This window comes from Hyperolius riggenbachi, chromosome 11 (assembly GCF_040937935.1).
Source record: "Hyperolius riggenbachi isolate aHypRig1 chromosome 11, aHypRig1.pri, whole genome shotgun sequence".
Lineage (NCBI taxonomy): Eukaryota > Metazoa > Chordata > Amphibia > Anura > Hyperoliidae > Hyperolius > Hyperolius riggenbachi.
Window position 1 is genome coordinate 251,435,465 of NC_090656.1, and position 72,089 is coordinate 251,507,553.

Genomic DNA, 72,089 nt, shown 5'->3' on the forward strand with positions numbered 1-72,089 from the left:
CCGTGCGCACACATTACCTGTCCCCCTGGAAGTGGCCCGTGCGCGCACACATTACCTGTCCCCCTGGAAGTGGCCTGTGCGCGCACAAATTACCTGTCCCCCTGGAAGTGTTTTTTTTTTTTTTTAAGAACGAAAAATCTTACTAATGGTGCCAAAACACGGTACAATAAAAATGTTTGATTTTCCCATTTATTCGACCAAAACAATCAACTCAAATGCAGGTCAAAAATCTTTTTTTCGCTTGAGAAAAATGAACGATTTTCCCCAGCTTTTTTTTTTTTTTTTTTTTTTTTTTTTTAAATAAAAATCTGATCGGACATGTTGGAAAAATCGTTATATATGATCATTATCTGGATTTACTGAAACTGAACGTGTATGGTACCTTGAAAACAACTATGCATTTTTTTCGATGTAAAAAATTGTACCATGTGTGGGCACCATTAGACTAACCTTACCAAGTATTGTATTAATTTTTACTACAGGTACACACCAAGGTTTTTGGCCTTTTTTCAAATGCAGGAGATTTTTAAAATCGCCCACAAAACGCTAGTGCAATGAATCTCTATGACAAGGTTCATATCAGCGCAGTTTGTGCGCTGTGGATAAAGCAAAGCGGTGCCTGTACCATTTTTGGGGTGTTTTTTCTATAATAGAAGGTTTATGAAGAGCGCTAAACGCACTCACAAAACCGATTTATACGGCGATTGCGTTCGTGTTTTTTTAGAATAAATACATTGTATTTATTCTTTTCCGGGTCAAAGAGTTCACTTCCTGACTTGCGTCAGAGAGTGAATTATAAAACCGCTCTGGAAAAGCGCTTAGAAAAGCTTTTTCACCAGAAACGCAGCGCGCAGTAGAGGGGGGGGGGGGGGGGGGGAAATCGCAAAACGTTTGCATTTTCGATTTTAGGTGTGAATGAGGCCTGATTGAAGTTTTGAGTAGCAATGTGGTGTTCAGTGGTAATTGCGATACAGAGAATGATGAGGACATGACATTTATATACAGGGACGTTACATTAGAAAGAATCGTATAAATCAAAAAGATCAAAAGTTGATTTGAGTGAAATGTTATTCAATCCATCCAACTTTTAAAACATCAACATTTTTTAAATGCAGTAAATCCCGAACACCGTATTTGGTACATTGAACAACTTTTTCGAAACGTTCAATCAAATGAAAAATTTGGATTGGTTGCTTCAAATCATACAAAAATAGAAAAAAAAACAAAAAAATAACAAAAACATAAAAAACTTGAGGTGTGTGGCTACTTTTAGACTGGACAGCATCAGTGCAAGGCATACATAAATAGGTCTGTATGGGAAGCAATTGGGAACCTGGAGTCTTATGCTGGGGATACACAGGTCGTTTTGTAGCTGATTAGATGGTTCGATAATTTCCGACATGTCCAATCTCCCTTTCGATTGCTTTGCCGCTCGATATCTGATAGAAGTGAATGGAAAAAGATAAGAAAAACGAGCGTAAGAGAAGAATAGAGAGCTGAATTGGGAGCTGAAATCGAGTGGCAAAAGCGAACCGCGTATTCCCAGCAGAACAGTGTGCCTATAAGTCGTGGTGAACCACAATCACTGGGAGTTTGTAAAAAACAAAAACCTAAAAGCCCCCTTTTACCAAAAGAAAAAAATAAAATATTCTAAGTATAAGAGGACAGTTTTATATTTAGCACACCTTTTTAAGGAGGCGTTTAGGTTCATTTTACGGGCTGGGACCCACTAGGGCATTCTTGGCAGCGTTTTTGGATTGCCGACAATCAACGGTGATTAAAAAAAATAAAATAAAAAATATATACACACTTTTCCATTGTATTTAAATGTGTCTGAACCCACAAGTGTGATTGCGATAAGGTGCAATCGCTGGACATGCAGCATTTTAAGTGTTCAATGCCAAGTGTAGAAGGACCCCAAAATCGCTTTGAAAAGCAATTTTGCAGCCATTTGGGGGCTGGGCGATTTTAATTTTAAAATTATACTTACTGGGTGTCTCGAGATCCGGCTTCTGTCTGTAGCCCCGCCCACTAGGAGAGGTCACAGGTGCTTCTTTGATTGGTCCTATAGAAGCACCTATGAAGTCTTCCATTAGGGGGTGGGGCTACAGACAGATGCCAGACATCAGGACACCAGGTAAGCATAAAGTTTATTTAAAAAAAAAAAAACGCTAATCGGAAGTGTTATACAGTTTACTTTACAGCGCTTCAGAATGGAGCAAAACGCGAATGGAATCACTGCACAGCGCTGCTGCGATTTTAAAGCACACCGGGGGTTCCAGCCCTGCTAGTTTGTACAATCCTAGTGGTTCTGTTTCACCCCAACTTAACTGGGTACTTTATAAATGAACTACAACAGAGTACTTGGGGCACATTTTTCTCTATTAGCATTGTGGCAGGCACAACCTACTGAAACTTCAAACAAATAAAATCTTAAAGATGTTTCCAAAAAAAATATCAATATACTTCTCATACAAAAATGACAGCTTTCACATTTCAGTTGTAGAAACGATCTGCATATTTACATTGTTTTGGGGGGTTATTCAGCAAGGAAGCAGAGTTCAAAACTAATGGGCAAAATACAGTGGCTTATGTGCCAACATTTCACTCCATACTTCCTAGACAAGTGTAGGTCGAGTTCTGATTAGCTGATACGGGATGCTGTGATTGGCATGATACCCGGTGGTCCGACTGCTGGCTCCGGTAGGAAAACACTGAAGAGGAGCTCACAAGTGGTGTCACGGCCACAGACAAGGTCTCGTACTCTGCACGCTATCCCTGGCTGTGTACACAGGACTCTGCGGTGAGGTTGTATGATGAGCTCTGTACAATGTCTACGTACAGAGGACAAGGTCTTGTACTCTGCACGGCATCCTTGGCCGTGTACATAGGGCTCTGCGGTGTGTTAGCTGGTGAGCTCTGTACAATGTTTCCATACAGAGGACAAGGTCTCGTACTCTGCATGGTATCCTTGCAAGTGTATGTAGGACTCTGCGGTGAGTTTGCTGGTGAGCTTTGTACAATGTCTCCGTACAGAACATGATGAAGTCTACTTGGCCATGTCGATAAGACTCTGCAGAGAGGTGGGCACCCACGTCTTCTCCCCCTGGACATACACCACGCCTCTGTCTATGTAGATCACAATCCGGTTGAAGTTGTAGAGCTGCTTGCCCTCGTGTCTCTTGCCGATCAGGGGCATGAAGACGATGTTATGCTCCTCCGCTTTGGATTGGATGAGGTCCTTGAAGTTCATGGGCACCGTGGCGGCCCCGATGCCCCTCTGTGCGATGCTCTCCGCCTCGCGGCGCTCCTGCATGGCTTCATACTGGAAGTCTTTCCTCCGCTCGGTCTGCGTCAGGTAAGCTATGCTCTCACGGGCTCCGGGCTGCATGTACGCTCCTGGGGGAGGGAAACACATGGGCAGGGTTATTTACAGGAACATATAATGCACAGGACGCTCAACCAGGTCCCCGCCCTGCAGGTGAAAACTAGTACTGCAGCTCAGCGACCCCAAAACATTCCATGATCTATAGGTGCCCCGCCACACATACAATTATGGACATGCAGCAGCAATTAATAAGATAAAAGACAATATGATAAGTGTAGACACGATAACAACCACTCTCCCAACAGCTACAACTAAAAGTCCAAATTGTCCGCCATGGTAAAACCACACCTGCCTATAACCCTCCCCCTCCATATCGACACCAGTTCATGTATTAAAGTGAACCGCCGGACTAAAAATCGACTCAGCAGCACTGAAAAGGCTTGGTGTTTCTTTAACAGTTTCACAGCATCAGAACTTTGTTTCTCTTCTTCTGTGCAGCTAAAAATGAGGCTTGTATAAAACTGCCCGGGCATTTTCCCCTGATGCTGTGCAAAGCATGATGGGATTTCTGATGTTGTTGTTCTCGTTCTGCTGTTTTGGTGCAATTTTATTTTTTTTACATTTTGAATTTGACATTTGAAGCCTAGCGTGTGCAGCTGGGAGGGGTAATCAGGACACAGGACAGTTGGAACTGTGTCTCCTGCTCCCTGTCACCTCCTTTCAACCAAAAAGATGGCTGCCCCCATGACCAAGATGGCAGCCCCCATGAATCACAAACATTTTCCTGTTCTTTTAAAACAGGGTGGGTAAGAGATTATATTACCTATCTATTCTAATTAACATAACTAATGTAACTTGATGACAGTATGTTTGTTTAGGCTGAAGTTCCCCTTTAATTTCTCTCCACTTAAAGGGAACCTGAAGTGAGAGTAATACGGAGGATGCCATTCTCTCTCTGTCTGACTTCTGTGCTGATGCCCCGCCTCTAGTACTATAAGTCACTGGCCCAGAATGAGCGGTTCTAGACTTTCTGCTGCCTGAAGCAAACATTGTAAGTGTGCACACACACACACACACGTGCATGCACGCGCACACATGCACACACACGCACACACTACATACACACACTACATACACACACACACACCACACACACACACACCACACACACACACGCACACACACACACACACACACACACACGCACACACGCACACGCACACACACGCACACATACATATACACACACACACACACACACACACACACACACGATTGTGAGAGAGAAAGATTGGCAGTACCACTACATAGTGCTGCATGTCGCCCCCTTCAGTATGTCGTCTTAACTGCATGATTCAGGCAGCTTCATTATAGATCTGTCCCTGCTGGTGTGACTCCACTGGCTGCATTCTTTCTGTAGGTGTGACTCAAACAACTAAAGCCAAAAGCTCAGCAGGGCTGCCAGGCAACAGGCATTGTTTATAAGGGAATGAAGAAGGCAGCCTTCTTATTCTCACTTCACGTTCCCTTTCAAGTGAACCAGAGATGAAAATTAACTAATGAGATAAGCAATTGGATCTGTCCTCCTACTCCTAAAAATGACTCTTCGATATCTCAAGGTTGTATTTTATGTATAAACATTTACAACGCAGATTTAATGTTATAGTCTCTGCTCAACTGCAGCGTCTCAAGAGTCCCAGAGTGAAAATACATGAACTATTCACCTTTGTATCTTTTCCTCTCACAGTAAAAAGCCCAGATATCTGCTTAGGAAAGTGTTTTATAGCTGTAATTTATTATCAGTGAGCAGACTGAGTCCTGACTGGAGAAAAACGGTCAGTTCCATAGTTAATTATAAACTCTTTCAGGCAGGGAAAAGAAAAAAAAAGTAGCAAAGCATAAGTGTCTGTATGCTTGTCACTGTATATGCACATGTCTATCGCACCATGTCACGTCATCTCCGGTACACTTTAAAAACACCAGTGCATGTTGACCTGAACCTAACGTAAACATAACTCCTACCTGCAACAAAAGCCTCCAGAGCCCCTAACCCCTCCCTCCCCACCTAAGGAATACCCCCTTCAGTAGGTATTACTGTCAGATTCACCAGGACACGGGAGCACGCCACAGCTGGAAGAGGCCATATACAACTTCTGCCTGACCAGACGAGAGACCACATACTCACCAACATTGGAGGCCACCGCTCTGTTCATGATGTCCAGGGCCTCGTTGAAACGTTCCTTGATTCCTGGATGGGCCAACACCTGGTCCGAGAACATCGACTTCCAGCCCAGATACCACTTGGTGATCTCCTCATAGTTGGGGTTGTTACTGAGCCAGGAACACAACACCTGTCAGAGGAGAATAATACCATCAGGACAGGTCAGGTATGTAATAATATCACGTATTTAGGATTTGACACGTTATTGCTGAAAATCAGTAATTTATACCCAGCACAGTCCAATAGAAACGTGAAAATCCTGAAAATTCAGGGCGGACTTACAAATAACAGCATTTCCAAAAATCTTCCAAGGTAGCTACCCCAGAGGTGACTGGTTCCTCTCGCTGGAGGCTACCTAATAATGGGGGCAGGTCTGGCTGATTATCAATACTGGGGAGGGGACCTGCCCAATTCTGGGGGCACATCTGGATATACTGGGTAGGGACACGCACCTAATACTGGGGGCAGGTCAGGCTACCTACACTGAGGAGTGGGGATACCTAATAATGGGGACATATCTGGCTATACTGGGTGGGGGAAGGGGCAGCCTAAAACTGGGGGTACATCTGGATATACTGGGTGGGGGGGGGGGGGGGACACCTAATACTGGGGGCAGCTCTGGCTACCTATACTGAGGAGTGGGGGATAGCTAATAATGGGGACATATCTGGCTATACTGGGTGGGGGAAGGGGGAGCATCCTAAAACTGAGGGCACATCTGGTTACTTACTGAGGGCACATCTGCTACCTGTACTGGGATAGGTACAAGTCATTGGGGGGGGGGGGGGGGGGGGGAGGAGAGAACCTATTGTGGTCTACAAGTCAAAAAGCCAAGGACGAGCCCTATATGGACCACTGTACGGCTGTAGACCTTCCTGGACAATTAAACCCCTTTCAATATCATGAGATTAGTTTGCCATTTAATAGCACAACCAAGTCCTGAAACTGATGTCAGAAGTATATCAGGAGGATCCCTCTTTCCCCCAGTTCCTTTTCTCCATTGATTGCCTGATGAAGCGGGGTTTTGCCCGTGAAACGCGTTGCATAATGGAGCTACAATTAAATGTTATTTTTATGATAAAATAATGAATCCCAGTCTGTTTTTCCTTGAGGGAGGTAAATCCGCCAACTTCCCCCTTTTCAAACTGTTTTTAGATGTTTTTATTCTACATTGGCGCCTCTGTTTAATACAATTGGTATCTAGTCTAGTCCACCCCTGGAGGAGGGGTTGCATCCCAGTCTTTCCTATCTACAGGGAGCGACTTTTTATACCCAAGTGGAGTCAGGTTATAATTCTCCCCACCTGCAACTAAGTGGTTACTTAACTAGTAATTCATACTTGTGAGTATAACCATTATTGGTTTACTTTGCTCATTGGCAATACAAACTACTACACTACATCGGGCTCTCGGTCTCCTCCTTTTGTTTTACATATATCAGGAGGATGTGAAAGCCCGTGTACACTGGCCCTATGCCTGAACCAGGATATGACATCACACAGTGAGAGGCGGGGCTACGATCCACTTACCTGCAGCCACTTAGGGAAGAAATGTTTCTCCACGAGGCCGACGAGGCTGGACAGAGAGATCATCCCCTCCCAGTCCATAACCCAGAGGAAGACGTCCATGTGCTGCTGGTGAGGATTGATGATAAATTCCGCCAGACACATACCTGTCACACAAGAGGACAGTCACATCATACACAGGTTATATATAACCGGCTCTATGTGGTCCGGTGTTAAGCTGGCCATGCATATGGAGACTTTACAGGATGACCGACCTTCAGTTTCAATAAGTTTACCGAATCAGAGGAATATCTGTACCGCATCAGGTCTGATAAATCCATGTTTGATTTGGTGCCAAAACTGGGTGAAAGGATCAGTCAGACATGTTGGAAAAGCTTGATTGCAAGTGCCTGGTGGGGTGCATGGCGGTAACAGCGCATGATATTACAATGACCGATGTACCCCAGGCTGGTGTCTCCCCAGGTGTAAAGTGATTCCCCCTGTGCAGTGTCAGGAGTCAGTCTCACCGCTACACTGTCATGACTTCGGTCCTTCTCCCCATCACTACGAGAGCCTGTGCCGCGTGACATCATAACGCACATGGTGGTATGTGTTACATGCGCTCGAGTGGACCGCGGACACGGCAGAGGCCAGAAATCATGCCTGCATGGAGGCACAAAGCACAGGCCCCAGGGAGTTACTTTTATACTTGGGGGCCTGCTAGGCAGTTTCTGATGTATTTCATGCTGAACTCTATCAGATATCGGTTTGTGGTGTATGGGCAGGCAACAGATCTCTCTCTGATCAGATTCGATTAGAGAGGGATCGGTCTCATGGTCGATCTGCCCACAACAAAAGGTTCTTTAGGATCAGGACAGCTCCATCCCTGGACGTGTTTAAATCCAGACTGAAAACCCACTTGCTCAGTTTGGCATTTGCAGAAGTATAATTTTTGTTGTGTTAACACTTCATCCTACTACCAATTACTGAATCAAAGAGCCTAAGCGCTTTGAGTCCTACGGGAGAAAAGCGCTATATAAATGTTATTATTGTTAATGCCATACAGGCTAACTGTACAAGATTGCAAGCATTCAAAACTAAGTTTCTTCTTCAGGCATGATGCAGAACTGGATCAGTACCAAAACACGCTGTTCTTTACATGCACCTGATTTTCTGGGTGTATTCTGCATTATAAAGCTACGGTAGATGCAATCCCTTCCAATAAATCCCCACTTGCTTTTAAATGTAAAAAGGTCAATCTAAACCCAGTGCCTGAACTGCTGTGTCATCGTGAGCACCTCATGAGACAACGGCACTCCTGCTAACACAGCCAGACCGTTAAGGCGCTGATTGACCTGAGGAAGTGAGAAAGGTCTCACGAAACGCGTTCTTTTTTAGCACTTGAATAAATAAACCTTTTTCCAGTCATACTGGTCCCTTTCTTCAGTAGAGGTAAGACCAACACTGCCTCTCCTATTTAAACTTTTTTTTAAAGTGTTTTATATATATTAAGCGCCTCCGTCAGTGTTTCTGCAAGGTTACACCTCTTTTGGGCGGTAGTAGTTTTTTAGTTGTTCCCCTAAAGAACTTCCAAAGATTGTGTTCAGCCAGATCCTGTACAGCAGACCTGAAAAACTGGCCTGAGTGGGGATGGTCATTTTCCTGTAGGCTCACAGTGGTTGCAATTTTGTGGGTATAATCTACATATCTAGACACAATAATTCAATTATCCAGTGATATTGCACTATTTGGCTCCTGATCCCTCTTTTTTTTTTCTGGTGTTCAGGTGACAACCAGGTATCATTTTTTGAGAGTGGTCAATATAACACCTGCTCTGCATGGGAGCTCTGTGCTGGAGGGACAAGTTTGGGGGGAGGGGGGGGGGCACAGTCCAGGCTCCACCTAGTAGTCGTTATGCCTCCGATCCAGGGTTTTTATCATTTTTTATACAATTCTGTGGAGCTTTTCTTCAATATGTAGGAGAGAGCCAGCGTCTGTATCTGTATACGTTATAAAAGCAAGAGAACTCACCCAACTTGGGCACAATGTTTTTCACCATGAAGGCTTCCCAGGATCCGGGAGTGAAGACCTCCTTCCAGGGCTGAAGGATCAGCTTGGCGGAGGAGTCGCTGGGGTGCCACTTCTGCAGGGCATTGGCCAGCTTGTTCCTGATTGGAGAGAACAGCGGCTCCAGCCGGGATTGCATGAGAGGCAGCCAGGGGTGGATCCAGGAGTGGATGGGTACCGTGTCCGTCAGAGGGTTCCAACTCTCCACCTAAAGGTCAACAACAACACATAAGATTCTGCTACCGTATTTTTTTTTTAGTTTAAAGAGGAACTCCAGTGAACATTTTACTGTTGGCAGGTGATGTAGCTGCTGCATGGTTTTTGGCAGTTGGAAACAGCTGTAAACAGCTATTTCCCACAATGCAACAAGGTTCGCAGACAGGAAACTGCCCAAAAAAGTACGAACTTTTCTTGTGGGAGGGGTTTCACCACAATATCAGTCATACAGCGCCCCCTTATGGTCGGTTTGTGAAAAGGAATAGATTTCTCATGTAAAAGGGGGTATCACAGCTACTGATTGGGATAAAGTTCAATTTTTGGTAGGAGTTTCTCTTTAAGATGCACCTAGGTTCAGAGGGCAAAAATCTGGGGAGAAAAAAAAAAAATACCCAACCTAGTGGGTCTCTAGTGCAGGGGCTTCTTATGGACCCGACATCCCTCCCCCTCCCAACTGTCTCTAATTTACACTATCTACACTACACCAATCCCTGCTGCCCTACCAACTAAGGTACACAGCAATGCACTTCACTACACTGCCCTAAACAACGCACCAATTTAAAACACTGCACTTTACTACACTAAACTGCACTACAACACCTGATCCTGCCCCTGCGCTCCTCTCCCCCTCGCTCCAGCCAAAAGGCTCTTCTCCCTCTCCAGGTGGCGCTCACAAAAGCTGCCGCCTCTGCCTCTGTACATCTTGTCCTCAGTTCCTCCTACTTCCTGTTCAGTGCATGTGCACTGGGGTCACGCATGACCGCGGAGAATGTGCACTTAGCAGTAAGTAGGAGGTGGCCAGGCGCAATGGATGACCCAGTGTATAGAGGCAGAGGTGGCAGGGAGGAGAAGAGCATCGCGGCTGGAGCAGGAGAAGAGCGCGGCAGTAAAACTGGTAAAAGCTTCCCTGCGCACTCAGGACCTCTGGCACCAAGGTTTGCCGTATATTTGGCATATAAGACACACTCACTCTCCCCCCCCAGTGGCATATAAGTGCGTCTTATATGCCAAAAAATACAGTAAGTCCAGTGGCATCAGTCTGTACCATCGCCTTCCGTCTACTCACTGGACCTCCACACTGGTGACACTAAACAAAACGTACATTTCCTGGCCTCTATAAAAGGATTACTCACGACAGGATAGAGGATAAACTGATGACCAGTTGTGGATCATTTATTTCCAACAACTTCTATCTAGAGAGTTTGCACACAGCTTAACCCTTTCCAGTGACTAGGCCCGACAGCGGCCTCTTCCTCTACAGGTCCAATACACTACAGGACATAGCAGCATGCAAATGAACCAATCAAATCCTGCTGAAGGTAAAATTCAATTGGTCCATTTCCAAGCTGCATACATTTGCATAATCCTGCATCAACTCAAAATAATATGCATCTCATTAACCATCCCTACTAGATATTTGATCAGGACACAGTAGACGCTTACCTCCTTCTGTAACTTGGGGAAAATGAGTTGATCCAGTATGTTATCCAGAATCCAGATGGGTAATATGTGGACCCAGCTGTCCAGGAAGTCCACCATGGGGGAGCAATTTCTGGGCTGCCACAGACTGATGATGTTCCTCAGAAAGGGAATCCACGTGTCCCACAAAAGCCTGCAGAGAAACGGATGCCATCACCAACATGCCTGGAGACGAGGGATAGCCAATGAGACGCAAATAATTCTGAGGTGGTGCTAATTTTATGTAGCTTGAAAACCAACGAATCACATGCTGCAAGCTGGCTGGATTTGATTGGTCCATTTTCAGGCTGCATTTATACCCGATTAGCATAAAAATCTGCATCAGTGCAGAATCATGTGAAATCTTACTGACCATCCCTACTGGGTACATACATACTGTTTATATACACTGCACAAGCTGGTCCGGCAGTTAGTACAAGGACACAATACAAGCACACAGAGAAAGCAGCCAGCTCACCACTGCACAAGACAAAGGCCTCAATTCACCAGTGGTTACCGACCTATTTATCTCATGGGAGGTAATTTACCTCCTGTGATATCTCCAAATAGCAATTCTCCAGAAGTATAGGGTGAAAGATCGACAGAGAAATCCATGCGATAAATAGGCGATAGTCGTTATTTTTTCTCAAAATCACAATTCACCAGGGAAAAAAGGGGGTGTGGCCATTCGTTATTTTTTCATCTATTTTTCCCCTGAATGTACCTGGAGATATGTGGTTTTTCTTACAGCTGCTGCAGCTCACTCTGCAGCTAGTTTACTAGCAGCACACAGTAACAGCTTATACTGTACATATTTCAGGCACCAGAGAGCAGCTCACTCTGCAGCTAGTTTACTAGCAGCACACAGTAACAGCCTATACTGTGCATATTTCAGGCACCAGAGAGCAGCTCACTCTGCAGCTAGTGTACTAGCAGCACACAGTAACAGCATATACTGTACATATTTCAGGCACCAGAGAGCAGCTCACTCTCTGCAGCTAGTTTACTAGCAGCACACAGTAACAGCATATACTGTACATATTTCAGGCACCAGAGAGCAGCTCACTCTGCAGCTAGTGTACTAGCAGCACACAGTAACAGCATATACTGTACATATTTCAGGCACCGGAGAGCAGCACACACTGCAGCTAGTGTACTAGCAGCACACAGTAACAGCATATACTGTGCATATTTCAGGCACCAGAGAGCAGCTCACTCTGCAGCTAGTTTACTAGCAGCACACAGTAACAGCTTATACTGTACATATTTCAGGCACCGGAGAGCAGCACACACTGCAGCTAGTGTACTAGCAGCACACAGTAACAGCATATACTGTACATATTTCAGGCACCAGAGAGCAGCACACACTGCAGCTAGTGTACTAGCAGCACACAGTAACAGCCTATACTGTACATATTTCAGGCACCAGAGAGCAGCACACACTGCTGCTAGTGTACTAGCAGCACACAGTAACAGCCTATACTGTACATATTTCAGGCACCAGAGAGCAGCACACACTGCAGCTAGTTTACTAGCAGCACACAGTAACAGCCTATACTGTACATATTTCAGGCACCAGAGAGCAGCTCACTCTGCAGCTAGTTTACTAGCAGCACACAGTAACAGCCTATACTGTGCATATTTCAGGCACCAGAGAGCAGCTCACTCTGCAGCTAGTTTACTAGCAGCACACAGAAAGGCCTGGTGCACACCAGAGGAGTTTTTCTGAGCGTTTTGAGTTTTTAAATCTGCTGCTAATGTTATCCTATGTGTCTGTGCACACTGGAACAAGGAGGTTTTGTAAAAAAAACCATAGCATTACATTGGGAAGAGCTTTTAGAGGTTTCAAAAGCTCTTCCCAATGTAATGCTATGGGGTTTTTTACAAAACCTCCTTGCTCCAGTGTGCACAGACACATAGGATAACATTAGCAGCAGATTTAAAAACTCAAAACGCTCAGAAAAACTCCTTTGGTGTGCACCAGGCCTAACAGCTTATACTGTGCATATTTCAGGCACCAGAGAGCAGCTCACTCTGCAGCTAGTTTACTAGCAGCACACAGTAACAGCTTATACTGTACATATTTCAGGCACCAGAGAGCAGCTCACTCTCTGCAGCTAGTTTACTAGCAGCACACAGTAACAGCCTATACTGTGCATATTTCAGGCACCAGAGAGCAGCTCACTCTGCAGCTAGTTTACTAGCAGCACACAGTAACAGCTTATACTGTACATATTTCAGGCACCAGAGAGCAGCACACTCTGCAGCTAGTTTACTAGCAGCACACAGTAACAGCCTATACTGTACATATTTCAGGCACCAGAGAGCAGCTCACTCTGCAGCTAGTTTACTAGCAGCACACAGTAAAAGCCTACACTGTGCATATTTCAGGCACCAGAGAGCAGCTCACTCTGCAGCTAGTTTACTAGCACAGTGTTCTCCCCAGAGCCTATTAGCCGGGCGGAGCGCCCACCTGGGTCTCTGTTCCCGCCCGGCTGATTTGATTAGCCTCCGAGTGTAAAAGCAGAGTTTCTTTCCTCTGCGTAGTTTTGAATCAGACAGGCAGCGCTGCCTCTGAGTGCAGAGACACATCTCCGCCCTCCTCCTCAGCTCCTTCCTATCAGCAGCGAGGAGGGGCGGGGGAAGCTCCTAGCACAGATGAGTCAGACCTCGGGAACTTTGCTAGAGCTGACCACTAGTGATGGGAATTCCGGCTCTTCTTGGAGAATCGGCTCTCCTGAATCGGCTCCCATTAAAGAGACGGCTCTTACGGCTCTCAATTGGCTCTTTATTAAATATCACTAGACGCCACTCAGAATCGGAGTAAAAGCCCCTCCCCCATCTCCATGACAACTCCAGACTGCTTCTTTTGCTCGGGAAATCCCTCCTGCTACTGCTCTGTTCCGCCCCTACACTCCTACAAGCTGCACGAGGAGGACTACATCTCCCAGCATGCCTCAGCGCCCTTTATTACACAGCAAACCAGAGCTGTGTGGGGCGGCTGAGGCATCGGCTCTTTCAAAACTGAGATCCGGCTCTTGTCGTTCACAGCAAAGAGCCGGCTCTTAGAGCCGGCTCGTTCGCGAACGACCCATCACTACTGACCACAGAATAGAAGGTACGGATCTATAGCTATTCCTTTTGGGGAGTCACCCGATCTCTCCCAGCAGTGGACAGAAGCTCTCCTCCTTCTCAATTATCTGTGCAGCAGATACAAAGCCCCTTCCCAGCTCCTTCCTTTCACAGGAATGTCCCGAATACTCAGATAAGTGTGGCTCATTAACATATCACCACGCTGGTCATTCAGTGTGAAGGGAGAGCTAATGAGTGGTTTACAGGGCTGTAATATGAACCTGGTGCAGCATTCACTCTGCCCCCTGCACTTCATGCCAGACTGACATCTTGTGTGTCAGTGATTGTTAAATCACTGTGATATCCAGCTTTCAGTATGGGCAAATATGAATGGCAAAAAGTTCAATGGCATTTAATAACACATTTAGCCTGTCTTATCTCAGCAGTTACAGTAATTTAGGTGGAAAAAGCCATAGGTACACTGAGTTCAGCCAGAATATTTGTATACTCTCATATCACTGTACTTTTTGAACTAGCATGGTTTTTGCAGTCTCTGGAGTTGTCACCACTCTGTTGCCTGCCTGTGTGATCAACTTTAAAGAGAACCTGTAACAAAAGTTCCCCTAGGGGTACTCACCTCACTAGGGGGAAGCCTCAGGGTCCCAGTGAGGCTTCCCCCTCCACTGTAGCTGCGGTGAATCCAGCGCTGGCTCCCCCGCAGTATCTGGCAATCCTCCCTCGACAAGCGCCGATTTATTTACCTTTCCTGGCTCTAGCGGGGCGCTGTTGCGGCTCTCAGCATGGAGATAGGCAAAAAAGCCAATCTCCGTCGGGTCCGCTCCACTGCGCAGGTGGCCTGCGCAGTATACCGGCCCGACAGCGATCGCCTATTTCTGCCTATCTCTGAGCAGAGAGCGGATACTGCGCTGGAGCTGGGAAGGTAAATATTTACATCCCCGCTGTTCGGGGAGCTTTATCGCCGCCGCCGTGGGACCGAGGAGGACGGGGGAAGCCCCAATAGGATCCAGAGGCTTCCCCCACCTGAGGCAAGTACCTCCCAGGGAAGGTTTTTTTGTTACAGGTTTTCTTTAAGTCAGCACTCCTCTGCTTCTAGTGTATGTCCAGCAGCAGGAGTCACAATACATTGCATGCAGAGAGTGGTGAATGTCAGGTCATATATGTGATGATGGGTCTATGGCACTAAGGTCCCATTCACACTAAGATACTTTTCTAGGAATTTACAGAGCTTTGCTGAATGCCAGCGAACAGAGAAGCGCTATGACAAAGTTTCTCTCAGGAAGCATTCACACTATAATTGTGATGTATGTAAATCACAAATGAACTGCATACAGCATTTTGGGATTGTTTGCAGTGCGATTTTTGTTTCTTGATCGAGTTATCTCAATACTACCCCCCCCAACCAGCATTATGCCAACTTCTACCCACCTAGCGTGATCCACTCCCACCCCACCCAGTATGACCCTTTCTCTTCGTTCAGCGTTTCCTTACTTTTTCACCCAGCAGCACCCAGCGTGACCTTACTTCCCCACCCGGCTACTTTTTCATGCCACCCGGCTGGAAAATATTTCTGGGGAGAACACTGTAGCAGCACACAGTAACAGCTTATACTGTACATATTTCAGGCACCAGAGAGCAGCTCACTCTGCAGCTAGTTTACTAGCAGCACACAGTAACAGCTTATACTGTACATATTTCAGGCACCAGAGAGCAGCACACTCTGCAGCTAGTTTACTAGCAGCACACAGTAACAGCCTATACTGTACATATTTCAGGCACCAGAGAGCAGCTCACTCTGCAGCTAGTTTACTAGCAGCACACAGTAACAGCCTATACTGTACATATTTCAGGCACCAGAGAGCAGCTCACTCTCTGCAGCTAGTTTACTAGCAGCACACAGTAACAGCTTATACTGTACATATTTCAGGCACCAGAGAGCAGCTCACTCTGCAGCTAGTTTACTAGCAGCACACAGTAACAGCTTATACTGTACATATTTCAGGCACCAGAGAGCAGCTCACTCTGCAGCTAGTTTACTAGCAGCACACAGTAACAGCCTATACTGTACATATTTCAGGCACCAGAGAGCAGCTCACTCTGCAGCTAGTTTACTAGCAGCACACAGTAACAGCTTATACTGTACATATTTCAGGCACCAGAGAGCAGCTCACTCTGCAGCTAGTTTACAAGCAGCACACAGTAACAGCCTATACTGTACATATTTCAGGCACCAGAGAGCAGCTCACTCTCTGCAGCTAGTTTACTAGCAGCACACAGTAACAGCTTATACTGTACATATTTCAGGCACCAGAGAGCAGCTCACTCTGCAGCTAGTTTACTAGCAGCACACAGTAACAGCCTATACTGTACATATTTCAGGCACCAGAGAGCAGCTCACTCTGCAGCTAGTTTACTAGCAGCACACAGTAACAGCCTATACTGTACATATTTCAGGCACCAGAGAGCAGCTCACTCTGCAGCTAGTTTACTAGCAGCACACAGTAACAGCTTATACTGTACATATTTCAGGCACCAGAGAGCAGCTCACTCTGATGCTAGTTTACTAGCAGCACACAGTAACAGCCTATACTGTGCATATTTCAGGCACCAGAGAGCAGCACACACTGCAGCTAGTTTACTAGCAGCACACAGTAACAGCCTATACTGTGCATATTTCAGGCACCAGAGAGCAGCACACACTGCAGCTAGTTTACTAGCAGCACACAGTAACAGCCTATACTGTGCATATTTCAGGCACCAGAGAGCAGCACACTCTGCAGCTAGTTTACTAGCAGCACACAGTAACAGCCTACACTGTGCATATTTCAGGCACCAGAGAGCAGCACACTCTGCAGCTAGTTTACTAGCAGCACACAGTAACAGCCTACACTGTGCATATTTCAGGCACCAGAGAGCAGCTCACTCTGCAGCTAGTTTACTAGCAGCACACAGTAACAGCCTACACTGTGCATATTTCAGGCACCAGAGAGCAGCTCACTCTGCAGCTAGTTTACTAGCAGCACACAGTAACAGCCTACACTGTGCATATTTCAGGCACCAGAGAGCAGCTCACTCTGCAGCTAGTTTACTAGCAGCACACAGTAACAGCCTACACTGTGCATATTTCAGGCACCAGAGAGCAGCTCACTCTGCAGCTAGTTTACTAGCAGCACACAGTAACAGCCTACACTGTGCATATTTCAGGCACCAGAGAGCAGCTCACTCTGCAGCTAGTTTACTAGCAGCACACAGTAACAGCTTATACTGTGCATATTTCAGACACCAGAGAGCAGCTCACTCTGCAGCTAGTTTACTAGCAGCACACAGTAACAGCTTATACTGTGCATATTTCAGGCACCAGAGAGCAGCTCACTCTGCAGCTAGTTTACTAGCAGCACACAGTAACAGCCTATACTGTACATATTTCAGGCACCAGAGAGCAGCTCACTCTGCAGCTAGTTTACTAGCAGCACACAGTAACAGCCTATACTGTACATATTTCAGGCAGCAGAGAGCAGCCCATTTACACTATTTAGCATATTAAGCAATATTAAGTATTTACAATATTAACCACTTCAGGATTCTGTGTACGCTTAAGTACGCCCCTGAATCCTGAAGTGGATTCCACGGAACGGCCGCTCGTATGAGCGGCCGTTCCATGTCAGTTCACGGAGGGTGTCTCCGTGAACACCCTGCGAGCCGATCGGAAATGTAAACACACAGGGAAGATCTTCCCCGGTGTTTACATGTATACGGCGCTGCTGCGCAGCAGCGCCGTAGAGGAGATCGGCGATCCCCGGCCTCTGATTGGCCGGGGATCGCCGGCATCTGATAGGCTAAAGCCTATCCCATCAGGCGCAGGACGGAAATCCGTCCTGCGCCGCTCACAGGGGGAGGGAGAGGGAGGGAAGGAGGCCAGGAAGCGCTGCGGAGGGGGGCTTTGAAGAGCTCCCCCCGCAAGCGCAAGCAGCCGGCGGCGATCAAACCCCCCCCCCAGCAGGACATCCCCCTAGTGGGGAAAAAGGGGGGGGGGAAGTCTGATCGGCCTGGCTGCTATCTGATCGGTGCTGTGGGCTGGAGAGCCCACGCAGCACCAATCAGCAAAAAACAACGTGGTACAGAAGTGGTTAACCATTTCGGCCGCCCGGACATGAAGCTCACGTCCGGGCAGCAGCTCTGCTGCAAACGCGGCCGCGCCCCCGTGGTGTACCCCTGGGATCAGTGAACGGGAACATGGTTCCCGATCACCGATCCCTGTCCCCCGCAGAAAAAACAAAGCGCTCTCACAAGAAGCTTCAATTCTTCTGCCCAGAAAAATGTTGCATCCCCCTTGTACTTCTGCTTAGCGAGAAGTACAAGGAGGGAAAACAAAAATGAAGGTGGCCATCTTCTGGCCAAATAGTAAAACTACATCTACATATTTTTTACATTACAATTTACACATATAACACTGAAAATTAACTGTTTATGTCCCACACCAAAATATTACCCAAATAAAATTTTTAATGGAAAAAAAAAATTAAAAAAAAGACAAATAGTTTCCTAAGGGTCTGAACTTTTTAAATATGCATTTGGAGGGGGTATACTACAAACATTTTTTTAATTATAAGCTTGTAAATAGTGATGGACGCAAAACTGAAACAATGCACCTTTATTTCCAAATAAAATCTTGGCGCCATACATTGTGATAGGGACAAAATCTAAATGGTATACTAACCGAGACAAACAGGCAAATAAAATACATAGGTTTTAATTAGGATTGCGTGGATTATTTTAAAGCTATAATGGCCGAGAACTGAGAAATAATGAATTTTTTCCATTTTTTTTATTAATCCTGTTAAAATGCATTTATAAATAAATAATGCTTAGCAAAATGTACCACCCAAAGAAAGCCTAATTAGTGGCGGAAAAACAAGATATAGTTCAATAAATTGCGATAAGTAGTGATAAAGTTATTAGTGAATGAATGGGAGGTGAAAATTGCTCTGGTGCATAAGGTGAAAAATCCCCGCGGGCTGAAATGGTTAAGTGGATGGGTAAAACGAAGGAGGAATCTGGATACATTTTTCATTGGGAGGGGGTGTGAAAATGTATCCAAATACCTCCTCCATTTCACCCATCCACTTAATATTGTAAATGCTTAATATTGCTTAATATACTTAATATGCAGAACGGAGGGAGGGATTTGTAATGGAAGGAAGGGGTCAAAAAACGGAGGGAAACCCTCTGAGGTCACATGCTGGTAATAACCTCCTCCTCCTACCCACAATCCTTTACTTCCAGCATCCAGAGAGGCAAAGTATCGCATGCAAATCACTAACACCGCATAACTATCGAATGTTTATTGCACGGTTTTCGCATCCATATCGCTCTCTTTCCCTCCTTCCACCAACAGGGCCCTAGTCATCTGCAGAGAGTCCCTGGCTTCAAGCTGTGCTGATGGCCCATCCATCAGGTATAGGTGACAAGCACCATGACAGAAGCAATCTAGAGTGGAAAAACTCAGACACTCTGGCTCCTTCCCTAGCAGGGGAGCCGACATGTGGCTTGCTGCTGCCAGCTTCAAAAAGAACCTCACCTAGGGATGACCTGCTGTCAATCCCAAATGTAGATCATATTCCATAAACTGCTATATGTGTCATATTTTCTGTGTTGCCAGGCTGGCAGACCCTCCAAACTAACAGAGCATGCTTGGCCCTATCTGGCGCTGGTTCTGAGAACATTTCAGAACATTCTGAGGTAAAGACTGTCAGTTAGGCAGTTCGAAAGTGCCCTGATGATACCACAGGGGTCCCACCCCTCATGTTTGGTATCAGGCTGCTGGGTACATCGAGGCAGACCTGAAAATATTAGTAAATCTGCCCTGACCTGTACGGTTCTGTGAGATAGAGCCCATATGTGGTTAAGGTATGATTTCTGGTTCCCAGGACAAGGGGAGGACTCATCTCATGTTCTAAGGGGGCGTGTGGCTCCCGCCCTCACTCCCTCCTACTGGATCAGGGGCATAAGAACGGCAGAGGAGCCAAACTCAGTGTTCTCCACCCTGAAACATCTTGAACTCATCTGTGCCAGCTTGAGGATATGCTGGCATCCACCTGGTCTGAACTCTGAACTTTGATTGAAACCAAGAACTTTATGATTCTTCCCACAAAAAGGACATCTTTCCAGGAACTAAGTATTTTTTCTCCCTTTTATTTTTCATACTGGCTATTACTGTTTTAATAATTGTTGATTTTAATAATTGTCTGTATATATTAATTATTTATATTGCCTTGAATAAACGACTTTATCAAAGTCATTCACTGTCCGCTACCCTGCTTATCAGCCGCACAACTGAACCAGACCTCTGGAGAGACGCTACTACTATTGTATTGTGGTTAACTAGACGTAATATAGTGTGTTTAACCGTTTTTTTATTCGCAGGACTAGTCAGTCAGTGGGCTCCTCGGTCCCATGGTAACCGAGGTGGTGGCAGATACCCTGAAATCGTGTAAAGTAATTACCCATATCTCACGGGCTCCCTTCTGGTTTGTCTGCGGTTTGTCCCAACGGTTCCTGCGCATTGACTGCGACCAGAGTTCGCACGACCCGTGCGCTGGCGACCAAAGCTTGCATGGTCTGTGTGCTGAAACCGATTGGAAGGCAATCTGTGGTCTGACCACAAGGGCTCCTGTGACATCTTATCTAAAGTTTAGATAGTTTACACAGCAAATCTAGCTGCAAACAGCTTCAACAGTATGTGATTATGTATTCCTGTGATACAATGAGGGCAGCTATGTTATGTTTGTCACATTACACACAGGCAAACTGCTCTGCATCTCCAGCCCTCTGCCTGTGACAAATTCAGTCCCCTCTCCTCCTCCCCTCTGCCTCTGAAATCTCTTGCTAGTAACCTCCTCCTGCCCAGACTGAGCTCCCATAAGCCCCTGCTACCTGGGACTGAGTGCCAAGGCTCTCTGGAGAAGCTGTGGTCGAGGCTTGTTTAGTTTATAGGGAATTAGAAAACAAAGAAGTAATTGGCTTGAGGAACACCCTATAAACTATATGAAAGGAACACAATTATGCAATGAGTAAAAGATTATCTTGGATCCACTTTAAAGAGGAACTGTACAGAAAATAACAATGAATAACGGATTTTATTTTTTTTTTATTATATTTATTTATAGGCCATTTAGTCTTGTAAAATGTCTATTGTAAAAATCTAGAGATGGGATAAAGCCCAAATTCTCGAGTCCAACAAGATTTTCGATTTTCTTGAATCTTTCAAATTTTGAATCTGAGGAATCCTGTACATAAGAATTGTGTGATCCGGGTAAGAATAGTAGTTAGATTTAGAATATACTATTCCAAGTTCAACCAATGTTAACGCAGAAAAACGCAAACTCATGGTTTTCCGCACAGACAAGCGTGCTCACAAACATAAGAACAGCTGGAGTGAGAGTGATATGGAGGCTGACATATTTATTACCATTTAGCCATTTCAGCTCACAGTGTTCACCTTATGCATCCGAGCAACTTTCACCTCCCATTCATTCGCCAATAACTTTATCACTACTTCTCATACTGAAATGATCTATATCTTGTTTTTTCCACCACTAATTAGGCTTTCTATGGGTGGTACATTTTGCTAAGAATTTTATTCTTAATCCATTTTAACAGGAAGATTAAGAAAGAAATGGAAAAAAATCATCTCAGTTTTTGGCCATTATAGTTTTAAATTACTGTATATTCCTGCATATAAGACTACTTTTTATCCCTTGAAAATCTTCTGAAAAGTTGGGGGTCGTCTTATACGCCGGGTGTCATTGATGTCGGATGATACGCCCTGTCCTGTTACCGCCTCTCAGATCTGCCTGCTGAGGGAGCGCAATCTATTCTTCCACACCGCTCTGATAAACAGGTAGACAAGGGGAGCTGACCAGTCCACTTAAGGAGAGTTGACCAATGCAACAAGTCAATTGACTATATACTGTTATATACTGGGTAACACATACAGTACAGCACCAGTATCTGTTCATACACAGCACTAATACATGATTTTTTAATTTTTATTTTAATTTGGTGTGCGTTGGAAGAGGGGAAGTCTTATACAGCGAGTATATCCCAAGCTCTATATTTTAACTGGAAAAGTTGGGGGGTCGTCTTATACGCCCAGTCGTCTTATACGCCGGAATATACGGTAATACATGCTACCGTAATTAAAACTCGTGCGTTTTATTTGCCCATCTGTCCCGGTTATTACACCGTTTAAATTATGTCCCTATCACAATTTATGGCGCCGATATTTTATTTGGAAATAAAGGTGCATTTTTTCAATTTGCTTCCATCACTATTTACAAGCTTATAAATTAAAAAAAAATTACATTAATATACTCTCTTGACATGCATATTTAAAAAGTTCAGACCCTTAGGTAACTTTTTTTATTGTAATTTTTATTTTCAAATTAAAAATGTTTGGTGGGTAATTTTTGGCGTGGGAGGTAAACATATAATTTTAACTGTAATATAATGTATTTATATATTAAAAAAATGTATGCGGGTTTAGTTCTACTATTTGGCCACAAGATGGCCAGTCAAAAAGTCCTGGATGCGAAAACTTTTTTTATGCAGAAAGACCGCGGCCATTGATAAGAGGCCGTCCGTTTTTTCTGCCGGGGACTTTGATCGATGAATGAGATCTATATTACCATTCATTGATCTGGGAACTACCGGCAGGAGCAGGCAGCAGCAACTGCAGTCTATCTGGAAGGATATATTCGTCCAGATAGGCTTAAATGGTTAAATAATACCAGTTGCCCTGCTGATCCTCTGCATCTAATACTTTTAGCAATAGACCCTGAAGAAGCATGCAGCAGATCAGGTGCTCTGACTTAAGTGTGACTGGATTACCTGCATGCTTGGTGTGTGATTCAGACACTACTGCAGCCAAAGAGATCAGCAGGACGGCCAGATGACTGGCAATGTTTAAAAGGAAACGTCCAGATCCCTATCAGTTAGGGTTACCTTATCCTTGAAATACTTGCCAAATTGTGGTCCTTACCTGTGATAGGGGTCCATGGCTGCATCCTGGGCGCTATGAGACAGGTGTCCCTCTTCTAATAGGTCCTTCCACTGCATCATAACTTCAATGCCATATGTAGGATCCTAAGAGAAGAGTAATAAATACATAATAAAAAAAACACACATACAGAAAACAACCTATAGAGTATTAAAGGATTATTGTATTGCACAAAGAAAACAACCTTTTCTACGTGACCTCTGCTGTGACGTGTGGTTCCCCAATGACTGGGGTCGGGTCCCCTAATTAAAATGCACAGTTACCCAAAATGTCCCCAATTTCACTATAGAATAGTTTCCGTATACCTTTATAGCTGAGGCACACTTGAGATTGCTAGTATTTTTTGAGAGCAATTTTGATATTAACAACAGAATTTTGGATATGAGATTTTGGCCACGGCATTCTCTGAATTAGTTTCGAAAATGCTGCAGGCATCGCCATTGTGGCAAATCGTAATCGCTCCTGTAGCATGCCTGCCATAGGCTTTCATTAGCCTTGCAGTTTCTGGAGTTGCTGGCAGTTCCTAGATAGCACATATCGCTGCTCAATCAGTTCTAGTAGGCCCCATGCCACTTTTTGGAGCCCTTTTCACTGCATCCCTGCAAAAACGGAGCAGGTTGAAGGTGAAAACTGGCGCACCCTGCTCCTGCACAAGTCCCAGCGGCGTTCATTCCTATTCCCCCTCCAGGCCGCCATGGACTCTCGGTAATACATAATTCGGGCTGCCAGCTGTTTTTAAAGTAATTTGGGCTCCGTCTTGACGGCATCCAAATGACAGTGCGAGGGCTGCTATAGCACATTACAGCCACAGCCTCTAGCGGCGCATGGCACGCTCCGATTTCGAGTGCTGTTTCGAGTGTAGGGACCCTTTTGAAAGGATGGAACCTCAGCGCTGGGGAAACTGGTTTAGTACAAAATGCTTCTGCATTCCATGCAATCCATGTCAGAAGTAACTATCCTCCATTAGTGTGACTGAATACAAATTGCATTCTAGTTTTTATCATTACTAGAGTCCCAGCCTGTTGTGAGTGTCTGAGAGCAGAGGATTATTGTTTGTTTTGTATGTAAATTTATCATTCCTCTGAGCACCTCCTTTCCCCTTTAAATCCTGGGCCCTTAGCAGGATGAGCACAGCTTCCCTTGCTTCTGGCAGTATGAGTACATGAGTACTGTGATCTATTACATCGGAAAGAAGACAGAAGCTTATAACCATTTTTCCACCATCTCTGTCCACTTCTCTGCCTGATATAACAAATGTTGACACCCCTATAACTTCAGTTCCCAATGCCTAGTGCTTAGGGGGAATATTTGACTCCTTTCTCCAACTCAAAAACATCTTGCAGCCGACCTTTTCTCACTTAAGACACAACTAAAATGTTAATACATGCTCTTATAATATCACATCTGGACTATTGTAACATACTACTTTGTGGACTACCTTCTAACAGACTGGCCCCTCTCCAATTTGTACTGAACTCAGCTGCTCATTCTCTTCTCGCTCCTCCTCTGCTGCTCCTCTCTGCCATGCTCTTCACTGGTTGCCAATTACCCAGAGGATCCAGTTCAAACTTCTAACCCTAATCTACAAAGCTCTCCACAATCTCTCTCCCTCGTACATATCCTCACTAATTTTCTTGTTAAATCTTTTTTTATTGAAGTTTTCATCAAGCAGATATTATACATGTTCATCTCGTTTGTACAGATATAACAGAGTATAATGTATAACAGATTTGTATGTAATGAACAGAATAACAAAACATGTAAGTAGCTTTGAATCTTCCTATGGAAGTGTTGTTATAAATTTGATATTGTGATAGCCAGACACTATATAAATATAGTCATGACATAGTCTTCCTTAAAGGGAAGGTCCAAGCAAAAAAAAAAAATGAGTTTTACTTACCTGGGGCTTCTACCAGCCCCCTGCAGCCATCCTGTGCCCTCGTAGTCACTCACTGCTGCTCCAGTCCCCCGCCACCAGCTAGTTCTGCTTCTACCAGCCCCATGCAGCCATCCTGTGCCCTCGTAGTCACTCACTGCTGCTCCAGTCCCCCGCCACCAGCTAGTTCTGCTTCTACCAGCCCCCTGCAGCCATCCTGTGCCCTCGTAGTCACTCACTGCTGCTCCAGTCCCCCGCCGCCAGCTAGTTCTGCTTCTACCAGCCCCCTGCAGCCATCCTGTGCCCTCGTAGTCACTCACTGCTGCTCCAGTCCCCCGCCACCAGCTAGTTCTGCTTCTACCAGCCCCATGCAGCCATCCTGTGCCCTCGTAGTCACTCACTGCTGCTCCAGTCCCCCGCCGCCAGCTAGTTCTGCTTCTACCAGCCCCATGCAGCCATTCTGTGCCCTCGTAGTCACTCACTGCTGCTCCAGTCCTCCGCCGCCAGCTAGTTCTGCTTCTACCAGCCAGCCCCATGCAGCCATCCTGTGCCCTCGTAGTCACTCACTGCTGCTCCAGTCCCCCGCCGCCAGCTAGTTCTGCTTCTACCAGCCAGCCCCATGCAGCCATCCTGTGCCCTCGTAGTCACTCACTGCTGCTCCAGTCCCCCGCCACCAGCTAGTTCTGCTTCTACCAGCCCCCTGCAGCCATCCTGTGCCCTCGTAGTCACTCACTGCTGCTCCAGTCCCCCGCCACCAGCTAGTTCTGCTTCTACCAGCCCCATGCAGCCATCCTGTGCCCTCGTAGTCACTCACTGCTGCTCCAGTCCCCCGCCGCCAGCTAGTTCTGCTTCTACCAGCCCCCTGCAGCCATCCTGTGCCCTCGTAGTCACTCACTGCTGCTCCAGTCCCCCGCCACCAGCTAGTTCTGCTTCTACCAGCCCCATGCAGCCATCCTGTGCCCTCGTAGTCACTCACTGCTGCTCCAGTCCCCCGCCGCCAGCTAGTTCTGCTTCTACCAGCCCCATGCAGCCATCCTGTGCCCTCGTAGTCACTCACTGCTGCTCCAGTCCCCCGCCGCCAGCTAGTTCTGCTTCTACCAGCCCCATGCAGCCATCCTGTGCCCTCGTAGTCACTCACTGCTGCTTCAGTCCCCCGCCACCAGCTAGTTCTGCTTCTACCAGCCCCCTGCAGCCATCCTGTGCCCTCGTAGTCAGTCACTGCTGCTCCAGTCTCCCGCCACCAGCTAGTTCTGCTTCTACCAGCCCCATGCAGCCATCCTGTGCCCTCGTAGTCACTCACTGCTGCTCCAGTCCCCCGCCACCAGCTAGTTCTGCTTCTACCAGCCCCATGCAGCCATCCTGTACCCTCGTAGTCACTCACTGCTGCTCCAGTCCCCCGCCGCCAGCTAGTTCTGCTTCTACCAGCCCCCTGCAGCCATCCTGTGCCCTCGTAGTCACTCACTGCTGCTCCAGTCCCCCGCTGGCAGCTTTCTGACCTCGGAGGTCAGGGCGGAATTGCGTACATTTTTACACATTCCCGCTAGTGCAGGAACATTAACACATACATTTTTACGCGTTAGTGGTGCAACGCGTACATTTTTGTTCCTGCACTAGCTGGAATGTGTAAAAATGTATGCAATGTGGCCCTGACCTCCGAGGTCAGAAAGCTGCCAGTGGGGGACTGGAGCAGCAGTGAGTGACTACGAGGGCACAGGATGGCTGCATGGGGCTGGTAGAAGCAGAACTAGCTGGTGGCGGGGGACTGGAGCAGCAGTGAGTGACTACGAGGGCACAGGATGGCTGCATGCGGCTGGTAGAAGCAGAACTAGCTGGTGGCGGGGGACTGGAGCAGCAGTGAGTGACTACGAGGGCACAGGATGGCTGCATGCGGCTGGTAGAAGCAGAACTAGCTGGTGGCGGGGGACTGGAGCAGCAGTGAGTGACTACGAGGGCACAGGATGGCTGCATGGGGCTGGTAGGAGCAGAACTAGCTGGTGGCGGGGGACTGGAGCAGCAGTGAGTGACTACGAGGGCACAGGATGGCTGCATGCGGCTGGTAGAAGCAGAACTAGCTGGTGGCGGGGGACTGGAGCAGCAGTGAGTGACTACGAGGGCACAGGATGGCTGCATGCGGCTGGTAGAAGCAGAACTAGCTGGTGGAGGGGGACTGGAGCAGCAGTGAGTGACTACGAGGGCACAGGATGGCTGCATGGGGCTGGTAGAAGCAGAACTAGCTGGCGGCGGGGGACTGGAGCAGCAGTGAGTGACTACGAGGGCACAGGATGGCTGCAGGGGGCTGGTAGAAGCAGAACTAGCTGGTGGCGGGGGACTGGAGCAGCAGTGAGAGACTACGAGGGCACAGGATGGCTGCATGGGGCTGGCTGGTAGAAGCAGAACTAGCTGGTGGCGGGGGACTGGAGCAGCAGTGAGTGACTACGAGGGCACAGGATGGCTGCATGGGGCTGGTAGAAGCAGAACTAGCTGACGGTGGGGGGCTGGAGCAGCAGTGAGTGACTACGAGGGCACAGGATGGCTGCATGGGGCTGGTAGAAGCAGAACTAGCTGGTGGAGGAGGACTGGAGCAGCAGTGAGTGACTGCGAGGGCACAGGATGGCTGCATGGGGCTGGTAGAAGCAGAACTAGCTGGCGGCCGGGGACTGGAGCAGCAGTGAGTGACTACGAGGGCACAGGATGGCTGCATGGGGCTGGTAGAAGCAGAACTAGGTGGTGGAGGGGGACTGGAGCAGCAGTGAGTGACTACGAGGGCACAGGATGGCTGCATGGGGCTGGTAGAAGCAGAACTAGCTGGTGGCGGGGGACTGGAGCAGCAGTGAGTGACTACGAGGGCACAGGATGGCTACATGGGGCTGGTAGAAGCCCCAGGTAAGTGAAACTCATTTTTTTTTTGTTGCTTGGACCTTCCCTTTAAGGATGGTGTATATTTATTCTTTCTACTTGTAGGTGAAGAGAGGAACCTATATACTGCTATCGGGGAGAGGGGATTGGAGATAGAGGGTAAGAGGGGAGGGGGAATAGGATATAAGGGATAGGAAAGTAAGGGTGGGAAGGTATGATGGGGAAGGTAAAGGGTCATGGTCAGAGGGGAGGGAAGAAAAGGGGGAGGTAGAGGTTTTTTACCACTTTGATGATGAAGTAAAAGAGAAGTATATATTTCTTACTTTAAATTATTTCTGTATAGATACCATAACCTGGGATTTGAAAGGCCTTATGGGCGTTTGTAAGCTACTGGCATATCCAATTGTCAGTGGACATGTGCATATTGGGGGGATTTACCTTTATATTTATAGTATATTTAAATATGATTGAGACTCTCTGTAATCTATCCAAACAGACCATACTGAAATGAAGGAGTTTGGTTTTGCCGGGTTTATTTCAGCTAGTTCATCCATTCTCATTAGCTCGTTCATGGCTTCATGCCAATTTTGTGTAGAGGGTGGAGTAAAAGTTTTCCAGGTTCTGGCAATAGCTGTTCTTGCAGCTGTCAGGCAGTGTTTAAGAATACCTTTCTTAATTTTAGTGACTGAGCCTGGGATAAGAGAGAGGATGGCTATTTCAGGAGTGCACTCTAACTCAGTTAGTGTCATTGTTTGATATATCTCAAATACCTTTTCCCAGAAGGGACGGATTAGGGGGCATTCCCACCAGATATGAAAGGGAGAGCCAGTTTCTTTATTGCATCTCCAACAAAGGTCAGAAGTGTCGGGGAACATTTGTTTTAATCTTGTGGGACATCTATACCATAAAGCTATGATTTTATAGTTCCGTTCTTGTAGCGTATTGCATACTGAGAGGGAATGTGTGAGAGAGAAGATTTTTTGCCAATCCTCCGGGGAGAATTGTTTGCCAATGGCAGTTTCCCAGTAAGATGAAAATTGTGGAAGACCTTTGTGGACAGTTGTCCTTAATAAATCATAAGAAAGAGATAGCAAATGCTCTGGTTTAGTATGAGCTGAGTATAATTGTTCAAATTTTGTGAGGGCTCTATCTGAGTATCCAAGAGCCTTACAGGTCTGTATGAATCCCTTTAGCTGTCTGTATAATAGCCAGTTCTGATTATCAAAGGAGACTATATTGGGGTTAGAGTGTATGACTTCTTGAATTGTGGGCCAGTCCTTTCTATCCCACTGAAATATCTGTTGTTTTTTGTTCCCTTCCATGAATAAAGGGTTCCCAAACAAAGGCATCAGAGGACTAATAGAAGGGGCTAAATTAAGATTAGTCTGAATCTGTCTCCAGCACTTTAGAGTGTGTTTGCTTAGATAAGGAGTGTCTAGGCCTGGGGAGTTTATATGATTGGGGATCCAGGGAAGAGTTTTCAGGCTATAGTTGGATATAGATTCTTCAAAATATGTTTCCCTCTTATCGGTTTTGGAGAAATTCCAATCAATAATCCTGGCCAGATGTGCTGCCTTATAGTAGAGATGAAGGTCTGGTAATCCAAGGCCTCCTTCCTGTTTGGATCTGGTCAGTAATTTGTATTTTATGCGTGGTCTACCTGGAGACCAGATAAATTTGGTCATCATGGATTTTAGGGATTTAAAGAAAGTCATGGGAAGAGTAATCGGGATTGTTTGGAATTTATATAATAGCTTAGGAAGTGTATCCATCTTAATAATGTTGATTTTACTTGTGAGCGACAGGGGCAGACCTGACCAGGATTGTAGCTGGGTTTGGACCTCTCTGAGCAATGGGATAAAGTTAAGTGAATAAAACTTATTTAGGTCTTTTGGAATCTGAACTCCTAGGTATTGTATGGCCGAGTCCTGCCATCTGAATTGAAAGGAGGGGCTCAATGCCTCTGTCGTGTGTGAATGAAGAGAGATGTCTAGTGCTTCAGTTTTTGATAAATTTACTTTAAAGTTACTGAGTTCCCCGAACTCTTGGAATTCTTTTAGAACAAGTGGGAGGGATGTAATTGGTTGGGTTATGTATATTAGTAAATCATCAGCATACAGTGCTACTTTATGTATGTCTCTTCCAATTGTTACTCCATGAATTCCAGAGTTTAGTCTTAAGGCATTGGCTAAGTGTTCCATTACTAATACATAAAGTAGGGGGGAAAGAGGGCATCCTTGGCGGGTGCCGTTTCGTATCTGGAAGGAGTCGGATAACGTGCCATTTATTCTTATACGGGCAGAGGGGTTTGTATAAAGGGCCATGACTCTATTTATAAAGGATTCACCCAATCCTATTTGTGACAGGGTGGCCTGAAGAAACCTCCACCCCACCCTGTCAAAGGCCTTCTCAGCATCGACACTTAACAAACAAGTAGGGATGTGGTGAGATTGTACATAGGTCCTCACTAATTTTCAGATACAAAGCCAATCGCAATCTCAGATCGGCACATGACCTGCTGTTGGCATACATTTGAAATCAGCGCCGGGAGACTTGGGCGCAGGATACAGCCGGTGTATGGCCGATCCTGCTTCTGCACAAGTCCCAGAGGCATATATGGGAGATCGGCGCCGGTAGACTTGGGCGCAGGATACAGCCGGTATATGGCCGATCCTGCTTCTGCACAAGTCCCAGAGGCATATATGGGAGATCGGCGCCGGTAGACTTGGGCGCAGGATACAGCCGGTATATGGCCGATCCTGCTTCTGCACAAGTCCCAGAGGCATATATGGGAGATCGGCGCCGGTAGACTTGGGCGCAGGATACAGCCGGTATATGGCCGATCCTGCTTCTGCACAAGTCCCAGAGGCATATATGGGAGATCGGCGCCGGTAGACTTGGGCGCAGGATACAGCCGGTATATGGCCGATCCTGCTTCTGCACAAGTCCCAGAGGCATATATGGGAGATCGGCGCCGGTAGACTTGGGCGCAGGATACAGCCGGTATATGGCCGATCCTGCTTCTGCACAAGTCCCAGAGGCATATATGGGAGATCGGCGCCGGTAGACTTGGGCGCAGGATACAGCCGGTATATGGCCGATCCTGCTTCTGCACAAGTCCCAGAGGCATATATGGGAGATCGGCGCCGGTAGACTTGGGCGCAGGATACAGCCGGTATATGGCTGATCCTGCTGCTTCACAAGTCCCAGAGGCATATATGGGAGATCGGCGCCGGTAGACTTGGGCGCAGGATACAGCCGGTATATGGCCGATCCTGCTTCTGCACAAGTCCCAGAGGCATATATGGGAGATCGGCGCCGGTAGACTTGGGCGCAGGATACAGCCGGTGTATGGCCGATCCTGCTTCTGCACAAGTCCGGGCCGTGTTAATTACTATTATTGCGATTGCTGGAGGCCGAATTATTAGGTTTTAAAAGCACCTTTGGCTCCGTCTTCTGCCGGCGCCGGCGTTACTGAGCGCCGCTATAGATGTAATTCCTATTAGTCTATAGTGGCGCCGGCTGCTCCCAAATCTACCTGCGCTGAAAAGCACTGCTCCGTGCTGTTGTCCTCCTCTATTCACTTATAGAAGATTTCGCACGTGCTTCACCCCTCCTTTAGAATCCAATACCACAACACATCCGTCACTCAGCAACCTTTGATCTCTTTAAACGTGCCTTCAAAACTCACATTTTCAGCCAAGCATACTTTCTATCTTAGGCCAGTTCACCTTTTGACCTCTGGCCAAGTTGTACAACAGTGTTCTACCCAGGCCCTTTTAGTCGGGTGCTCCACCTGGCTAGTTTTGGTGAGCACCCGGCTATCATCAGCTCACTTCTACCCAGGGCTGTGGAGTCTGAGAAATTTTGGGCACCCGGAGTCGTTGATTTCTTAAACTGAGGAGTCGGATGATTTTTGTACAAAATCCCTAACCCTGGTAAGTATTAGACTAAGGAGTCGGAATCGAGGAGTCAGAGTCATTTTGGGTACCCGGAGTCGTGGTTTCATAAACTGAGTCGGCGTAGTCGGAAGATTTTTGTACCAATTCCACGGCCCTGCTTCTACCTATGCTGTAAGCAGAGTTACACAGAAAAGCGCCAGCCCTGCATTCTCTCATCACGCCCCACCCGGCTACTTTTTCACGCCATCCAGCTGGAAAAAAAATTCTGGGGAGAACACTGCACTCCTACTAGAAATCCTAAAGCACACACTGCCTCTGGGTATGAATATTGTGTACTACTCCACCTCTTGTTCCCCCCATTCCCGTGATTATAAGCTCCTTTTTGTGTTTGGATTTTGTTACACATTTATTTATCCATATTATGTCACTTTTTACCAATTCTGTAGTTTGTACCAACTCTGTATTTTGTATATTGGTGTAGACCATTGCCTGTCTTATTATGTACCCCATGTTTCTTTCTTACTTTGTACAACCCCCTACGGAATATGTTGGCGCTTTAAAACTCAATAACAATTATTACAATTCTGATATTATAATATTGTCCTTAACCCCACTCACCCTCAAGGGGTTCCAGTCTTTGAAGTATTCTTTCATCAGAGGGTAGACGATGGCCACGGCCAGGTCAGTCTTCTCGGACATCTTGTACTCCTCGTAGTATTTCTCCTGCAGCATTTGGAAGGTGCGAGCGCACTCCTCCAGTGTGAGCGGGTTGTCGGAGCCAGGCTGCATCCTCTGCTCGCACTCTTCCACCGTCTTCAGCACCTGGTTGAGGTTGTGGATGGCCTTCTCCTCTCTGCTCAGCACTTCCGAGAGCTTCTCCAGCTCGTGGGTCAGGTTCACCACCATGTCCTTCTCGTACTGCAGCTGCCGGTCGTTCTGGATGATCTCCTGCTCCGTCATGTCGATCAGCAGCTGCAGGTTGTGCTCCAGTTCCGGCAGGACGAAGCCCTGAGGCTTCTCCTCCTTCCCCGCCGGAGTTGTGGAGTCTCCCGGGATGTTGTGCTTGTGGGAGAACTGGCTGTAGCTGTAGTATACTTTCTGCTCCCGGCCGGTCATGTCAATCACCTACGGAGGAGCAAAGAGAACACAAGACTCAGGTGTTAACTCAGAATCTTCTACATACTATTCTGTTGTCATTGTATGTTATGGAGGAGGAAGCCACTAAATATCCTCCTGATATACAGAATAGTCTAGATCCTCCTGGATTGCCAGCACATAAATGTTCTTAAAAAATTTGGCCCTCCCATCAACATTCCAAAAAAAACGTAAAAGTGAATGTTAACCGGAAAAAACAAACAGATACCTAAGGAGAGGGGAGGCTCTGGGTCCTATAGAGCCTTCTTGTTCCCATCACAGTCCCCTCGTTCCAGCGCTGGCTCCCCCAGTAGCGTATCTGACCAATCGATCAAATACTGCTCTGTGTCGCCCCAGTACTCCCGAAGACAGGCCACTCTGTACTGTGCCAGCATGCTCTCGCACATGCTCATGCATGCGCAGTATGGAGCCGTCCGTCTTTGGGAACATTCCGACTCCCGAAGCCTCCTGCGGTGGCAGAGCAGAAAAACTGTGACAGCACTGGAACTGTTTTTTTTTTTTTTTTCCGGTTAACATCCAAGTTTTTGGGAATGATGATGGGAGGGCCAAATTTGTAAAAAACATTTATGTGCTGGCAATCCAGGAGGATCTAGACTATTCTGTATATCAGGAGATATTTAGTTGCCCCTTCCTCCATAACACACAATGACAAGGACCCAGAGCCTTCTAGCTCTTTAAGTATCTGCTTTTGTGTTGTTGTTTTTTCAATTTACATTGGCTTTAACTGCGTAATGACTGTTCCACGCCGATTGGCGTGAGCAACACGGCAGCCACAGGACCGCTCTACGCCAATTTGTGTGAATGGCTGGGAATGGACTTTGCAGGGGATCGCAAAAGCAGCGTGCAGCGGCAGCAATATAGGCAATTAAGCCCTCTCTGCCATGCACCGTGCCACCATACTTCCCGGGACATTCGCATTTCACAAATTGTTTCTGATCATCTATCCACCATGTGGCACTTTTTACATCATTTTGCAGATACATAAAAAGGAGAATGGAAGCTTCTAAGGGGATGGAGATGCCAACGTTGTCCAAGAGGGTTATCAGAATAGAGGATCGAGGGTAGAACAAGACTCCGTTCTGAAGCATAAAGATGCCCCCACATCAGGTGATGTATGGGCAGATCGACCACGTGACCGATCTCTCTCTGATCGAATCTGACCAGAAAGAGAATGGTGCCTGCCCATACACCGCAGGCCGATTCAGATAGATTTCAGCATGGCTCCACACGTACGAGAGGAATCGGAGCAGGAGACTTGGGCACAGGATACAGCCGGTATGGCCTATCCTGCTCCTGCACAAATTCCCATTGATTTTAAATACTATTCCCCCTCCAGGCTGCCATGGATGGAGGGGAATGAAATAATTTGGCTTCCAGCGATTGCTGGAGGCCGAATTATAGTGTTTTATAAGTAAGTTCAGCTCCGTCTTCTGACAGCACTGAAGTTACTCACTGCTGCGCCCAAGTCTCCTGCGCTGGAATGGAAGTGTTCGTGGCTCCACTCCACCCCCAGTATTACAAGTCCCCCAACTACCTCCTCTTCCATTCTCTCAAAGGTCTAACCAGTCCGCCGGCATAACTCCCGTCCTTATCACCCCATAGTCTGCCGTTACTGCGAGTGCCGTACTACATGGCACGTGTACCACGCAGCGCATGCATGACATCACACAATGCACCTGGTGCCATGTGATACAGGCACTCGCGGTAACGGGGGTGACAGCGGAGGTTGCTAGGAGTTGTACCAGCGGGACAGGTGAGAATTTACAGGGCACAGGAACTGGGGTAATATTTTATATTTGTGGGGACAGCAACTGGAGTTGGTCGCATACCTTGGTTGTCGCGATATCAGACGCAGTTCCTGCTGCGCATCTGATTGAGCACATTCGACCCAAATTTTTCAGCATTTCGGATGCATCTGATTTCACCTGGAAATTAATTGAATCATTGATCGGCAGACATGTTGCGGCACTGATTTGTATCAGATTCCATAAAGTGATTGAACCGGATGATCAATCGGCCCGCAAGATCGCTAGATGTGTGGCCACCATTAGTCAAGAAACCAAACACAGGTGGGCTATACACACTGTATCAGAATAGGGATTAAGGCCTCTTGCACACTGCAAGCAATTCCGATTCAGATTCCGCTTTTTAATCGGTTTTTACATCCGATTCAGAGTCTGATTTGCAGTGTGCAGGAAGCAAACTGCAAATCGGGATCGGAATCGGATGTAAAAACTGATTAAAAAAAAAGAATCTGAATCGGAATCGCTTGCAGTGTGCAAGAGGCCTTACACTCATCCTCTATAACAATCCCCTATTGTCGCTGCGTCCAGCAGCTGTCCGGGTCCCTGTTATTTTATTACTGCGCATGTGCGCAGTAACGAACAGCTGGACGGGACCAGGGAGCGAGGTGGGTGGGCGGGCGTGCGCGCATGGGCAGTGACGGCGGTAAAAAAAAAAAAAAAAAATAGAGCCCGTATTTAAAGCCAGTGGTTACCTATTTAAAAACCAAAAAGCCAGATACTCACCTAATGACAGGGAAGGCTCGGTCCTAATGAGCCTTCCCTCTCCTCTCCCGGTGCCCTCGGTGCTGCGCTGGCTCCCCCGTTCGTGTCCCCCGCCGCAGGGACTTCGGAGGTCTTCGGGAGCGCTCGGGCTTCCGAAGACGGGCCTGCTCCATACTACGCACGCACGAGCGCGTCATAGAGGGCGCTCGCGCATGCGTAGTATGGAGCGGCCCGTCTTCGGGAGCCCGAGTGCTCCCGAAAGCTCCCTTCGGCTGTGGAAGTGGCAGTATTTGACCGAACTGGTTGAATACTGCCACGGGGGATCCTGCGCGGGACCGGGCACCGGGAGAGGAGAGGGAAGTCTGATTAGGACCGAGCCTTCCCTCTCCTTAGGTGAGTATCTGACTTTTTGGTTTTTAAATAGGTAAACATTCACTTTAAACAGGCTTAGGTCCACTAGTACAGTAATAATATACACTCTCTCATTGAATATCCATAAGATAACCACACACAGGACTGGAACTGAATGTCTATAGTATAATACTCCATAAAAGGCAGGTATAGTCATAAAAACATTGAGGTTACATTGTAGCATGACCGTTACTACACAAGTAAATCTCTAGCCTATTTCACCACAAATGTGTCACATGGTATTTCTTGCGTTTGATTCCTTATCTTTAATGGGATATTAGTGTTATACTGTTGCTTGTATATGGCTTGATGATATCAGTATATGACTATTCCTACCTAATACCCCGATAACTGGAGTTTGTCACAACTAACCTTGACTTGAGAGATTTCTTTCTGCGGAGCGGTTAGGATTTTGCCTCCTTTGCCTTTGGATTTCAGCTCCTCCACAGTCTTGTAGGCATATTTAGGCTTCTTCTTGCCCCCGCCAGGGTCCTTCCGCCACTGGCTCAGCTCCTTCTGAAATTCCTGTGTGACAGAAATGACAAAAGACAAATAAATTACAACCGATGCTTACAGAGAAACCGTAACCAAGAATTGAACTTCATCCCAATCAGTAGCTGATACCCCCTTTCCTATGAGAAATCTATTCCTTTCCACAAACAGGGGGGCTCTGTAGGGCTGATATTGTGGTGAAACCCCTCCCACAGTGTGATGTCAGGACCAGGGTGCTGACATCACACTGTGGGAGCCTTGTTGCATTGTGGGAAATAACAGCTGTTTCCAAATGCCAAAAAAGCAAGCAGCACCTCCTTCCACTGACATCACCTGCTAGCAGTAAAAATGTCACCATGTGATAAATGTCTGAATGTAAATCAGGGAGAGGAAAGATTTTTACAATGGGCAAACACTGACTAAATCATTTATACATAATTATTGTAGAACTTAAGCACTTTTTTATTACATTATTTTCACTGGAGTTCCTCTTTAAAGTGTACCAGCGACGGGGGATAAAGTTCTATCTACCTATCAGTCCTCTGTATCCTTACAGGTCCCATGGTTTTCTCCTGGTCATATCAGTTCTACCGCTGCGCCCCTCTAAACCAGTCGCGGGCTACTGCACATGTGTGGTCCAGGCCATGCCCCTCCTCGATTTATGATCCAGTGGGAACACAATCAAGAAGGCGAGGGGCCCTGTCCACGCATGCACTGTACTGTAGCGTGACAGCAGAGCTTCCGTATCTCGGTCAATTTCATTGGTTCCTGACCCCATGATTACTGTGAGCCAATCACAATAATCAAACTGCATAACAGGGAAATGACAGCTCTGGGTCTTAAGGGGCCAGAACCTTTTGTTACAGAAGAGGTTAAAAAGGTGGTGTGTCAGAGTACCCACTACTCGCCATCCTCCTGCTGTCTGTAGCCTCCGGAGGCCCTCCTGATCCCAGATTCAGGTCCTTTCCCCCCACAGCCTGCCGAATGTGGGCCAGAGCGGTAAATGAGCGATTCTGAACTGCAAATGCGCAGTGAAAGAAAGCGCTTGCGCACACACGCTTTCTTTGCTGCGACTGGCTGCACACTGCTAAATCACTCCTAGACTGCCACAGGCACTTCCTCTGGACTATTCAACAGAGAGCCAGGCGAATATGACGAAGATGGGAATGGGGATCGTGAGGGACCCTGAAGACAAAAATCAGCATGACAAGGGTTACCCACAGGTACTCTAGCCCACCATCGGCTTAAAGGATACCTAAATCCTGACCACATTGCAAAAACGATGCCCTTTGTGTGTATGTAGAGTAATGCAGAAACTTACCGCACCTCCTTCCCGGCGTCAGTTTAGCTGTAAAGGGGCCCTGTACTTAAGTCCTGAGCGCCACTCCTGCGTGAAATTGTACCCGGTGCACGCGCACACAAGCTGCCCAAGAGGACATACTGCGCATGCACAATGTGGTAGGTCTGCGTCAGAGCGCAAGCGCGCCGGTGACGTCACCGCATGGGAGTGGGAGTGCGACTACGCTTGTGCTGACCATTGCTTAGGAATGAGCCCTTCTTACAGATAAATGGACGCTGGCGCCGGGACAAAGGGGGTGCAGTAAGTTTCTGCACCAATCCCCATATACACACAGGGTGTCATTTCTGGAATATGGTCAGGACTAAGGTATCCTTAAACAAACCTTTCTGCTTCAGGAGCACTTTAACAATGGATATAGTTTGGAGCATTTCCCTAAACCGCAACATACAACGCCCCAGGAACAATGTCTTATCTTTCCATAGCTGGATGTCACATCTCAGCATGAATTGTATAGCTTCCTCACCTGGTCTTCTTCCTCTTCCGAATCCACAACTGGAAAGTCCTGCAGAGACTGCTTGGTTCTCTCCGACCCGTAGGCCCCCACCGCCCCTTTACCCTTCCTCTGCTTGGCCTCAATCGGAGCAATAATACCTAAGAGGGGAAAAAAACAGCTCTCACATTGCTGAGCTTTTCAAACCCAAATGCAAATAGCCAAACAACTGGGAAATCATTTTTTCTAAACAACCAGGCTTTTATTGGACAGGATATGCAGGGCTGGATTTAAGCCAAGGCCACGTAGGCCATAGCCTAGGGCACCGCAGGAGCACCAAAGCAGCAGACTACACTGGTGCTGCATTTGCATGCTTGCAAATGCAGGGAAATCAGGCGAGCACCTGACAGCAGTACTCAGCTGCTAGCTGCCTGTGCAGCAGCCACCTTGCTCTCTGTGCACGTTTGCATTGTGGCCGGTGGCTATGGATTTGGGCAGTATTGGAGATGGAAAGGAGGGACGACCGGAGAAATGAGTGACACTGATGGCTGCTGCGGTGTGAAGATGAGCTGGCTAACTATACTGAAAGGGGGGGGGGGGAGTGATTAAGGGAGTCATCTGGCTACCTATACTGGAGGGAAAGGGGGGAGGGATCATCTGGCTACCTATACTAGAGGGAAGGGGGGAGGGGTCATCTGGTTACCTATACTGAAGGGAAGGGGAGAGGGGTCATCTGGCTACCTATACTGGAGGGAAAGGGGGGAGGGATCATCTGGCTACCTATACTAGAGGGAAGGGGGGAGGGGTCATCTGGTTACCTATACTGAAGGGAAGGGGGAGGGGACATCTGGCTACCTATACTGGAGGGAAAAGGGGGGAGGGTCATCTGGTTACCTATACTGAAGGGAAGGGGGGAGAGGACATCTGGCTACCTATACTGAAGGGAAGGGGAGGGGTCATCAGGCTTCCTATACTAAAGGGAAGGGGGGAGGAGACATCTGGCTACCTATACTGGAGGGAAAGGGGAGTGGTTATCTGGCTACCTATTCTGGAGGGAAATGGGGGAGGGTCATCTGGTTACCTATACTGGAGGGAAGGGGAGGGGTCATCACACTACCTATACTGAAGGGGGGCGGCTGATGACAGTGGCCTTGGGCGGTAAATCCGGCCCTGATGATAAGGGGTGGCCAGACACATATCTTGGTGTCAGTACCTTGTGCATTCTTCCCCAGACCTCTGCCGGGCACATAACCCATCTTCTGCAGCAGCTTCTGACCAATGCCCTTCGTGTGCCTCTCCCAGGAGCCAAAATCATTGTTCGACTTTATTCCTCCAGCAAACGTTTTCTGGGTCGGCTTAAAATTCCCTCCCTGCAAAATTAAAAACAAAAGTACATTAATCAAAAAAGAAGATGTAACCAAAGAACATGCTAGTCTGATCAATCGTGTTTTCCCCTGTGCCAGCCACGGCGGCCATACTGCCAGCTTACTCACATCTAGGGACGGTCAATGAGATGCAAATCATTTTGTGTTGATGCAGGATTATGCAGTTTTTGTATGCTAATTTATGCAACTTGAAAATGAACCAATGAAATCCTGCTGAGGTAAAACTTAATTGGTCAATTTTCAAGTTGCATAAATTTGCATACACCACAATTTGCATAATCCTGCATCAACATTATTTGCATCTCACTGACCATTACTATTCCCATCTTACCTTATAGGACCACTAAGGCTGGGAGTGACGTGCATTCAGTCATTGGCTGAGAGGTCACAGGTAGGCGGTGGTCATGATAATGCCATTCCACCATGCAGTTTACTATGCCAGGCTTGAATATACAGCCACTATATGAATAATATGGATTGACATTGCATACAGGAAATCTCACCACTGACGAATCCCTGGTATGGGGTAAACCATGTAGGTAATATATAGTATAATTAGTGGGCGAGTGATCTCTAGCTCATTTCAGGTGAATGGCAAATTACACCGGAGCAGAATGAACTGTTTATATACGCGATCCTTGCCTTCAAGTAACAAAATTATTTTATGTCAGTCCGTTCCCAATAAGGTAGGTTTATATTCAGTTATGTTTTCTCTTTTTTTTGGCACATTATATTGCCACATACAGGGTCTGTTATGTGCTTTTCCAAAACCAGAAGAAGAAAGCATTACAGTCACAAGAAGTGAGTGAACATCCCGCAGTGATGAGCGAAAATGCCGATATTCTTTTCACATTAATTTTTGTGAAAATAATGTAAAATTCGAACTGGTGAAAATCATTGCGTAAGAAGCTTGCATTTTTTTGTGCTAAAAAGAGATTTTCCATCTTTTTTGCGGTAAAAATAACAATTTTACACATTTTGCCCAGGATTGTGGAGTCAGTACAAAAATTATACTCCTCAGTTTATGAAAACCACCGACTCAAACTCCAGCTACTTAAAATGGCTGTGACTCCTTGACTCTGACTACTTAATCTAACACTTACCGGGACTGTGGAGTCGTTACAAAAATCATCCGACTCAGACTCCTCAGTTTATGACACCACCGACTCCAACTCTTACTCCGGGTACCCAAAATGGCTCCCACTCTGACTCCTTAGTCTAATACCTATCAGGGCTGTGGATTTGGTACAAATATCATCTGACTCAGACTCTTCAGTTTATGAAACCACCGACTGACTCCAACTCCAGGTACCCAAAATTGCCCTGACTCCAACTCCACAACCCTGGTTTTCACACCAGAAAAAAAAATTTTTTTGACCATATTGCAAAAATAACGTATTTTTTTGCTAATTTTTCTTGTCATCTAAAATAGCATTTTTGATGCAAAAATGACTGGCAACAATTTGCACGCAACACTGCCTCACCATGACCCTGTCCACTGCTTTGCACGCTGAAGTGAGGTGTTTGGGAGAATTTGGTTTACCAGATTCAGTCTCCTAAATGCGAACATCGATGCTAGTTAACAGTAACCTACAATGATATAGATCATTGAGATTGGCATGGTTGTGCGTGGGAATCCCAGTAGATCAGCAGTTTCTGAAATACTCAGACAAGTCCCAACAACCATGCAGTGCTCAAAGTCACCTAAACCCCCTTTCTTCCCAATTCTGATGCTTTGCTTGAACTTCAGCTTTACTACGTCTAGAGGCTTAAAGTGGGCCTGAACTCAGAGTGCCCTCTCCGCTCTAATGCTAGGTACACACCATACAATTTTGTGTTAGATAGATGGTTTGATAGAAAATTTCCGACATGTCCGATCGTTTTCTCATAGAAGTGAATGGAAATAGATAACATAACAGAATCGAATATCGATCAGATGGAAATAACGCATAGGGTGTACCCAGCATAAAAGATACACAACAATAATATAACATTTAACCACTTCGCATCCAGATCTTGTTTCCCACTTACGGACCGGAGCAGTTTTGACAGTTTAGCTATGTCCTTATTTAATCAGCAATAACTTTATCCCTACTTATGACATAAATGAAATATGCTGTATATTGTTTTTTTTCAAGACAAACTAGGCTTTCACTGTATGCCATTTTTCCCCTCGAACAATTTTGTTTGCTATGAATTTTAATGGGAAAACAAGGAAAACAAAATAGGAAAAAAATTCTCAGTTTTACCAATTCCAGTTTAAAAATAAAAAGTGCTACTGTAGATAAAAAACAAAAATTTTGTTTGGCTATTCTTACCGCTTATCACAAAACTTAGATTACGTTCCTGTCACAATTTATGGTGAAGATATTTGATTCTGAAATAATGCTACAGAGTGTGTTTTTCACTATGGACTAAGAAAATAAATATTTTTCATGGTAAAAATCAATCTCATTAGCTCAGAGAACATATATTCCCGTTCACTATTTAGTGCTGCATCAGATAGTGCCAGAAATGTGCACAGGAGCAATGCCCAATCCTGCACAGCACTGCTTCTGCTACAAGATGTATATCTACTGACGCGTGGCTTAGATGAAGTCACAGAGGACGTAGATATGCTGCAGTGGTGGATAAAGTGGCTAAACAAAAAAACATTTCTTTGTTACAGCTGATACAAATCCTAAAATAAATCTTCACAGTTTCTACTTCCTGATTCATGGAAGCTGACATATTGTAAAGGTGCCCATACACTCGTCAGATTGGCAGAAGATAGATAAGAAATGCATCTGATGATCTATCTGATGCGTTTTTAGAACATTTTTTACCAGGATAGAATTCCAATAGATTTCAGTTTGAAATCTGTTGAAATTCGATCTGATGGCATTTTTTTGCCATCAGATTTCCATTAAGGCCAATGCAAACTGATAAGCAATCTCATCAGATCGACCTAAATTTTCCACCCTGCTAGTTCGATGGAAATCCATCGAAATCGATCGAAATCGGCCGTCGATCGGTCGATTGGCCAACCGATTTGCGATCGATCGATCGATCGACCGCGATCGATCGGTCGGCCAGAAAATCGGCTGAGTGTATGGGCTGCTTTAAGCCCATTTGAAAGCACAGGAGTTTATCTGCTTATCTGCCATAGGCAGTCATGTGACACAAGGAGAGATAAAATTACAACTTGTAATTAAACAGGCTAAACTCTCTAAATACATACAGGGTGAATTTATGTTATGTTTTCCTTGTGTCCTGTGCAACAGTTCAGGCCCACTTTAAATGCATTAACTTGCTGCCAAGGGTTTGGCTGATTAGCTGTTTGCCTTAACAAGCAACTAAACAGGTGTACCTAAAAGTTGCCAGCGGGTGTACATACATGGGTACAAGAACACAAACAAGTCAGTGGAGTTTACCGTTCTCAGCTTCTTTGCTTCGGTCTCCTTCGGCGGCTCCCGCTCGTGTTCACTGTCTGAATCGCTATCAGCTTTCTCCTCTGCCGCAGTCTTGCGGAGTCCCGCGCTGATAAAATTCACAGGGGCGGTGTAATCGCGGGACCTGGTGGGAGGGGCAAACACAGCAGTATGACACTTCCTGCTGACCGAAGGCAAATTCTAAGTTTATCCAATGACTACAGAACGTGCCGCGGAAACTTTCTCAAGGGAGAAATCAGTAATCCCCTAAAGTCCACCTGACCTGAGGCAACAGACAACGCACGGAGGTATGTGGATTCAGCAAGAGCATACTTCTGTACTTACCTTAGGTGGCTTTGCCCTGGATAAGTTGTCCTTCATCTACAAGTATTCCATAAATTACTGTATTTTTCGGAAGACACACTTTTTCACCCCCCAAAATGGAGAGTAAGGACTTGTTCACACTGTGGGCTTGATTCACAAAGCCGTGATAACTCAAAATCTTTGTGCGCTATTGCAAATTTTTCGTGCAAAAATCATTACGCGCGTTACAACGCGCACAAACCGCTAGCGCAGCCGTGATATGAGTAAACACAGCTTTGTGAATGAAGCCCAATGAGTGTTTGTGGATTTTTTTCAAGCGCTGGCGATTTTGGATATTGCCATAAATGCACTTATGCAATGTTTTCCTATGAGAGTGTTCACATGTGAGGTTTTCTATTTCTCAGCACGCTACAAGTACCATTTTCTGAGCGCAGTGTTCTCCCCAGGATCAATTAAGTGGGCGCGCCGCCCGGGTGAATTAAGGCCCCGCCCGGCTGCTATTTTGCATATTACAAAAGCCAGCGCTGTTCTCTGCACTCAGCGCTGACTCCTCTGTAGCAGATTGCCCAGCAAGCACAGCTCCTCTACGTACGAGATCTCGCGCTTTCTGGCGGGCTCGTACACTCCTTGCCTCAGCATGGCAATAGGCGGGACCATGCTGCTGACTGGCTGCATAGTGCTCCTCCTCCAGGAACGGGGCACATTACAAGCAGTCTCTCACTCTGCCTGCACGATCGTGAAGGGATGCTGGAGCCTGTGACTAAAGCAGAGCTGGGCAAACTACAGCCCATCTGGCTTTGTAATCCGGGTATTTAGTGACTCCTTTCCCCCTCACGGCTGTGTCACTTGTCTCTCTCCCTCCCCACCGTACAATTGTTGTACATTTACGTGCAGTACTAACTTTCCTATCTCTGAATTACACCACTTGAAGAGGGGAGTGCAGGTAATCAGGGCCGGCCCTAGACTTTTTGCCGCCTGAGGCAAAATTAGAAAAAATCGCCCCCCCCCCAGCCATGGGGGGGGGGGGGGGGGGGGGGGGAGTGCCGAGCTGGAGGGGTAGCTAGCAGAAAGGGGGAATTGGGCCTAGCGGCGAGGAGGGGGGTCGGACCCCCCCTCCCTCGCCTGGGTCCCCCGATCTGCTCTCCTCCTCCAGCGTAAAGTACCAGCCAGCGCGCATATGTTGAAGAGGCAACGGGCGGAGGAATCACTCACCTTTTCCGTGTTTCATTGTGCGCTCCACTGACGTCACTTCCTGCAAGGCCGTCCACTTACAATACAGTAGGCGGCGTTGCCGGAAGTGACGTCAGTGGAGCACGCGATGGAACGCGGAAGAGGTGAGTGATTCCCCCGCCCGTTGCCTCTTCGTCATATGCACGCTGGCTGGTACTTTACGCTGGAGGAGGAGCGCAGATCGGGGGACCCAGGCGAGGGAGGGGGGGGGGGGGGGTCCGACCCCCCTCCCCGCCGCTAGGCCCAATACCCCCTTTCTGCCCGCTACCCCTCCAGCTCGGCGGGCGGGCCCAGCGTCCATGGAGAGGCGGGTGCCGCCCCCCCAGATTTGCCGCCTGAGGCAAATGTTTCACCCCGCCTCATGAGCGGGCCGGCCCTGCAGGTAATCACTCACTTCCTCCCCGGGTGTCAGACGCACGGAGCAGATCTCCACTAGCTGCAGAGAGCGGGATGTCCTGGCTGCCCAGAGAACAGAGCACACAGACAGCAGCGCTGAAGGGGAAAAAAAGCAGTCTGATCTGATAGGTACAGGCAAAAAAAAGCTGTGACCTTAGGTCAGCTTGCACACATAAAGCTCTGTCCTGAAGTGTATTCCCACCCCCTCTTTTTTAACCCTTAGGATACACTAATCTCTGGAATCTCAAGGGGCCAGCATGTCCTTTCAGACCATGCTGAGCTTTGCATTTTCTAAAAAAAAAAAAAAAAAACAGTTCATACCTATGTGTGAATTTGCAGCTTCTCAGTTAAATCTGTAGGACATGCTGAGCCTTGTGGTTCCACAACAATGGGGTCCACAAATGAAAACCTTACCAATCAGATGATTGGTAGAGGAACCAACCCCAAAAACATTGACGGAACACTAGTGGTTGATCGGAACCATTAATGATGCCCAATACGTATAACAATATGATGTCTGTTTCACCTGCACTGTGAACCGGATTTGTGTACTGCAAATCAAGCCTATTTTTGTTCAGTTTTTTTCAAACGCAAACAAAAAGCACTGTAATAGCACATTAAAAACAACCAAACAACCGGTTTTCCTGGTTTTGACTTGGCAGGTTCACTTTAAGACAGATGGTGCATATCTAATGCTGTGTACACACTATGAGATTTTCTGGCTGATTTACTGTCAGATCCATTATTTCCAACATGATCAATCTGCTTTCTGATCGATTTTCGAGCATTTTCCGATCGATTTCCTATTGAAGTGAACGGAAATCGATCAGAAAATGCTCGGCATTTGATCAGAAAGCAGATCGGACATGTTGGAAATAATCGTTCTGACAGTAAATCGGGCAGAAAATCTCACCTAGCATCTCTGTACCTAGCATTAAAGCAAGAGTCATATGGAGGCTCAGTGTTTTCCCCAGGCCTCTATCCGGCTAATTTTGGTAAGCACCCGGCTGATATCGGCTCGTTTCCTCCTCCTATGCTGTCAGCAGAGCTTACACGGCCCTGCATTCGCCCTGTTGCGCCCCACCCGGCTACTTTTTCATGCCACCCTGCTGGAAAAAATTTCTGGGGAGAACACTGGAGCGCTTTGACTCAATGGAAGTTATAGAGAAATCGCAAAACGCCTGAAAAACTGCTTTCTATAGCGATTTCCCAAGCACATTTATGAATAAATACATTGTATTTATTCATTTCCGAGCAACAAAATTTCACTTCCTGACGTCAGGAAGTGAAAAAAAAAAAAAAAAACATTGCTAAGCAAAAGCGCAGGGAAAAGCGCTTTAAAAAAAAAAAAAAAAAAAAAAAAAAAACTCTCAATTAATCGCTCAGCGCTTGCGATAACGCTGGCGATTTATACTGTAAACAAGCAGCACGTCTCACTTAAAGAGACACTGAAGCGAGAATAAATCTCGCTTCAGTGCTTATATTCAGCAGGGGCATCGCCGCCTCTCCCCCGCCCCTCTCACTGAAGGAAGACTGAGAGGGGCAGGGGAGAGGCGGAGATACGTGCTGACAGACGCGTGTGAGGTAGGGCTGCGTGCATTAGCCTTGCCCCAATGCGGAAGAGATCCCACGCTGCACGGAGGGGATTTGTGAGGTAAGGGACCCCCGTTTAGCGGCGCAATAGCGGCGGTTTAGCAGCGGCACACGTGCCCCTGCTGAATATAAGCACTGAAGCGAGATTTATTCTCGCTTCAGTGTCTCTTTAATCTATCGGAGCCCTTTTTTAAATAAGCACAATGGTGATGCAACCAACATCATGGTGTCTGCAGTAACGTACTTAAAACCAATTTATTTCTGCAGGTGTGGGCTGTTTAACGTGTATGGGCAGTGGGGGAGCAGACATGCGTGAAACCTTGGAATTAGTCCATGAACTTTAACAAACAAGCCCCAAACATCTGCAGGACTCTTTCATACACTTACTTCTTGCCACCAAAACTTGGTCGCTCATCGTCGGAGTCCGCCCACATGCCATAGGTGGCTTCCTCTTTCGTCTGCCAATGGCGCACGCGGTTGGGGTTGAACTCATTCTGCAAGTCCCAGCTGGTGATCTCAAATTTCTCCATCTCCACGCCATCGCTGTCATCGTCATCTTTGCCGTACAGGTGTGACATAGACATGGTGATGTCTGCTGCAAGGAAAGAATAACAATAGTACACAAATCATGATGATGTATTTTATTTGAATAAAATTAGCTTAATATTTGCATCACCACAGAATTATCTGCATCTAACTGACCACCACTACAAATAACACCTGACCGAATTGTTGCTCTATAAGCAGGGCTGCCAGGCAACTGGTATTGTTTAAAAGGGAATGATTATGGCGGCCTCCATATCCCTCTCAATTCAGGAGGATACCCGAAGTGACATGTGACATGATGAGATAGACATGTGTATGTACGGTGCCTAGCACACAAATAACAAGGCTGTGTTCCTTTTTTCTTTCTCTGTCGGAAAGAGTTAAATATCAGGTATGCAAGTGGCTGACTCAGTCCTGACTCGGACAGGAAGTGACTACAGTGTGACCCTCACTGATAAGAAATTCCAACTATAAAAACACTTTCCTAGCAGAAAATGGCTGAGAGCAAGAAAGAGATAAAAAAGGGGAATTTCTTATATCTTAATTTCAATAATTAATGAATGGTAAATTGCACACCAGGACCAATTTTGCTAAACCTATTCGGTTGGTGGTGTAGATAGTATTTAAATAAATGACATAATTTGAAGGGAAAATTAGTGGTCATTGTATGCAGGGCTGTGGAGTCGGTCCAAAAATCCACCGACTCCGACTCCTCAGTTTAGGATTCCACCGACTCCGACTCCTCAACTCCGACTCCTCTAATTTGCATATTACAATTTTGTTGATTAAAAGTATGTAACATTAAATTCGTCTCTTAACTGCCAACGCTTAGGAATTTTACAAGACAACTGAAGTGAGAAGGATATGTAGACTACTATATTTATTCCCTTTAGACTAAAACTAGTCCTTGGTAAGAGTACTTGTAAAAGGTACAAACCGGAACAAAGAACATCTATCAGGCCCTAGGCAATGTAAGTGTGGGTACATGTAAGAATGATGTGCAGGTACTCTGCAGGGGAATGAGGAGATTCTTCCTCTATTACACATTCTTCATGCACAATCTGAACAAGGTTTATGGGTGACAGACAAAACCTCTGTGTTCAATGTGCACAACATTCTCAGTGGATTCCCTGCAGCTCTGTGGGGAGTGCATATGTAGAGTATAGTACTACTGTAACAAAGTAAACCTGAGACAGATGAAATTAAAGTTTTATACATACCTGGGGCTTCCTCCAGCCGCCTTCAGGATAATCAGTCCCTCGTTGTCCTCCTCCACCACCTGGATCTTCTGCTATGAGTCCAGGTACTTGAGCCAGTCGGGCGTAGTGCGCATGCACACACTCCGCCGCCAGGAGCATACTACACCTGTGCAGCACTATTGCGCAGGTGCAGAATGTTCCTGGCTGTGGGAGCGGCATGCAGTCGGACAGCGCTGACTGGCTGAATTACCAGGACTCATAGCAGAAGATCCGGGTGGTGGAGGACAGCGAGGGACTGATTAGCCTGAAGGGGGCTGGAGGAAGCCCCAGGTATGTATAAAACTTTACTTTTCATCCGTCTCAGGTACCCTTTAAGGTAGCCATACACTGGTCGATGTGCCATTAGATCGACCAGCTGACAGATCCCTATCTGATCGAATCTGATCAGAGAGGGATCGTATGGCTGCCTTTACTGCAAACAGATTGTGAATCGATTTCAGCCTGAAACCGATTCACCATCTGCTGAGCTGCTCCTGCCGCCTGCCCCCCCCCCCCCCCCCCCCCGTATACATTACCTGATGCTGGCTCCAGGTCCTCTTCTCCGCATTGCACGGCTCTGTTCCGGATCCATTACGGCGCTTCCTGTGTTACTCCGTGACCAGGAAGTTCAAATAGAGCGCCCTCTATTAGAACTTCCTGGTCACTGCAGTGACACAGGAAGCGCCGGGATGGATGGAGCCGGAGCAGAGCCGTGCAGCACGGAGAAGACGCCCGGGAGCCAGCCTCAGGTAATGTATACCTGATCGGATCGGCCGCCGCTAGCGACGCGCACTTTACCCGCGGGCGATCGAGGGTAATTTCCCGCACGGCGCGATCGACGGACCGATCCGATTCCGGGAGGGAATCGGATCGGCGGCTGCGTTTACCGCGAACGATTGGCAGCAGATTCGATCCCAGGATCGAATCTGCTGTCGAAACGGCCGGGAATCGAGCCAGTGTATGGCTACCTTTAATTTGTAGTCACCAAACCAAATTTTAACAACATTTCAAATTATTTGATTTCATCAGCAAAGGGAGTGCATACATTTGCATAAATCAGCATCAATGCAGAATTATTTCCATCTCATTGACCATCTCTGTTAGTGACACTGCTACACATCAGGCTTTATACTTACAGCATAGATGTTATTTCGTATATATAAGAGATTCCTGTGTACACATCATATATACAGTCACAATCAGATGTGTATATCTGACCTTAAAAATACGGGGACTGCTTTATTGAAGCAGCACAAGTAACTAATTTTGATTGGTATATTTCATTTTTGTGGACTAAGCACAGCTTTTACTGTATATATACATTATTTTTAATGACTATTATCTGAGAAATAGAACATTTTATCATATTTTCTATTTTAATTACAGTTACAAATTCATTAGGAGTCGGAGTCGGTGCATTTTTTCCCGACTCCGACTCCAGGCACCCAAAATTGCCCGACTCCACGACTCCGACTCCACAGCCCTGATTGTATGTATACACTTGTCAGCAGGGCTGTGGAGTCGGTACAAAAATCTTCCGATTCCTCAGTTTATGAAACCACTGACTCAGACTCCGGGTACCCAAAATTGCTCCGACTCCTCGACTCCACAGCCCTGCTTGTCAGGCACTTTGCTTTTAGCAGCAGCAGCAAATGTCTATGTGGTTTCCCAGTGGATCACCTCAATTAGCGGTCGATCTGATCTAATGCTTGGTACACACCATCCAATTTCCTGTCAGTTCAACAGGTCAATTGAAAATGAGATTGATTTTCAGATCATTACTGCACAAAACAGATCCCGTTCTTGGGAGAGGATAGGACACAGGCCCGGTCCGCCCATGATGCCAAGAGACGCAACTTCCTCAGGAGGCAGTAGTCTGGGGGAAACACCATGCAGAAACAGGAAGTGAAGACACCCATCACAGATATCGGCAAGAGCTCGCCACACCGCCTGATGACACCGAGGAGCAGCACTGGGGTAGCACAAGCTGACATTACACTCCACTCAGTCACAAGAGCACGCCACACCGCCTGATGAAACCGAGGAGCAGCACAAGCTGACATTACACCCCACTCAGCCACAAGAGCTCGCCGCACCGCCTGATGACACCGAGGAGCAGCACTGAGGTAGCACAAGCTGACATTACACCCCACTCAGTCACAAGAGCTCGCCGCACCGCCTGATGGACACCGAGGAGCAGCACTGGGGCAGCACAAGCTGACAATACACCCCACTCAGTCACAAGAGCTCGCCGCACCGCCTGATGACACCGAGGAGCAGCACAAGCTGACATTACACCCCACTCAGTCAAAAGAGCTAGCCGCACCGCCTGATGACACCGAGGAGCAGCACTGGGGTAGCACAAGCTGACAATACACCCCCACTCAGTCACAAGAGCTCGCCGCACCGCCTGATGACACCGAGGAGCAGCACAAGCTGACATTACACCCCACTCAGTCACAAGAGCTAGCCGCACCGCCTGATGACACCGAGGAGCAGCACTGGGGTAGCACAAGCTGACATTACACCCCACTCAGTCACAAGAGCTCGCCACACCGCCTGATGACACCGAGGAGCAGCACTGGGGTAGCACAAACAGACATTCCCCCCCCCCACTCAGTCACAAGAGCTCGCAACACCGCCTGATGACACCGAGGAGTAGCACTGGGGTAGCACAAACAGACATTCCCCCCCCCCCCACTCAGTCACAAGAGCTCGCAACACCGCCTGATGACACCGAGGAGCAGCACTGGGGTAGCACAAGCTGACATTACACCCCCCTCAGTCACAAGAGCTCGCCACAGCGCCTGATAACACAGAGGAGCAGCACAAGCTGACATTACACCCCCCCCCCCCCCCCAGTCAGTCACAAGAGCGCGCCACACCGCCTGATGACACCGAGGAGCACTACTGGGGTAGCGCAAGCTGACATTACACCCCACCGCCTGATGACACCGAGGAGCAGCACTGGGGTAGCACAAGCTGGCATTACACCCCACTCAGTCACAAGAGCTCGCTGCACTCCTGATGACACAGAGGAGCAGCACTGGGGTAGCACAAGCTGACATTACACCCCCACTCAGTCACAAGAGCTCGCTGCACTCCTGATGACACAGAGGAGCAGCACTGGGGTAGCACAAGCTGACATTACACCCCCCTCAGTCACAAGAGCTCGCCACAGCGCCTGATGACACCGAGGAGCAGCACTGGGGTAGCACAAGCTGACATTACACCCCCACTCAGTCACAAGAGCTCACCACACCGCCTGATAACACCGAGGAGCAGCACAAGCTGACATTACACCCCCCCCCCCCCCCCCCAGTCAGTCACAAGAGCTCGCCACACCGCCTGATGACACCGAGGAGCACCACTGGGGTAGCACAAGCTGACATTACACCCCCACTCAGTCACAAGAGCTCGCCACACCGCCTGATAACACCGAGGAGCAGCACAAGCTGACATTACACCCCCCCCCCCCCCCAGGTCAGTCACAAGAGCTCGCCACACCGCCTGATGACACCGAGGAGCACCACTGGGGTAGCGCAAGCTGACATTACACCCCACCGCCTGATGACACCGAGGAGCAGCACTGGGGTAGCACAAGCTGACATTACACCACACCACCTGATGACACCGAGGAGCAGCACTGGGGTAGCACAAGCTGACATTACACCCCCCCCCCCCCCCCACTCAGTCACAAGAGCTCGCCGCACCGCCTGATGATACCAAGGAGCAGCACTGGGGTAGCACAAGCTGACATTACACCCCACTCAGTCACAAGAGCTCGCTGCACTCCTGATGACACAGAGGAGCAGCACTGGGGTAGCACAAGCTGACATTACACCCCACTCAGCCACGAGCTCGCAGCACCGCCTGATGACACCGAGGAGCAGCACTGGGGTAGCACAAGCTGACATTACACCCCACTCAGTCACAAGAGCTCGCCACACCGCCTGATAACACCGAGGAGCAGCACAAGCTGACATTACACCCCCCCCCCCCCCCAGTCAGTCACAAGAGCTCGCCACACCGCCTGATGACACCGAGGAGAACCACTGGGGTAGCGCAAGCTGACATTACACCCCACCGCCTGATGACCCCGAGGAGCAGCACAAGCTGACATTACACCCTAGTCACAAGAGCTCGCCACACCACCTGATGACACCGAGGAGCAGCACCGGAGTAGCACAACCTGACATTACCCCCCCCCCCCACTCAGTCACAAGAGCTCGCCGCACCGCCTGATGACACCAAGGAGCAGCACTGGGGTGGCACAACCTGACATTACCCCCCCCCCCCCCCCCCCCACTCAGTCACAAGAGCTCGCCGCACCGCCTGACGACATCGAGGAGCAGCACAAGCTGACATTAACCCCCCCACCACTTAGTCAGAAGAGCTCGCCGCACCACCTGATGACACCGAGGAGCAGCACTAGGGTAGCACAAGCTGACATTACACCCCCACTCAGTCACAAGAGCTCGCCGCACCGCCTGATGACACCGAGGAGCAGCACAAGCTGACATTACACCCCCCTCAGTCACAAGAGCTCGCCGCACCGCCTGATGACACCGAGGAGGAGCAGCACTAGGGTAGCACAAGCTGACATTACACCCCCCTCAGTCACAAGAGCTCGCCGCACCGCCTGATGACACCGAGGAGCAGCACTAGGGTAGCACAAGCTGACATTACACCCCCCCACTCAGTCACAAGAGCTCGCCGCACCGCCTGATGACACCGAGGAGCAGCACAAGCTGACATTACACCCCACTCAGTCACAAGAGCTCGCCACACCGCCTGATGGACACCGAGGAGCAGCACTGGGGTAGCACAAGCTGACAATACACCCCACTCAGTCACAAGGGCTCGCTGCACCGCCTGATGACACAGAGGAGCAGCACAAGCTGACATTACACCCCACTCAGTCACAAGAGCTCGCCGCACCGCCTGATGACACCGAGGAGCAGCACTGGGTTGGAACAAGCTGACATTACACCCCCCTCAGTCACAAGCTCGCAGCACCGCCTGATGACACCGAGGAGCAGCACTAGGGTAGCACAAGCTGACATTACACCCCACTCAGTCACAAGAGCTCGCCACACCGCCTGATGACACCGAGGAGCAGCACTGGGGTAGCACAAGCTGACATTACACCCCCACTCAGTCACAAGAGCTCGCCGCACCGCCTGATGACACCGAGGAGCAGCACTGGGGTAGCACAAGCTGACAATTACACCCCACCGCCTGATGACACAGAGGAGCAGCACTGGGGTAGCACAAGCTGACAATTACACCCCACCACCTGATGACACAGAGGAGCAGCACAAGCTGACATTACACCCCACTCAGTCACAAGAGCTCGCCGCACCGCCTGATGACACCGAGGAGCAGCACTGGGTTGGAACAAGCTGACATTACACCCCCCTCAGTCACAAGCTCGCAGCACCGCCTGATGACACCGAGGAGCAGCACTGGGGTAGCACAAGCTGACATTACACCCCCCTCAGTCACAAGAGCTCGCCACACTGCCTGATGACACCGAGGAGCAGCACTGGGGTAGCACAAGCTGACATTACACCCCCACTCAGTCACAAGAGCTCGCCGCACCGCCTGATGACACCGAGGAGCAGCACTGGGGTAGCACAAGCTGACAATTACACCCCACCGCCTGATGACACAGAGGAGCAGCACTGGGGTAGCACAAGCTGACAATTACACCCCACCACCTGATGACACAGAGGAGCAGCACAAGCTGACATTACACCCCACCGCCTGATGACACAGAGGAGCAGCACAAGCTGACATTACACCCCCACTCAGTCACAAGAGCTCGCCCCACCGCCTGATGACACCGAGGAGCAGCACTGGGGTAGCACAAGCTGACATTACACCCCACTCAGTCACAAGGGCTCGCTGCACCGCCTGATGACACAGAGGAGCAGCACAAGCTGACATTACACCCCACTCAGTCACAAGAGCTCGCCGCACCGCCTGATGACACCGAGGAGCAGCACAAGCTGACATTACACCCCACTCAGTCACAAGAGCTCGCCACACCGCCTGATGACACCGAGGAGCAGCACTGGGGTAGCACAAGCTGACATTACACCCCCCTCAGTCACGAGCTCGCAGCACCGCCTGATGACACCGAGGAGCAGCACTGGGGTAGCACAAGCTGACATTACACCCCACCACCTGATGACACAGAGGAGCAGCACAAGCTGACATTACACCCCACCGCCTGATGACACAGAGGAGCAGCACAAGCTGACATTACACCCCCACTCAGTCACAAGAGCTCGCCCCACCGCCTGATGACACAGAGGAGCAGCACTGGGGTAGCACAAGCTGACATTACACCCCCACTCAGTCACAAGAGCTCGCCCCACCGCCTGATGACACAGAGGAGCAGCACAAGCTGACATTACACCCCCACTCAGTCACAAGAGCTCGCCCCACCGCCTGATGACACCGAGGAGCAGCACTAGGGTAGCACAAGCTGACATTACACCCCACCACCTGATGACACCGAGCAGCAGCACTGGGGTAGCACAAGCTGACATTACACCCCACCACCTGATGACACCGAGGAGCAGCACTAGGGTAGCACAAGCTGACATTACACCCCACCACCTGATGACACCGAGGAGCAGCACTAGGGTAGCACAAGCTGACATTACACCCCACCACCTGATGACACCGAGGAGCAGCACTAGGGTAGCACAAGCTGACATTACACCCCCACTCAGTCACAAGGGCACCCATGTGAAGCACATCACACAAATGGCCAGTGAGGGGCGCTGTGCAGGGACTACAGAGAGTGGAGATGGGATATGGTTGGTATTACAGTCATCAAGTGATGCTGGAGAACTACATGACCCAGCATAGCCACTCTTCACCCTTTCCCTATTATATGCCGCTCTTTTCTCCAACCAGTGAGAGGCAATGAGCCCCAAATCTCTTCCCTTCACTCACCTTACTTTGAACGTCTCTCACACAACACCGGTGTGTATCCGATCGCGCTGCCCTAAGGATTACGCTGCCGCACATGCGCAGTATCAAAATGGTGTAGCGTTACACTGCATCACGTGATTTCCCCCATGGTGGTTTAGCGCAGGCTGGCTGCAGAGTGCTTCCTGTGTCGGGGGAGGTCACTGGTGACTGGGATGATGGAAGATTCACTGTGTTCCTCGTCGCTGGATAAATCCTACTGACTGGCCTGCAGCTTTTTACAAGATTTGCTGGCAGCTTAGGGGTTAAAGACATCGGATGCAACAATTCCCTCCTGGAAGGAGCCGTCCAGCCTGGCTGAGCTGGGGGTGCCCTCTGGTGCTGCTAGAGAGCAGACTGTGCTTGTGCATCACTTCTGTACTAATATATGCTGCATAATGTGTGTACTGTGCATGTCTGTCCCTGTGGTGGTCTCACTGACATTCACCATCATAACCCCCCTCCCCCCCCAACCCCCCCCGCACCAGCCTGTCATCACACACAATTACTGACACATGGATACTATATCCTGCCTAATGTGAGCACTATGTGTACTGTGCATGTCTGTCCCTGTGGTGGTCTCACTGACATTCACCATCATACCCTTCCCCCCCCCAACCCCCCCCCCCCCCCGCACCAGCCTGTCATCACACACAATTACTGACACATGGATACTATATCCTGCCTAATGTGAGCATTATGTGTACTGTGCATGTCAGTCACTGTGGTGGTCTTACTGACATTCACCATCATAACCCCCCCCCCCCACCCCCCGCACCAGCCTGTCATCACACACAATTACTGACACATGGATACTATATCCTGCCTAATGTGAGCACTATGTGTACTGTGCCTGTCAGTCACTGTGGTGGTCTCACTGACATTCACCATCATACCCTTCCCCCCCCCCCAACCCCCCCCCCCCCCGCACCAGCCTGTCATCACACACAATTACTGACACATGGATACTATATCCTGCCTAATGTGAGCACTATGTGTACTGTGCCTGTCTGTCACTGTGGTGGTCTTACTGACATTCTCCATCATAACCCCCCCCCCCCCCCCCCGCACCAGCCTGTCATCACACACAATTACTGACACATGGATACTATATCCTGCCTAATGTGAGCATTATGTGTACTGTGCCTGTCAGTCACTGTGGTGGTCTTACTGACATTCTCCATCATAACCCCCCCCCCCCCCCCATCCCTCCCAGCCTGTCATCAAACACAATTACTGACACATGGATACTATATCCTGCCTAATGTGAGCATTATGTGTACTGTGCCTGTCAGTCACTGTGGTGGTCTTACTGACATTCTCCATCATAACCCCCCCCCCCCCCCCCATCCCTCCCAGCCTGTCATCACACACAATTACTGACACATGGATACTATATCCTGCCTAATGTGAGCACTATGTGTACTGTGCATGTCTGTCACTGTGGTGGTCTCACTGACATTCACCATCATAACCCCCCCCCCCCCATCCCTCCCAGCCTGTCATCACACACAATTACTGACACATGGATACTATATCCTGCCTAATGTGAGCACTATGTGTACTGTGCCTGTCAGTCACTGTGGTGGTCTTACTGACATTCTCCATCATAACCCCCCCCCCCCCCATCTCTCCCAGCCTGTCATCACACACAATTACTGACACATGGATACTATATCCTGCCTAATGTGAGCACTATGTGTACTGTGCATGTCAGTCACTGTGGTGGTCTTACTGACATTCTCCATCATACCCCCCCTCCCCCCTCCCTCCCAGCCTGTCATCACACACAATTACTGACACATGGATACTATATCCTGCCTAATGTGAGCATTATGTGTACTGTGCATGTCTGTCCCTGTGGTGGTCTCACTGACATTCACCATCATAACCCCCCCCCCCCCATCCCTCCCAGCCTGTCATCACACACAATTACTGACACATGGATACTATATCCTGCCTAATGTGAGCACTATGTGTACTGTGCATGTCTGTCCCTGTGGTGGTCTTACTGACATTCATCATCATACCCCCCCCCCCCATCCCTCCCAGCCTGTCATCACACACCATTACTGACACATGGATACTATATCCTGCCTAATGTGAGCACTATGTGTACTGTGCCTGTCAGTCACTGTGGTGGTCTTACTGACATTCACCATCATACCCCCCCTCCCCCCTCCCTCCCAGCCTGTCATCACACACAATTACTGACACATGGATACTATATCCTGCCTAATGTGAGCACTATGTGTACTGTGCATGTCTGTCACTGTGGTGGTCTTACTGACATTCACCATCATACCCCCCCTCCCCCCCGCACCATCCCTCCCAGCCTGTCATCACACACAGTTACTGACACAAGGATACTATATCCTGCCTAATGTGAGCACTATGTGTACTGTGCATGTCTGTCACTGTGGTGGTCTTACTGACATTCACCATCATACCCCCCCCCCCCCCCATCCCTCCCAGCCTGTCATCACACACAATTACTGACACATGGATACTATATCCTGCCTAATGTGAGCACTATGTGTACTGTGCCTGTCTGTCCCTGTGGTGGTCTTACTGACATTCTCCATCATACCCCCACCCCTGCCCCATCCCTCCCAGCCTGTCAGCAAACACAATTACTGACACATGGATACTATATCCTGCCTAATGTGACCACTATGTGTACTGTGCATGTCTGTCACTGTGGTGGTCTTACTGACATTCCCCATCATAACAACCCCCCCCCCCATCCCTCCCAGCCTGTCATCAAACACAATTACTGACACATGGATACTATATCCTGGCTTATGTGAGCACTATGGGCTTGATTCACAAAGCGGTGCTAACTGTTAGCACGCCTGTGAAAACCCCCTTAGCACGTCTAAACATGCTTTTCGCGCGCAAAACTTTACGCGCGCAAAACTTTATGCGCGTAAAACTTTACGCGCGTACTGCACAGAGCGCAAGGTGCACCGCGCGAAGTGCCCATTAAAGCCTATGGGACTTAGCGCGCGTAAAACTTTACGCGCGCAAAGTTAGCGCGCGATATGATTGAGAAATCCGGTGCTAACCTACTTAGCACCCTGGTTAGCGCGTCTAAAGACTTTAGACGTGCTAAGTAGGTTAGCACCGCTTTGTGAATCAAGCCCTATGTGTACTGTGCCTGTCTGTCACTGTGGTGGTCTTGCTGACATTTACCATCATAACCCCCCCCCCCCCCCCCCGCCCCATCCCTCCCAGCCTGTCATCACACACCATTACTGACACATGGATACTATATCCTGCCTAATGTGAGCACTATGTGTACTGTGCATGTCTGTCACTGTGGTGGTCTTACTGACATTCACCATCATAACCCCCCCACCCCCATCCCTCCCAGCCTGTCATCACACACAATTACTGACACATGGATACTATATCCTGCCTAATGTGAGCACTATGTGTACTGTGCATGTCTGTCACTGTGGTGGTCTTACTGACATTCTCCATCATACACCCCCCCCCCCCCCCGCCCCATCCCTCCCAGCCTGTCATCACACACCATTACTGACACATGGATACTATATCCTGCCTAATGTGAGCACTATGTGTACTGTGCATGTCTGTCACTGTGGTGGTCTTACTGACATTCTCCATCATACACCCCCCCCCCCCATCCCTCCCAGCCTGCCATCACACACAATTACTGACACATGGATACTATATCCTGCCTAATGTGAGCACTATGTGTACTGTGCATGTCTGTCACTGTGGTGGTCTTACTGACATTCACCATCATAACCCCCCCACCCCCAGCCCTCCCAGCCTGTCATCACACACAATTACTGACACATGGATACTATATCCAAAAATGTGGAGAAAAAGTTCCATTAGGGAATCCTCAACTTCCCTGCCTGTGTGTGCCTGCCACCGCATGCCTCCCTCTCTCCCTCGTGTCTCTGCAACCCCCTCCTCAAAGCGGAGTAAACTATACTGGGGAACCTATACTTGGCTACCTATACTGGGGGCACTCATACTCACAATCAGTGTGCTGATCGATCGTTGTGTATCAAAAATTGTGAGTCAACTCATAATTGCAATTTTGGACAGGAATCGAGCAAACCAATCTTTTCCTAAAATCGATCAGGCCTACTATCCACTGCACTTTTTGTCATACCCCCATGTCCATTATTAGACCTCATCTTTTTAAAGGACTTACGAGGCGAAAAACAAAAAAAAATTAAATGCCTATTGTGTTTTATCATCCCTGGGGGACACCATCCCCCGTTTCATTCTGCCGTGCCTTTAACTCCCAGGCTCCGGGGGGGGGGGACCCGATCCCTCGGGTCGTCTTCAGTTTCCCCAATTAAGATTAAGGGCGCCAGGTCCTGCTGCAGCTGCACAGTTCTCATAGCCACAAATGCGGCGCACAGCTCTGAGTCCTTCTCCAGTCCTGTCCTCGTTCCCAGCGGTCTCGGGTACGTAAAGCACGCGAGACAGCTGAGACCGAGGCCAGGAAATGCAATCAGATTGGCGGCAGATATCCCCCACAAAATGCAATCAGATTGGCGGCAGATATCCCCCACAAAATGCAATAAGATTGGCAGTAGATATCCCCCACAAAATGCAATAAGATTGGCGGCAGATTTCCCCACAAAATGCAATCAGATTGGCGGCAGATTTCCCAGTTTAGGTAGGCAGGTATATAGGTTTCCCGCTCCCCAGTATAGCTATACCCAGGTCTAGATGTCCCCAGTTTAGGTAGGCAGGCCACCAGTTAGTGGAGGCCCCCATGCTGGAAGTAAGGGCAGTATGCACAGAGCGGCAGGGGAGGGGGAAGCCCCCCCTCACCTGGAGGCTGAAGCCCCCCCAGCTTAGGTAGGCAGGTCACAGGTGTCCCCAGTTAGGTAGGCAGAGAGCCAGGTCTAAGTTCCCCCCAGCTTGGAAGGGGGGGCAGCAGGGGCTCCCCTTCCACGCTCCCCCCCCCCGTTAAGTAGGCAGGTCTCACCGTCTGTGCCCCCATGCTGGCAGGGTGGCAGTGGGCACAGTGTGGAGGGGGGGGGGGGAAGCCTCCCCCTCCCTCGCCTAGGGCCCCCCTTCCGCGCTCCCCCCTCCAAAATTGCAGCGGCAGCGAGCGTGAATCACTTGCCGGGATCAGATAGCTCTGCGTGCCGCTGCTGGTCTGGTCTCCTGCACTGCACTGTCCAATCATGCTCTCACAGGAAGTACTGTGAGAGCGTGATTGGACAGTGTCAGTGCAGAAGACCAAACCAGCGGCACGTAGAGCTAACTGATCCCGGCAAGTGATTCACGCTCGCTGCCGCTGCAATTTTGGAGGGCACTATGGCCTGAGGAAATGGGCATAGGCCCACGAAACACGTTGCCTGTGCTTATTATTCTATTAAACTTCCTTACCTAAAGTGAGTTTGTCATCTATGAGGTAAGCCACCTCAATCCTGGAATTCCTCTCCAGCTCCTGCCTTGTGCGGTTCCCGGGTTTGAAAATTGGATGAGTGGTTATACCTGGCTTCATTTCGTCCAGATGTTTATTAAGAACTTGTGTTAACTATACAGATTTGTCTCTATTTGTGGAGGCCTGATGAAGGGTCTATCCCGAAACAAGTTGACGTTGTCGCCTCATTTTGCACAACTGCACTAACCTTGATGTTAAAGAGAACCCGAGGTGAGTTTAAATAATGTTATCTGCATACAGAGGCTGGATCTGCCTATACAGCCCAGCCTCTGTTGCTATCCCAAACCCCACTAAGGTCCCCCTGCACTCTGCAATCCCTCATAAATTACAGCCGTGCTGTGAGGCTGTGTTTACATCTGTAGTGTCAGTCTCAGCTGCTCCCCCTCCTCCTGCATAGCTCTGGTCCCTGCCCCCGTCCCTTCCCTCCAATCAGCAGGGAGGGAAGGGATGCAGGCGGGGACCGGAGTTCTGCAGGAGGCGGGGAGAGCAGCAGACTGACACTATAGAGATAAACACAGCCAGCTCTGACAAGCTGTTTGTCAGCAGCGTGGCTGTGATTTATGAGAGATTGCAGAGTGCAGGGGGACCTTAGGGGGGTTTGTGATAGCAACAGAGGCTGGGCTGTATAGGCAGATCCAGCCTCTGTATGCAGATAATATTCTTCAAACCCACCTCGGGTTCTCTTTAACAACAACAACAAATTCATTTTTGGCATTCTCTGCTATGGAAAAGGTTTCCTGACAGATACTTTTTATAAATATTTTTCCACAACTGTTGTCTTCTATAAAAATCTTGTATTTTTGCATATAAACTCCAAGTTTCTTCAGTTGTTTGCTACATATATCCTTTTGTTCTCAGTATAAAGTCTATGCAGGTGTTGTGGCACACCTGAAAGGATATTATTACTTTTTTGTTTCCCTGTATACGGAAAATCTTCACATTTTTTGCCCGTAGTTCCACCTGTCAGGTCCAATGGCCTCACATATGCTGCTAATGATTGCTGAACATTTTCTATTACTCAATTTTTTTGGGCAGAATTATAACCATGCTGTGGTCCCTTCAAAGGTGCCACAGTTCTCCCTTCTGCTGCATTTTCACTTACTCAATTCTGCCTAGTGGCATTAGCTACTGGCTAGGTAAGTATTTTTATGCCTACAAACCAGCCTAAATCCCCCCACAAATGTCCCCTTTTGCTGGGAATATATTGATAATTTTTTCTGCAGATTTACTGGTCGACTGATTTTCTAATCATTTTTTCAATCATTTTAATTGATCAGAAAAATGATCGAAATCAGATCGGATCTGCCAAAATTTATCTATCGAATCGATACCTAAATTTTGACAGATCCAATCTGATTTTGATCATTTTTCTGATCAATTTCCTGATAGAAGTTACTCGAAATTGATTGAAAAAATGATTGGTAAATCAATTAGCCAGTAAATCTGCAGAAAAAGGAGAAACATTGACAGAAATAACCACTCGGTACAACAGAAGTATACAGCAAAGCATTTATGATGCCACAAAAACAGAAATAAAATATAACTATTTACATAAAAAAAAAAAAAAAATTAGTCGCGCCTGCCGCCGGTGCCCCTTAGCTGGGCAATCTCCTCTGGCTGGCTCGCAGTCAGCTCCCGCAGCTCCATCACCTGCTGCTGGAGGATCGCGAAGTCCCTCGCTGGTACCGCCCGTTCATGCCTCCTCTGACTTCGCCTCAGCCTCCGGACTTCGCGTCTCAATTGGAGGTGAGACGATAGAGAAGCTGTGGAAAGAATGGGGAAAATAGGTTAACCTGATTGATACAATGATTATACATTTTACATGTAAAAAAAAAAAAAAAAAAAAAAAAGTCATGTGTAAAGCTTATACAATAACATTTTGGGCCCTGTTCCACTATAGAAGTGATGCGATATAGACGATTATTTGATCAGTCTACACCGCTCCGCATAACCTGCACGCAATTGAAACTATTCCATTGAAGTGCAATGGATTCCGACACCAGAGGTGTGCCGCATCGTACCGCATGTAATGGAAATGGAACAGGACTTCAGTTAATCTAATATATATGAGATATATTAATTATACAGTGCAAGATTTTTACCATATTGCAGGCTTGCGGCGCGCCTCCGCTCACTGTGGTGAGACGGCCCTGGAGAGGAGGAGCGGGACCTGGGTCTCGCAGGCGTGGCTGTGGGCCCTGTGCTGGTGGAGGAGCATTTCCAGCTGTAATATAAAAAAATAAATAATGTAATCTGAAGTAAATATGTCATAAAATGGGTGTCATAAAATAATTGTACTCAAACTACTATTATTTTGATTTTTATTTGAAAATAAGGTTCCAAAAACCCCTACTTAAAGTGAACCTTAAATGTGGCCAAAAAAAAAAAAAAAAAAAAATGAATATTTTGTAATGGCGTCACAGTAAAAATTCACTTTAAAGGGAAACCAGAGATTAAATAAACTAAAAGATTTACACACACATGGGGCTTCCTCCATCGCTTCCACGACACGCCATCCTCAGTCTCCTGCACCTGGTCCAGTTACTTGGGCACGTCACGGAAAGTCTGACGTAGGACAAGTGCACTCTTAGCGTATCTCTTTGGGAGATACGTAGTGGGCAAATTTGACTTGCACAGACTTACTACGACTGTCCGAAGTAACGGGACCCGGTACAGAAGATGGAGAAGACTGAGGATGGTGGCGTGAGAGCGATCCGTGCCCATGGGGCTGTAGAAAGCCACAGGTGTGTCTCAAATCAATCCACACAGTAAAGATATCAAATGAGTGGCTTTGAGACAACTCTGTGTATGCCCTTGAGTGGCCCAGCAAGAGCATAAGCAACAATAAAACTGAATAACTGGCGAGATCTTAAAATGGCTGTGCACCAGAACCAAATCATACACAAGGCAAACCTAGGCAGTTGCCTAGGGCCTGGAGAAGATCTTGGGTCATGATGGATGATAGCACCTATCAAATCTTTCTAAAAAAGCCTGGTGATCGATCATCAGTGGTTATCAAAAACTAACAATTAGCAAATACTGCACAAATATCATCACTATGCCCACACAGGAGCACAAAAAATAATTTAGGTAACCCATTTTGGAATAAGTCCATAACAATAAAAAAGTGATGCGCTGTGATATGAATACCTTACAGATCCTTTTACTGTATATACTACACAACTCTACTATTCACACAGCCCATGACATTTTTATAGGATAAATAGATGCAGCATATTAAGCCCAAGACACACGTACATCAACTAATAGTCTGCAGACTTACATCTTATTTCCTCTGTCACCCGCCTGATGAGGTTCTGGTCCCTCCTCTTCATGTCTGACCACAGCATCTGGACCTGCCGGGTGGACAGGACCCTGCGGTGTTCGGTCCGCAGGATCTGCTGGACCCTGCAGACTATGTCCCGCTTGGCAGGCCCAGTGCTGAGGTCATCATTTCCAATCCTAAAGTTCTGGAAAATAAATAATAGAGTATTAAAGGGATTCCGAATTCAACTTAAAATAAAAAATGTCACTTACCTGGGGCTTCTTACAGCCCACCGTAGGCCACGAGGTCCCCCGGCATCCTCATGGCTTCTCTTTGGGTCCTGCTGTCGACTCTGGAAACCGACGACACTCGGGACTACTGTCGTCGGGACGGTTCATTCCTGGTCTGAGGCATGCGCGGTTTTTATAACTGTAAACTGTGCAGAGTGTCAGGCCGCAAACCACTATGACGTGTCGTGTACTAGTGGCCAGCATCCTCAGAACAGGAAGTAACCATCCCAACACTAGGCCCGAGTGTCGCCGGTTACCACAGCCGCCTGCGGGACACGAAGAGGAGCCAGGACGACGTTGGGGGACCTCCAGGCCTACGGTGGGCTATACAAAGCCCCAGGTATGGCACACATGATACATTACACCAAGTTCAACATGACAGTTATCAATCATTACCAGTGAACTCCCCGCTGAAAATTGAGTGAATATGCATTGGTTGGTACTGATATCACCCCAATCCTTTGGCCAAATGTCATTTCCACACACTGTCATCATCCCATTCGCAGCGGCCAGAGTGAGAGGAGAGGCGAGCCGCGAGAGGGACCGGACTTAAAGGGGCACTATGGCGAAAAATTGTGAAATGTCAAATATGTCCAAACATATACAAATAAGAAGTACAGTTTTTCCAGAGTAAAATGAGACATAAATGACTTTTCTCCTATGTCGCTGTCACTTACAGTAGGTAGTAGAAATCTGACAGAAGCGACAGGTTTTGGACTAGTCCATCTCTTCATGGGGGATTCTCGGGGATTTATTTATTTTCTAAAACACTTAGTTAGGGCTGGTGCACACCAAAACCCGCTAGCAGATCCGCAAAATGCTAGCAGATTTTTAAACGCTTTTTTTTATTTTTATGAGGCGTTTTGCTAGCGTTTTGCGGATTGCTGCTGCGGTTTTCAGTATAGTAGATTTCATATATTGTTACAGTAAAGCTGTTACTGAACAGCTTCTGTAACAAAAACGCCTGCAAAACCGCTCTGAAGTGCCGTTTTTCAGAGCGGTTTGCGTTTTTCCTATACTTAACATTGAGGCAGAAACGCATCCGAGATCCAAAAAATGCCTCACCCAGGCATTTTTCGTTTCTGCAAAACGCCTGCCGCTCTGGTGTGCACCACCCCATTGAGATACATTGACCAAGCAGATCCGCAGCCGCAAGCGGATCTGAAAACGCCCAAAAAGCCGCTCGGTGTGCACCAGCCCTGAATGTCAGTTGCTCTGTCCAACTGCCAAAAAAACTGTGTAGCGAACAGGGAAGCTGGCCATCATCATTGTTTAAATCCTTGCTGAGAATCCCTCATGAAGAGATGGACTAGCCCAAAACCTGTCGCTTCTGTCAGATTTCTACTACTTACCGGCTACCGCAAGTGACGGCGACATAGGAGAAAAGTAATTTATGGCTCATTTTACTCTGGAAAAAATGTACTTCCTATTTGTATATGTTTGCACATATTTTAAATTTCACAATTTTTTGCCCTAGTGCCCTTTAATGACGGTGGTCCGCTGGGCCTGTCCAAAGCTGGTACCATTACAATATAACTGCATCTTATATAACATCATCACTACCACTCTGCCATAATCACCTATTGTTACGGCCCTGCCACTCCCACAGTTAACATTAACAGTACCATTACAATAAAAGTGCATCATATATCAGTATCATTCAGCAATAAGCACCTATTGCTACGCCCCTGCCACTACCAAAGTTATCAGTACCATTACAATATAAGTACACCATATATCACTTTCAATAACACTCTGCAATATGCATTGTGTTAATCTTGATTACTTACAATAATCATGAGTCTCTTGATCTCTGGGGGGGATCTTGGGAGCCATCCTGTCTGTCTGGGGTCTCTGGAACTCCTGGATCACCACCTTGCTGCCTTGGTCAAAGTTCCAGACACTTCTACGCCTGCCCACTGCGCATCACGTACGGGAACACATACGTTTTTACGTGTACGAGCCGAACATACGCATGCGCATTTAGTGAGTATGGATACAGTGTACGTTCCGTACATACATGCGGATTTTCTGTGCGTATGGCCCACAGGTACGCTTGGGCATGCACATCTCAGCTATTGACACGTACATTTCTACGCATGGCGGCATGGCGATACGCATGAAACACTATGGGTCACGACTCCCCACGACATTGCGGATTTTATGCCATACTTAACACGGCGAAAGACGGGTGGATCCGGTTGCGGCAAAAAATACGGGATGCGATTACGGGTTGATCTGGATGCGGCTCCAATAATAACGGCCGCATGCGGATCCGTGATTGAGGGGTATCCGAGCAACACTGGTCATCGTCACGTGACGCTGCTCTCCGCCTTCTCCACCGCCCACTGTGCTTCCTGATTAGCGGAAGCGCAGTGAGCGACAGAAGTCGGAGACCAGCGACACGTGAGGATGACGCTGTGCGCCATCGCCAGGAAGCAGGTAAGTCCTCTCCATCCGCTCCTGCCCGCTTATCTAAAGCTGCTGCTAATTAGGAGGGGGGGGGGGGGAGCGCCAGAAGGAGGGGACCCAGGTAAGGGAGGTGGGGGGGTCTGGCCCCCCTCCCCGCCACCCCTCCTTCCAAGCTTCCCCCATACCGGGGGTAACTATACTACTGGGGCAACTATACTGGGGAGTGGGGGCAACTATACTAGCTATTCTGGGGGCAACTATACTAGCTATACTGGGGCAACTATACTAGCTTCACTGGGGGCAGCTATACTGGGGGCAACTATACTAGCTATACTGGGGGCAACTATACTAGCTATACTGGGGGCAACTATACTAGCTATACTGGGGCAACTATACTAGTTTTACTGGGGGCAACTATACTAGATATACTGGGGGCAACTAAACTACCTATACTGGGGGAAACTATACTAGCTATACTGGGGGCAGCTATACTGGGGGCAGCTATACTAGCTATACTGGGGGAAACTATACTAGCTATACTGGGGGCAACTATACTAGCTATACTGGGGGCAACTATACTAGCTATACTGGGGGCAACTATACTAGCTATACTGGGGGCAACTAAACTACCTATACTGGGGGCAACTAAACTAGCTATACTGGGGGCAACTATACTAGCTATACTGGGGGCAACTATACTAGCTATACTGGGGGCAACTATACTAGCTATACTGGGGGCAACTATACTAGCTTCACTGGGGGCAACTATACTGGGGCAACTATACTAGCTTCACTGGGGGCAACTATACTGGGGCAACTATACTAGCTATACTGGGGGCAGCTATACTGGTGGCAACTATACTAGTTTCACTGGGGGCAACTATACTAGCTTCACTGGGGGCAACTATACTAGCTATACTGGAGGCAACTATACTAGCTATACTGGGGGCAACTATACTAGCTATACTGGGGCAACTATATTAGCTAATACTTTAAATTACAGTTAGCTCCACCCTCATCTGGTCATGACCACGCCCATTTTTCGGTGCGCCATTGTGGCCACGCCCATTTTGTTTAGGGGGGGGGGGTGTCTTTTAATACCCAGCACCGGGTGCCAAATGCCCTAGGTACACCACTGGCGCTCAGGTCTGCTTCTAGAACTGTAGGGGACACAAAAAAAAGTAAAGGTCATGCAGAAAGCAAATAGGTGGTTTGGCACTATCAGCAGAAAGGAATCGATTCCTTCCACACACAGCACAGCGATTGTATCTCTCCTCCTAATTGAAAAGCAGCGCTCCCCCCCCTTCTCCTCCAGAACAGGTAGCCGGGTGGTTGTCCCCCCACCTTCTCCAGCACAGGTAGCCGGGTGGCCGTCCCCCCCACCTTCTCCTCCAGCATAGGTAGCCGGGTGGCTGTCCCCCCACCTTCTTCTCCAGCACAGGTAGCCGGGTGGCCGTCCCCCCCACCTTCTCCTCCAGCACAGGTAGCCGGGTGGCTGTCCCCCCCACCTTCCCCTCCAGCACAGGTAGCCGGGTGGCCGTCCCCCCCACCTTCTCCTCCAGCACAGGTAGCCGGGTGGCCGTCCCCCCCCCACCTTCTCCAGCACAGGTAGCCGGGTGGCCTTCCCCCCCACCTTCTCCTCCAGCACAGGTAGCCGGGTGGCTGTCCCCCCCACCTTCTCCTCCAGCACGGGTAGCCGGGTGGCTGTCCCCCCCACCTCCTCCAGCACAGGTAGCCAGGTGGCCGTCCCCCCACCTTCTCCTCCAGCACAGGTAGCCGGGTGGCTGCCCCCCCCCCCCCCACCTTCTCCTCCAGCACAGGTAGCCGGGTGGATGTCCCCCCACCTTCTCCTCCAGCACAGGTAGCCGGGTGGTTGTCCCCCCACCTTCTCCTCCAGCACAGGTAGCCGGGTGGTTGTCCCTCCACCTTCTCCTCCAGCACAGGTAGCCGGGTCGAGTGGCTGTCCCCCCCACCTTCTCCTCCAGCACAGGTAGCCGGGTGGTTGTCCCCCCACCTTCTCCTCCAGCACAGGTAGCCGGGTCGAGTGGCTGTCCCCCCCACCTTCTCCTCCAGCACAGGTAGCTGGGTGGCTGTCCCCCCACCTTCTCCTCCAGCACAGGTAGTCGGGTCGGGTGGCTGTCCCCACACCTTCTCCTCCAGCACAGGTAGCCGGGTAGCTGTCCCCCCACCTTCTTCTCCAGCACAGGTAGCCGGGTGGCCGTCCCCCCCACCTTCTCCTCCAGCACAGGTAGCCGGTAGAGATGTCGCGAACCGCCGATTTTCGGTTCGCGAACTTCCGCAGAAGGTTCGGTTCGCGGAAAAGTTCGCGAACCGCAATAGACTTCAATGGGGAGGCGAACTTTGAAAAATAGAAAAAATTATGCTGGCCACAAAAGTGATGGAAAAGATGTTTCAAGGTGTCTAACACCTGAGATCTTTCAGTTACTACAAGAGGGGAATGCTTTTTTTCAAAAATACCTTATAGTTTTTGAGAAAATCAATTTTAAAGTAACTCCTTCTGACCGTGGAAAAATTAAGCGCCCGCCGACTTTTGCAGTTAATAGCAAAGCCGCTTTAAAAGCTAGAAACCCCAAACTTGCAGAAAATGTTAAGGAGAACAGTGGGTATAAGAGGAGTCGATGCATAAAAAAAGAACCGATTCATTAAAAAGATCCGGCTCATTCAGGAGCCGTTAGTATAGCAGAGAATGCGTCCTCGGAAGGACGTGAAGCTGCTGGCTCCCGCTGCTGTCTCTCCCCACCTGCCTGCACCTGTCAACCCCCACCTAGGCTGGCACCCAGCGCACCCATATTGAGGTGGGAATGAGAACCCGACCTGTTCGGAGGGGTCGGGACCCGACTGGGGCCGGTATTACTGCGGGAGCCATGGGGGAATGAACGGGAGGGCGCGGATGGCGTCCTCCATGGATCTGGATTATGAAAAGGTATTTAACTTTTTTCACATTTGTGGCCTCGGAAGTCCTTTAAATATTGTTTCCCGCTATCTTTTTAACATATCCTGCAAATTTGGTGTTGCCAGGATGTAAGAGGCCTTTGCTATTAACTGCTAAAGTCGGCGGGTGATGATGATAACCAACCAGAATTATAGGGGTACAAAAGTGCTAAATTCTGCCATAGGCTTCCATTAGGCTCCCTATTTCACTTTCAAAAATCTCAAATCTTTTCATAGGGCAATTGCTCAGCAGTGGCAAATTTTCTAGCATTGTAGGAACTGTTAGGGGGATCATAACTGGTGATTTTCGGGCCCCTAGGCCGAAGAGATCATATCCTAGGGTCACAAAAACCTGTTTATTTGGGCAATTTCAATGGAGGAGATCCTGGCGTACATAAATCGCAGCCATGGCCGTTAGCAACGTCTGAATTTCACGAAATGTCTCATGCAGGTAGAAGACATATTGTTAGACTTGGATTCCAAAGATGGGGTCCTTACATCTCTGCAAACCAGAGTTACAGGGGTGCAAAAGTAGTAAAATCCCCCATAGGCTTTCATTGGGCCTCCTATTTACCGTTCCAAAATCTCACACCATTTTAAAGGGCAATGGCTCAGCAGTGGCAAAACTCACCAGTCATGATCCGCGGGTGCCATGGCGGAATGAACGTAGCGCAGATGGCGTCCTCCATGGATCTGGATTATGAAATGGTATTTAACTTTTTTCATACTTGTGGCCTCGTAAGTCCTTTAAAAAAAATAAATATATAATATATTATATATAATATATATATATATATATATATATATATATATATATATATATATATATATATATATATATATATATATATATATATATATATATATATATATATATATATATATATATATATATATATATATATATATATATATATATATATATATATATATATGTTATTATTTTTATGTGCTAAGTGTGGGAAATGGAAAAAAAAATTACGTGGGGTCCCCCCTCCTGAGCCTCTGTAACCCTTTGTCCCCCATGCAGGCTGGGATAGCCAGAATGCGGAGCCCCGGCTGACTGGGGCTTCGCACCCTGAGCTATACCAGCCCGCATGGTCCATGGTATGGGGGGGCTCCGGGGGGGGAGGGGCAGCCAAGCCTTCCCCCCTCCTCTCCCCCCCGGAGCCCTTGTCCAATCCATGGACAAGGGGCTCTTCCCCACCTCCGGTGCCCCAGGAGGAGGTGGGGGCGACGACTCCCTGGAGGGGGGGGTTCTTGGTGGCATCTGGGAGTCCCCTTTAAGAAGGGGACCCCAGATGCCCACCCCCCTCCCAGGAGAAATGAGTATAGGAATACAAAGTACCCTTTACCCATTTCCACAAAGGGTTAAATGAAATAAAAACACAACCACGAGAAAAGTATTTTATTATTCTAAATTAACCATGAATACTTACCTGTACCTTTAAAAAAGTTTTCCCACGCCAATATCCACGGTAAACGATCCAACGAACTGTATCCTCTTATGTTGCGATCAGGGGCGTTTCTAGGGTCCTTGGAGTTCGGGGGCACCTGTGGGCACCAGGCGGGGAGGTAAATGGGCGTGACCATGCGGTGAGTGGGCGTGGCCATGGGTGGGGCCAAATGTAACGGGCCTGCCCATCGAAATATTGGATGGAGCCCCCTGTCCTTTATTTGGATAATTTACAATCAGTATAGGCATAGATCAAAGATGTATACGCACATACAATTTTGATTGGTCAATCACTGACCCCCAATTTTACCACCCCCGTGCAGTAAGTGGGCCAACAGACAATGAATTTTATGAACAGAGCTAAAATTGGCTAATCAAAATTGTATGTGTGTACCAGGCTTTACAGCTAATACTGTACATACTGAAAGTAGCAGGGATCAGCATACAATATAGCTGGTTTACAATCAGTAAAGGCACAGAGTAACACCTTACACTGTACACACTGGAGGTAAATCAGCACACAGTGCAGGCACTAGAGAACAGCGTATACTGTACATACTGTAGGCAGCAGAATTCAGCACACTGCAGCTAGCGTGCCAAAAATATGACGATCACGTTGTGTGGCGTGCTTATCGCGCCGCACCAAAAAATGGGTGGGCCATGGACCAGAATATAGGTGTGGTAACGGGTGGAGACAAATTTACATGAACCTAGCAATGGTGGGACATCAGATTAGGACAGTGGTGGCGAACCTTTTAGAGGCCGAGTGCCCAAACTGCAATCCAAAAGTCACTTACCGGTATCTATCGCAAAGTGGCAACAGCAATTTAAACTAAATACTGTACAAACGTTTTAACTCATACATAGTCTCGCGGTTAGCAATCATGTGACCCCCAACAAGACAAATTCAGCAATCATGAGGCCCCCAACAAATCATGAGGCACCCAACAAGACAAATTCAGCAATCATGAGGCCTCCAACAAATCATGAGGCCCCCAACAAGACAAATTCACAATCATGAGGCCCCCAACAAGACAAATTCAGAAATCTTGAGGCCCCCAACAAATCATAAGGCTCCCAACAAGACAAATTCAGCAGTGGTATGAGGCACATACATAGACAGCATTTCACATAAATAGGCAGAATGCCCCCTTAATATGGTAGCCCCCCAAGTTAGGTAGTGAGTGACAGGGACCCCCAGGTTAGCTAGTGAGTGACAGGCGCC

The 72,089-nt window shown here is 48.0% G+C and overlaps 1 protein-coding gene across 2 annotated transcripts; it reads right to left on the reverse strand.

The window, feature by feature from the left end:
• Positions 1-1,084: 1,084 nt before the first annotated feature.
• Positions 1,085-55,107, reverse strand: TFIP11 (tuftelin interacting protein 11). 2 transcript variants are annotated; one of them, XM_068259730.1, is made up of 13 exons: positions 55,026-55,107; positions 46,657-46,864; positions 42,730-42,871; positions 39,145-39,301; positions 37,965-38,092; positions 36,022-36,174; positions 32,195-32,701; positions 22,925-23,028; positions 10,780-10,948; positions 9,085-9,328; positions 7,078-7,220; positions 5,514-5,679; positions 1,085-3,399 (listed from the first exon to the last, which is right to left on the reverse strand). In XM_068259730.1, the coding sequence occupies exons 2-13, from the start codon at positions 46,851-46,853 to the stop codon at positions 3,050-3,052; spliced, it is 2,460 nt and encodes an 819-aa protein (XP_068115831.1). In that variant the 5' UTR covers positions 46,854-46,864; positions 55,026-55,107; the 3' UTR covers positions 1,085-3,049. The 2 variants fall into 2 exon arrangements, with proteins under 2 accessions (XP_068115831.1, XP_068115832.1); XM_068259731.1 differs by having other exon boundaries at positions 46,657-46,861; positions 55,026-55,086.
• Between the last annotated feature and the right edge of the window lie 16,982 nt (positions 55,108-72,089).

Coding starts and splice junctions, on each gene's coding strand:
- TFIP11 (XM_068259730.1), bottom strand. CDS start 46,853: ATGTCTATGTCACACCTGTACGGCAAAGATGACGATGACAGCGATGGC. Junction 10,949..22,924: donor GCCATGGACCCCTATCACAG/GTAAGGACCACA, acceptor GTTTCTCTGCAG/GCTTTTGTGGGACACGTGGA. Junction 5,680..7,077: donor TCTTCCCTAAGTGGCTGCAG/GTAAGTGGATCG, acceptor CTCCTCTGACAG/GTGTTGTGTTCCTGGCTCAG.